We start from the raw sequence: 71,507 nt of genomic DNA on the forward strand, positions 1-71,507 counted from the left end.
CAGACGGCCTATCGGACTCGCCTAGCGCTGCTATGCTGAGCAAGTCATCACTGGTTTTCCATTTCAGACCGAGGACTTTATCTCCGGCCTCTGGATCGCACGGGATTTCGTTGCCTCGCCACTTGCGTAACTCCATGCCAGCATCCGTAAGCACACGCACGCTGAACTCTTGCATCTCCTTGGCTTCCGAGGCATTTGAGACACTAGAGACCAAATCGTCAACGTAGAAACTCGTTAGCAAGAGATCAATACGATCTCGCTCTTTGGCTGCAGACAACGCCCGTAGCTCCTTCAAGTGATGCTGAATCACCGCAGTAAGCATGTATGGCGAGCAGTTTACACCAAATGGCAGTTTCGTTAGCCTCCAGGTTAACAGTTCATCGCTGTCGCTTCGACCGGGCCACAAGAAACGCAGGTACGGACGGTCTTCGGGATTAACCGCGACCATGAAGAAAGCCTTGCGTATGTCCGCTTGCAGCGCGCTCTTATATTCACGGAACCGTAATAGCATACCTGCGAGACTCGGCAATAGCGACGGTCCAGGGTCAACCATGTCGTTCAACGACTTGCCATCTGGAGCCGTCGCCGAGGCATTGAACACCACTCTTAACTTCGTGGTTGCAGCGTGCTCGCGGAATACACCATGATGCGGTACATAGTACCCGGCATCGCTCTCACATGGCTCCAGCTCAATTGCTCCAAGCTCGCGGTACTCCCTGATCAGCACATCATCATAGAGCGCACGCTTCCCATTCCTCTTCAGCTTTTCAAGAAGCCGCGTTGCGATGACTCTAGCTTGAGCATAGTTATCCGTTGGGCGACGCTCATTTCGCCACAAGAGACCCACTTGGTACCCGCTGCCCTGGCGACATAGCGGGAAAGATGGCAGGTGCTGATGTTGTTCTGGAGGTTCATCCAACTGCCATAGTTTGTCGATGTGGGCTGTGACACATGACACGGTCACCGGCTGACTGTTTCGACTTGGTGCAGACGCTGGACCAGATAATACATTACCTATCTCTGTGTTCCACACCGTCTCACCATTAACTTCCTTCTTGCTGTGCAGTACCGCGTTGATATAGTCTGCACCAATCAGCATATGTATTCCGTCTGATGTCCCTTGTTGAGGCTTGTCACTCAGCTCTACTCCCCAACTGTGCCACTGCGCAATGGTCTGCGGACTTGCGCACTTCAGGTCCAGCTCTAGCGTTGGTTTCACGAACGCGCGTACCCGAATGCTAGCGGAGCTACCCTGGATCGTGATGGCGTATTTATCCATGCGCTGTTGGATTGGTTCCGCGCCGAACGGCTTCACCTCTACATTTTCAACCCCAACGTGTTCTGCATCGATTGCTGACACCAACGCTGCAGTCACGAATGACGCCTCAGCACCCGAGTCCAGGAACACGCGAACCTTCGCGTTTCGAGTTCTTCCCTCAACTCGTGCCACTCCGGTCATCAGCCGCACACTTGGCGAGTGTAGACAGCACGATCCAACATTCTTCTCCGTTACTATCTCAGTCGGTTTCTCCCGGCTGTAACCTGCTCTATCCCACACATCATGTATTAGCAGGTGGTGTTTCCTCTGGCATTTCGTGCATCTCGAGCCTGACCGACATTCTCTGGCCATATGGCCATACTTAAGGCAGTTCCAGCAGAGTCTCTCTCGCTGCAGAAAACCCTTTCTCCCTTCCTGTGGCAGCGACTTTAGCTGCTTCTCTGCATCTGCGACCGATATCGCCATGCACTGTGCCGACGCCGTGGGCCTTGGCACGGATCGTTCTACTGGCTTCCTGGCAGTATCACCCTGTCGTCCGTGCGCGACCTGGTAAGACGCGCCGTGCTCCTGTACCTGGCGCAGAGACATCCCGTAGCACTGCCGTTCGACCAGGTACGTCTTCATCTCAGGTCCGCATTGCTCCAAGATTACCTGCTTTGCCATTGCTTGCAGCACCGGGGCCATTTTACCTATATCGGCGCTATACTTGGTGTCCACCTCGCCATCTTCTGGCATGGCGAGTGTGGCCCACACCTCTACCTCTCGGCAAACACGGACAACGTATTGGTGGAACGACTCATCTGACCGCTGCTTGCCTGTCAGCAATGTCTTCCGCGCTTTATCCGGAGTCTTTCCGAGCGAGGCAAGCAACTCTCGTTTTGCTTCCTCGTAATTATTGCATCCAATACATATCCTCTCCGCTTTGCTACCCGCTAGCGCGATGCGCAGTCGCAGCAGCCATTCGCTTTCTTTGAACTCGTTCTTGGAACAGATGTCCTCGAACAGGTCAAGATAACGCTCCAATGGCTGCGTTCCATCATATGAGGGGATTTTCATCAGCGGTTGACGCCCACCGCTGTGACTGGGAGATTCCTCTGTACCTCCCATCGCGGCTTTACCCTCACCCTCATGCGCATTGTCGATGCGCTCGTTAATCTCCTTTAGTGTTTTGGCAAACTCGGTGCGGAGAGCCTCCTCTCGCCGTCTGGCACTGCGCTCCTCACGCTCCGCGTACTGTTGGAGCCTCTGCTCCACATGTACCTTCAACCACTCGCCTTCTAATCCTAACCGCTCTCCATTGTCGATAAAGCTGGCTTCCAAATTGTTCCATAGTTCCTCTGCCATGCTCGCTCCTATCCTGGCGTGGTCGCCAAATGTTATGAACCCTCTAAGATTCTCTAAATTGTCAGGATCGTACGACCACACGGCACGAGGACAACTCTTTTCCTTTTCACTGTATATTTCACTTCATCTGATAATTAACAATGAACACTAATAACACCAGCTATTTATAGCATGCAAAAACAGCGTACATGCAAAAACATACGCATATAAAACTGGACATAACAGCGTATACAGCAAAACACACACAGCGCATATAGCGTATGCCATGCAGCAACATCAGCGGTACGGCGGAGTCGAAATACAACATTTCAACAAATACAATGCCATAAGCGCGAAGGCCTTTCCCAATTGAGAACTGGTGGTTTACAACAGTGGCCCTGGAATCTGTCACAACGGAACGAGTGGGCGTTCTCTCACGGACTAGGCCTTGACGGATTATGCTAATATTTTCGTGAAATTATGCTTTTCGCATTGCTGAAAAAATTGCAGAATTATGCTATTTTTATGCTAAAAGTTACCATATTATGCCGCATTATGCTCACATATGCTGCTAATGCATAATGGTGCTGTGCAAAATAACAAAGGAATTTTTTTGTAGAGGGCGTTGTACTGTAGTAGCAAAAGTTCAACGGGGTCAACGCATCGTCCGACCTAGCTACGACCATCACTGATTGTAGTGGACTGGACATAATGAGTCGTAAACCTACATGACTGTACAACTTCCTAGTGCATCTACTTGTACTTGTACTTGTAGAACATGTACAACTGTATGGAATTATTTGATGCGAACAGGCGGATTATTACAATTTTATGCGATTCGTATGCAATTTGCCTCGAATTATGCGATTATTCGATTTTGGTAGGAATTATGCGAAAAATTATGCTAGCATAATCCGTCAAGGCCTATCACGGACTCCCACAGACCCAAGTCAATTTTTGAATTTTTTTAGGTTTAGCACGTGCTACGAGGTCGTACCTTTGATACAACATCCAGTGCTGGGACCTCCACAGCAAGCCATTTCCACAGCGCTGCACACCAAATCCAGGATGCCCTCAGAAACCGGCAAAGACTGACACTCACGTTTCACTACTGCCTAGTACTGAATCCTACCTGACTTCTTGACACGACTCAAACTTGCCAAAGTCACTAAATCAACGTCAACTACAATAATCAAGCCACATATCTGCAACGTCACGAGGGTGCTGGCAAAAGTCCTGCTGCACGGCGGCGGGCTTCGCCCGCCGCCGTGCAGCCCAATACGTGGTTTTTTAACGTGATTTTTTGGACTTTTTTGGACTTGGGGCAAAATTCTGCACACTTTCGCGTGTTTCCATAATACGACAAGTTGCGCACGGTCTGCTCACATTCAAATACAGTGCTGCCAACAAATGACAGCATGCAACAAAAAAATCTTTCCTTGCAAGGGCACATTTTCGGCCATAACTCTTGAACGGCTGGTCAGATAGGGACACAATTTTCAGAGAATTTGCAGCTATTCATGCTCTTTCAACTGACGTAGCACTCAATATGAATTTATTTATTTATTTTTTATTTATTTCACCTTCCCGTGGCCAGAGAATATAGGCCAATATGGAGGGAGGGGGGCGGTAGCCAGCCATGGCAGTAAACAAAAACAAAGCAAAAATAAATAAATATTACACATTACTGGAGGCAAAGAGAAACAAATGTGGATGAAGAACTAGCAGTTATTAGAACACGAGCTTCATGTTGCCCTTGAAATCCTTTAGCGTACAAGACGATTTTACTGATAGAGGCAGGGCCAGCCAGAGGGAATAGGCAGCAAAAAACGGAGATCTGGTATAAGCTGAGGTTCGGGCTTTAGGTAAAGTGCAGGGATTGCGCGTAGGACGAGTGGGAAGAAACCAGTTATATTTACGCAAGTGTGGCGGGGCTTTGTCAAGACGAATAGAATGAACAACAATACACAGTTTTCGATCCGCTTGACTAGAGACAGGGAAGGTGCTAAACATATCATACAGCTCGGCAGAAGGAAAGTATGATGGTTTGCGGAAAAGGACTTTGAGTATCCTCTTATTGTGGACTTCCAGGGTACTCATTAACGATTTACTAAGTAGGGATGACCAGGCGGTTGAGCAATAGAGAAAAATGGGGAGAATATAGCAATGATAAAAAAGTCGAATGCATTCAAGCGGTAGGTGTGAGCAGTGAGACACGAGGTAGCCAACAGCTTTACTGACTTTGCTACAGATATAGTCGACATGTCTACTAAACGATAAGTCTGAGTCAATGACCAAACCAAGATGTTTGTGTTGTTTTACCACTGTGAGGTCTGTGAAGGATCCGGGAAGAGTGAATGCATAGGTTGGCTCTGAGTTCGGCAGGAATAATATCTCAGTCTTGGCGATATTAGGTCTTAGTCTCCAGGTAGTCATCCACTGATGGACTTCGTTGATACCGCGCTGGAGACTGTCTCGCAGCCTGTCTAGACACTCATTGAACCGGAGCAGTGCAGTATCGTCAGCAAATAAGGACACACCTTCAACATGACTGGGAAGATCATTTATATATACTAGGAAAAGGAGGGGCCCTAGGATGGATCCCTGGGGCACTCCGGACAGAACAGGTGAAGCATCTGAGAGAGTTCCACCTACAAAGACAACTTGCGTTCTGTCGGATAGGTAGTCTGTAATCCACTCCAGCGCTGAGTCACACACACCGAAAACTTTGGAAAGTTTAGCAAGTAATGCACGGTGCCACACGGTGTCGAAAGCTTTCTCGAGGTCGAAAAAGCACATGGCAACTTTCCGCCCCATATGACGATGGTCGGCAATGTTTTGGATCAGCTTGGTGAGCTGTAGAGCGGTCGAGTCACCACAACGAAACCCAGATTGCGCGGGATCCAGAGCAGGAGAAATATGATTATACAATTGATTGAAGAAGAGCCGTTCGCAAAGTTTGGAAATACAGGACAGGAGGGAAATTGGGCGATAGTTACTAGCTTGAGATTTGCTGCCTTTGCACTTGTAAATAGGCACAATTTTAGCCAGTTTCCAGTCAGTAGGGAACTTGCCTGTGGTAAAGGAGAGGTTAAATAGGCGGCTAAGTGGAAAAGAAATCGCAGGAGCTAGCTTCTTTATCATATTGTTCGTGATACCGTCTAGCCCTGGCGCTTTCCCAGATTTCAGGTTTGAGATGGCTTTACGAACATCTGCTGTAGTGATATGAACGCGGGTGAATTGGCGAGTAAGACGAGTGTCATATTGGAGAGGGGGTATTACTAAACGTGGGTCATCAGGCACCGCGACAGAGGTAAACTGCTTGTTGAGGATGGTTGCTTTTTGGAAGCTGTCGGACACCAGCAGCCCATCAGGGCTTGCAATGTCAGGGATGCCAGGTTTTACTTTGTGCGATCGCTGACTGCGGACAAACTGGTGAAGCGCAGTGCTGCCTGAGGTAAGTGTTGTTTTGATTGAACGAATGTACTGGCAGTGGCACCAGCGGGAGAGATGTCTCACCTGGTTCCGCTGTGCCTTATATGCTGATAGGTTGTAGTCCGTAGGGAATTTCTTGGAGAGGCTGAATAGGTCACGCTTCAACTTGATAGCCTTGCGTAGTTCAGTGGAAACCCATGGATGATATTTGCGTGTAGACCCTGGGGTTGAGGGAGTTCGATTTGGTTTGCGGGAGCTATGAAGGGGAACATACTTGGACAGCACAGTCTGCAGGACACTGTGCAGGTTACTAAGTGCACTGTCCACGTCTGAGGATATTAATGAGTTCCAAGGTACTGAGTCTAAGTCTGCATTGACCGCCTCCCACACAGCAGGTGTGACGTGTCGGAGATCGAAAGACATAGGGTTAGGCTCCTGAGCTTGAGACGTTATTTCGCGGGGAGACTGAGGCAGGGGGATGTCGAACTGGCAGTACACAATGGCATGGTCTGAGGCGCCCAGAGGGCAGTCAGTTTCGACGCAAGACGAGAGATTGGCACGGTTACTAAATACCAAATCCAAGCAGGCTTGGACACCAGATGGTGACGTGTATGTACATGTGTTGACGAGTTGGTGAAGACCAAATGGACTGAGCGTGCGATACAATTCAGCAAGGGCAGTATTGGTGGAATCTGTCGAACACCATGACGTGTGCTTGCTGTTAAAATCACCTGTCAAGATAACGTGAGAAGATGAAAGAGGAAGAGTAATGAGTACGTCTTCGAGAGTCTGGCAGTACCTTGCTATATCTGTTGGCTTAGCAGAAGGTGGACGATAACTGCAGCACAGGAGGATCGGCTCAGCTGCAGCCGGATACGGCTGGAGTTGAACCCAAACGGCTTCGCACCCATCGCGAGCTAGATCGGGACGCATGGCAACAGACTTAAACTTATTCTGTCGAACAAGGATAGAGACACCACCATAACCTCTTGCACTTGTCCCGGACTTATTCTCTGCAGGGGGCCTGTCCCTCCAGAAGGTGTCATAACGCGTAATATTAAGTGCAATATTCGGGTCGAGCCAGGTTTCAGTTAGGCAGATTATGTCAGGCTGCCACTCTTCAGCAACAATAGTAAGCTCTGTACACTTATTTATTACAGAACGACAGTTTGTTGATAGAAGTGTGAGCTGGGGTGGTGTAGAATGCTGGTGAGTGGGAAGGGAGTGTCTGGTAGGAAAGAATGGGTGTGCGTGTGGGTTCAGTGAGGAAGGTGGGTGTGGGTCCAATTGCATGGTTTAGTTACTAGCAGACTGATCCAAGGTTGTGCTGTCAGATGCAAATCTCCATTCCCTGATGGAAACTTTGCTTGGCCAGAACTCTTCTTCGAGAACCTGGTCAGTATGCTCAGCCGGAACAACAAGGTGAGCATAAGCAGTACCAAAGTACTTGGACTCCGAAATTGAGCAACTGAGGACGTCAACTGCTTTCTTTTTGCACCACTCCCTGATAGAGTCAGCCTCACACCCAGGGTCGACATTTCCGAGGTAGAATCACTTCCGCTTGATCCTTTCTGCCCCCTGGAGGCTGCCTCGCTTACTGGACATCGGCTTTTTGTACTGTGATGTGATAGAACGCTGCAGTGCGGGAGCACGAGCCATGTGTCGGTGTGGAGGATACTGCCAACCATTACGGTCAGTGTCACCAGGAGTGCCAGAGCTGGTCATTCGCGTGCCATGTTTGGGTGCGGGAGGTGCGTACTGGGAACCTACTTGTACAATGGGCTCTGTAGAGGATGCGCCAGGAATGGTAGAAGTGTACATATTTGGACCTACTTGTACATTGGGCTCTGTAGTAGATGCACGTGAAAGGGTGGCAGCGTCCGTATTCGGTTGGTACAGAGTGGTTAGTGGCACTCCCGGGGCTCGCACTTGCTGACTTTTGAGCTCCCCCATCTCTTCCCGCAATCGTGACAATTGGGCTTCGAAGTTTTCTTGCGAAGACTTACTTGTTTCAATCACATTTCGTAGTTGCGAAATCTCATTTGAAAGTGCTCGGACTACGTCTAACAGTTCTGATACAATTGGTACCATACCGGTTTCAGATGGCGCTCCTCTGGCTGGTGCGCTGGCTCCCTGGCCCTGCTTACGGAGAGCGAACACGAGGTCCGCCCTGGATAAGTCGTCCCATCCTGGAATTCGGGCGTCCTTGGCTACCTGCTGCAACACATTGAACTCGATCAGGGCTAGGTCTAGGGTTGAGTCCGCCATAGCTGTGCTTCCTTGGTCAGTGCTCGACAAACAAAACAAAAGTAAGGAGTCGATTGGCGGAGCAACAAAATTTGCTTCCACCTACTACCACACCAAAAAAGGCCTTTTTCCTTTTACAAATTCGATTTTTCAGCGAATTTTTGGGTAGTCTGCCACCTTTAAAAACCACGCATTGTAGGCCTTGACAGATTATGCTAGCATAATTTTTCGCATAATTCCTACCAAAATCGAATAATCGCATAATTCGAGGCAAATTGCATACGAATCGCATAAAATTGGAATAATCCCCCTGTTCGCATCAAATTCCATACAGTTGTACATGTTCTGCAAGTACAAGTACAAGTAGATGCACCAGAAAGTCGTAGGTTTACGACTCCCTTGAGAACATACGCTACTACAGTACGTACAACGCCCTCTACAAAAAAATTCCCCTGTTATTTTGCACAGAGTCATTACAGTACATGTACATTGTACAAGTTAGCTGCATATGTGAGCATAATGCGGCATAATATGATAACTTTTAGCATAAAATAGCATAATTCTGCAATTTTTTCAGCAATGCGAAAAGCATAATTTCACGAAAATATTAGCATAATCTGTCAAGGCCTAACGTATTGGGCTGCACGGCGGCGGGCGAAGCCCGCCGCCGTGCAGCAGGACTTTTGCCAGCACCCTCGTGACGTTGCAGATACAATGTATGTGGCTTGATTATTGTAGTTGACGTTGATTTAGTGACTTTGGCAAGTTTGAGTCGTGTCAAGAAGTCAGGTAGGATTCAGTACTAGGCAGTAGTGGAACGCGAGTGGTAGTCTTTGCCGGTTTCTGAGGGTATCCTGGATTTGGTGTGCAGCGCTGTGGAAATGGCTTGCTGTGGAGGTCCCAGCACTGGATGTTGTATCAAAGGTACGACCTCGTAGCACGTGCTAAACCTAAAAAAATCAAAAATTCAGGGCTCACAGCAACCATGCCAAAACCTCGATTACGTGGGAGGACATCTTGGATCTGATCACCATAGAAACTAACTCGCGTGACCGCTAAGCGCAGGTGCAGAACGCAGTCGCGCAAGGAGATTTTGACTTGCTTGGGCTTAGTTGCTGTGACAAGGACTGAGTCGTGAATGGTGAAGGAGATGGCGGGAGACTGTCTCACTATCTCTATTTCATTTCGGTAGTTCTTGTTTCCTTCCAAGTGGATTATTTCGCGAGCAGTGTTGGCCTTGTCGGCCGAAGCCTTCATTCAGACTGTCCGCACACGGAGTCCTGCGAAAAGTAGCCCCGAGCAGAATCCTGCAGTCGTTGACGAAAGCGTTCAACATCTACAGCCGGGCAGCTACGCCGCTGATGCACAGGCGCGGGTGACGGGAGAGGGAAAGGACTAGCATTCCTTGACGGCATGGAGCAATGACTCACGTCATGTTCTAGTTTTAGTTTCTCCGCCGTGAAGTCCTGTTGTGTAAACGTAAATATATGGCTGGTCTGCGAAGAGCCGTGTAGCGCAGTGGTGACAATGTGGAGTTGTGAATTATTTGATTCGCCACTCCGTTTCGTTGCAAGAGAACAAGTCCAATGGCTTCGCCGTTGTGCTGGCCATGTATTTCTTCGGTCTGCCATAACCATGATAACTCCTGGAGGACACAGCGATGAAGCGCCAGGCGAGTAGCAAAAATATTTCAAAAAATTGCTTTGCTGCTGGTGTTGTTTCCGCATTCACAACAAGTGCAGCGCGCGCGGTTCTTCCTCGCGGCTGCACTGCAGATAGGGTTGCCTTTGAAATGTTCGTTTGTACCCGTCTCTGGCCCGATTTTGATGGCCAATAGCTTAAAATTTTCAGAAGGAAAATTAGAAGAACTTCTCCGAGAGACTTTTCAATTTTAGTACAATAATCCAAATCAGAATTACGCCTGCACCAACTGATACTTTGGCTCCATATGTACGCCAAACCGTATCGATTAAAACAAAAAACTCTCGGACAAATCCTTACAATGGGTATTGAGAGTATGTTCCTAGAGTTTCAGAGGCCTAGGCAAAAGCATTGGTACAAATGAACATTTTGAATGCACCCCACTTTCAAGTTTTCAGAGATATCTGCCTGATCGCATGTACATGTACACGATTCTGGCATGCTGGCTGGCTCGTGTGACAGCGGCCTGTCCAAAATGGCGCCCACGCTTTTGTGTGATGCTGTGAGCCCTGAAATTGACTTGGGTCTGTGGGAGTCCGTGAGAGAACGCCCACTTGTTCCGTTGTGACAGATTCCAGGGCCACGTTGAGGGGCCCTACCCCATCACCCATGGCTGCTTCTGGACTTGTTTTAGGTTTGGGTCCCGCGCACGGACAGAATGGGCACGAAAATGTGAAAAAATTGTAAATGCATTTGTTTGGCTCCTGGGTAGGGTCCAGCGGATAATGCCGGCATTATATTCGGCATTATACGACTATCCGAGCATCAGAGCATTATGGAGCATTAGAAAGGAACAAAATGAGCATTATGATTGTGAGGTTTGAGCGGCATAACGAGTTTCATAGTGGATAATATCGGGAAATCCCAGGTTTTTGGCAACAATCGGCTACAATCATGATCTCGAGATGTTGTCTGGTGATTGGGTTTTGCCATGAAACTCTGAGTAACAACGAAACAGCCCTATTTTACTCCTTTTGTGTACATTTTGGGTACCACGCTCCGCCCACTCCGGGCATTTGAGCACTATGCATTGTACGGGCGCATGACTTTGTGATTGTGTAGACACGTAGCACCTTTAGTTTAGGCTTAGTTTAGCACTAACGCTACATAACTACCGGTATTACTGCTCATAAAAACGTTATGATTGTAGCGATGTGGTCAGGTAAATGTACGTACACAAGCCATTTGTGAAGCATGCCCAACCGAGGCCGAGGCAGTTCAAGTGACACAAATCGGGAGAAATGTTTTACGAGGTTTCTTTTACTTTTAGAACAATGGAGGAGACATACGCAAAGTGAATATCAAACAGACGAAGAAGAGTTTTTTCGTTGTGCCAGAGGCTCTGGCGATAGCATCTCTAGCGATACTGAAGTAGACACTGATGCATTGCTAAATTTGGACCAGGATGAAGGAGCGGCTATAAACAGAAAGAACTCGTTCCAAAAAGAACTGCCTTTGCCGAGTCCAGCTCAGGAGGCTCGAAAAAAACTAGTACTGGCCAGCAATCGAGGACATCTGAGAGTTGTAATTTTTGTACTCCTCCGAGGTGTGATTTTTGGCGTGCTGGGCCAAGCACAAGGAAGCCATATATCTACAAAAAAACTGCAGAAAATGGTTGTTGTTTGATCCTTTGGTGTAATCTTTGTTTCTAGTCGAAGCTAGTTGCTGTTTGGAGCAGAAACGCTGAAATTGACTATTTTCTGCATGTACCCATACATGTACTCATGTAGTACTCAGTCATGCAGTCTCACTCGTATGTTAGCTCTTTTTCTGGAATGGATGCTGCTCTGCGCCCCTTGGTGAACATTTCCTGCGCTCGTGGAGCAGCTGAAAAGGACCACTGGTATGTCTGGTTCCTGGTTTGAAAGTGGAGAGTCGACTTTTGTGCCTTGAAAAAGGAGTAGAGAGCGATAAAGGTACGTCTGTGGCTTATTTTTGAGTGCTCCTCGTACATTTTTGATCGTGATAGAAATTCTCAGACCAAAGTCAGCGCGATGATGGCCGTACTGTTTTCTTGTGGATTTTTTAGTTGTTTCATCTAGTATCTATGTCAGTATCGTGATGGTGAAGTGGAGAGGGTGATTTTCTTCCTCTAGGCTTCGTTCGGCCGGCTTTGCTTCGTCCTCGTTGAAAAGTGATCCTGAAAAAAGGTCGATTCGCAAAATTATGTTGATTTTGAATGTACGTAATGACATGCGATTGCTGGCTATAGAATTTCTCATGGACTCAGTACCAAGTCGATTGCTCAGCTTGCCTGGAATAAACTTCCTGAAGATATTCGTTCACTCTCTACAACAGCGAAATTTAGTATTGCTGTTCGTCGGTATCATTCGCAATCTATGTTTTCTTTGAAAGGTATTCCTGACTTTTGTGTCTAGGCTAACCACATCTATGATAGTTTCAATAGTTTGTGTATATGTCAGTTATAGTAGTCCGCAATGCTGCTTTTCTAATTCTCATTATGATTAGCATGCAATGTACTACCCGAAGTACTGAATTTACTTCTTCTGTACTCTATATTCCAATGTATCTTCTACCTCTTCTCCCTTACGAACATACTTTCTCATTTTCCATACTTACTTAGGAGACTCCCTTCGATAGGCATCTATTTGCCTCTGGAGGATCCGTGAAATAAAAATCAATCAATCAGCAGCGCCTGTCTTACTTTGAAGCACGTACAGTTAGTTCTGGACGGTTGTAATGCCAGGCCTACAGTCAAATGCTATCAGAAAGGAAGAGTATTGTGGCAAGCCATACGTCTACACACCATCTCAAGGAGAAGATGAGAGCACAAGCAAAGGATAGAGAGTGGCAAAATAACTTCTGACCACGTGTTTTCAGGATTTCCGCAAATGGGAGGGCTCTCCATCTGAGATCGGATCTCAGGAGCTGGCCTCACGTCTGGTGTTTCAGATGAAGACATTATTCACAGAGTGGACGCAGTGACAGCTTGTCTGCAGGCAGGAATATTATTTGCCAAGATTAACTTCATCCCAACAATGAATGACTACCTGCAATAATGGTTTCATCTCTCAATACATGGATAATTAGGGGAAAGATTTGATACACCGACTATTCTGCCACGACCTTGCATCAAAGTTGGAATGGAGAGCAGTCAATGGAGAAGCGATCATGTCTTATAGTGCTAAGAAGTGGTGGAGGTCGTAAGAGATAAGGTGGCAGCTTCAGACGCAGATCGACGATATGCATAATTTCCTGGAAGTTTGACAATGTGCAGACTTTCTTCAATTTTTATCCCAAACCAAGAGCATTATATCCCTTGCTGAAGCATTATAATCAGCATTATAAGGCAGTTTTTGGAGCATTATGGTTAGCATTATACGAACATTTTCGGAGCATTATCCGCTGGACCCTACTCCTGGGTGGCTCGCACACCGTGGCACTATGCCGGAGATTTATGTTTTTCCGGCCTGGTAAGCCTGTCAGTGAGGCGCAAGAACTTGTAAATCATGTCCTGAGGGCCAGCATAGTGGCAGGAGTGTGTGGTCAAAATTTCACTCAAATCCATTGAGAAAAACCAAAGTTACGGTCAATTGAATGCCATATGAAATGTATGGGTAGGCTGACCCCTTAATTAAAGAAAGTAAACAGATATCGGAGGACGAGTTATTCAAAATGCGGCCCATTGGTTCCGTCCGGCCACGTCTCTATGGGCTACCAAAAATACATAAACCGAACTGTCCATGGTTGCATCACCGCAATATAATATCTCTAAATGGCTGTGTGGTTGGCTTGACATCGTGCAAACATTCTATTGCAAACATACAGTTAAAGACACCTTCGAATTCATTGACGTCCTTCGCTCCCACCCGGTTCCGGCCTCCGCGCATATGTGCTCGTTTGATGTTGTGAGTCTGTTCACGAACGTCCCGTTAGAATAATAATAATAGTTACAGTTCGCATGTCACTCATGGAAGGATCCATGGGCTTAACGCATCTGTCAACGAAATCCAGGCAGAAGAGCCGACAAAAGGCATCTCATTATTGTTAGAACGTATCGCAGTAAGAACAACTACGCAAGCGCAGCACATTTTTCCACAAGCATCAGCCATTCTTTCTTGTCTAGAGCCAGTTCAAAACAGTCAGAAATATCAATATTGGCGTGCTTTAGATCATTTTTAATATTGTCAATCCATCTGAGATGGGGTCAGCCACGTGGGCGCTTGATGTCCCGGGTATTAATTGCCATCTCCAGTGCTTGGTAGGACGCTGAGTTACGTCCTTCGCGAACAACATGGCCCAGCCAGAGCAGCCGACGTCTGCGACAGGTAGTGCTGACTGGGCCTTGTCGCGTTGAGGCGTACACCTTGGCATTCGACATGTGGTGAGGGTACACCACACCAAGCAGGTACCGCAATTTTCTGCGGTGCCATGCGTCCAGCCAATTACTGAGTTGCTGTGTCAGGGCCCACAGTCCACAGTTATACAACAGGATAGGCAAAATGAGGGCAGAGAACATACAAAGTCTGGAGCTCAGTTTATGACGCTTCCACGAAATGGAGCCGAACGCTCTATTCGCAGCACCTATTCTTGCCTGAATATCCTCTGCGGACCCTAACAAAGAGCCAAGCAGCTTGACAGATCGCCAAGAGGAGTCGGCTTTAATAATAATAATAATTCGCGGGATTCGCGTTGGCATCGCTTGAATGTTCAGAAACACACAAACTAGCCTTCGCTTCCGCAGGCCACCACTATGCCTATGCCTTGCACACCTTAGTGGCGAATGCAGACCTCACAAGTGAGTCAGGGGAGAGTAGGTGAGTCTCTCAACCAATCGGGCGTGTAACGGCCCATAACTCCCATGCATAGCGAAACTAATGGAAAAGATTCTCTCGGATTGTCTACTTCGATACTTGATGACCCAGGGTGTAATTTGTAAAGGTCAATTCGCATATGTACGCAACAAGTCTGTAACGGACCAACTTATCTTGCTAACCCAATCAATGGCTGTAAATATTGATAGTGGCACTAATTTTGACATGATATCTCTAGATTTCAGGAAAGCTTTCGACCGGGTCGACCACTCTGTACTCCTAAAGAAATTCGGTAAGATTGCTACAGCTTCATCAGTAAAATGGCTGAAGAGCTTCTTAGGGGATCGACAAATTGAAGTGAAGGTACATAGCACTAAATCGAAGAAGCGGAGCATCAACTGCGGAGTGCCTCAAGGTTCCCACCTTTCACCACTCCTATTCCTACTCTATATAAATGACCTGCCCAACGCTATGCAACATTGCACGCAATATCTATTTGCAGATGATGTCACCCTCCTACTGGCTTACAAACCTGAAGACACCCTCGCCAGTAGAGCGAACATGCAGTCTGATCTCGATGCATGTCAAACATGGGGCAAGAACAATGGAGGTGAATTCTCAGCAAGCAAGACATCCGTGCTGTGCCATAGAGCTATCAATGATACACCACCTGCAGGAATCCAATACCAAATGTACAATGAGCCATTAACGGTGGTTTCTGAACTGCAACATCTTGGCATCACCTTGACCGACAACCTGGATTTCCGCAAACATGTCGCCTCAATAACTTCGAAGTTCAGATATCGAGTGCACCTACTGTCAATTATGTCCCAGCAACTTACGCCTTCGGCAATGATCATACTGTACAAAGGGTTTGTAAGACCTGTGATCGAATATAGCTGTACGGTGTGGTCGTTTGGATCTAATAAGAAACCCATGACCACTCTTGATCAATTACAGGCAAGGTTTGCTAGAGCTCTACTGAAAAAGAAAAAAATTGCATTTGATTACACTTCTTCCAAATCTGTCTTAAATTCTAAATGCTCCCTAGAGTCACTAGCCTATCGTCGTCAAATCATCAGTCTCACTACTTTTCACAGATATGTTTTCCATCATCGTGATTACCTTGCTGATTTCCATTTCAAGATTACGAATAGTGAGCGACGACCAAATAAAATCATTCTTCCCAAATTTAAATCATTGTCTAAGTCTCTCTTCATGTTCCGAACTGCTATTCTATGGAACTGTTTACCCCCCAGTCTAACATCGGAAGCCTCGCTCTATAAGTTCAAAGCTGCCCTCAGGAAATTTACAGCTGACTATGCTTATGCAATCAACGGAATTCCGCCACCTTGCAGTTGATTTTCCCCATTTCTCTCCTCATCAATCCCTACTTCTCTTTGTACATACATCTACATCTACTGTTCTTTCAATCAAATGAACCCCTCGATAGGCACATTGCCTTTGGGTCATTTCATAATAATAATAATAATAACCCTGTAAACTGCATCCTTAGTCGGCTTTAGTTACTGTAATATATTGTGTTTTCTGAATATTTAACATTAGGTTATCTTCTTTGAATTTTTCACTTGATTTCTCCACAATCTCCTCGACTTCTCGCCTCTCCGTGTCATGGATTGTTGTGTCGTCTGCATATTGGGTGGTTGGTGCTGGTAAAGATAAGTGCGCTAGTATAGGATCAAGGTGGCGCATGGCTCCCTCAGCATACACATTGTACATGATGGGAGAGAGCGGATCCCCCTGCACTACTCCGATATTTTGTAGCAAACGCTTTGCCTAAATGAGAACTGAGTTTCACTCTCACCGTCGTGTCCAAGATCAGAGTGGCAACGACATCAGTGGCAGCTCCAGAGTCTGAAAATCGCGCCAACGCCTTCTCACGGACAATGGTATCAAATGCTCCGCTGAAGTCTAATAGTGCGGCAGAGTATTTCCAGTCACCGAGTAGTGCACGTTCGCACATGACACGCGTATAGAAAACTCCGTCAGCCGTGGAGCGTCCGGGTGTAAAGCCTGCCTGACTTTCACGTACATATGAGGTGGTAGATTGTTGTGAACGCATGGTGATGATGCGGGTCAGCACCTTGCGAACAACTGATAGCAGCATGACCGGTCTGTAACTTTTCGGTGCACCCATAGGTTTTCCTCGTTTGTATACTGGCAACAGAAGGCCACATCTAAGGTCAGGTGGGCAATAGTGGAGTTCCTTAATGGAGTTGAATAGGGTAGTCAGCCATGGAGTAATGACAGTCGAAGCCGTACGTAGCAGTGCCGCACTGATCCCATCACATCCAACAGCGCCTCCGATTTTCTGGTGCATGATGGCCTTCCTAATCTCTTCAGAGGTAAATGGTTCGTCTTCTGCCTTACTGTTAGGTTGTGCCGGGGAAAGCGTTGGCTGGTCGCTCCGGTAAAACACTGATGCGAAATACTTGCTGAATTCCTCCAAATTCCAATTTACATTTGTGACATTTTCACCACTATCATTTGCGAGTCGTACTGGGGAAGGTTTGTCAGGATTTCGAAGTGCTTTTAGCTGTTTGATGGCATTGAAGTACGATCTTGCATCCGGGCGTAATGCGTCCACTGCCTCCGCTTTGTGCTGCCAATATAAGTCACCTTCGTTTCTGAGTAATGCTCGGATACGGTGAAGGATCTTGTTTCTACTTTGTGTTAGTTCTTTCCGCTTGTTCGGATCTTTTTCCATATGTATCCGGCTGTGGATTTCTTTTTGTTGAGTTGATAGCTCAATAACAGCAGGGCTCGTACTTCTAGCAATCCTCTTCTGTGATTTCTTCCTTCCAAATGCCTTTTCCGCTGCTGCATGGGTAGATGACACAAATCTCTCCCAGGTTTGGTCTAGCGTGGAAATATCTTCAGGCGGGGTGTTTATGTCTGGCTACGTGCTTGCTATGGCATTTTTGAAACTTTCAGCAGAGTCTTGTGTGGGTTCGTTGTACTTGATGAAACAGCGGTCGTTGGTTGCTTTAGATGTTGTACACCGCCAGAATGTTAGTCGAAAATCTGCAATAACCGGATGGTGATCGGATCTTGTTGTGAATCCACCGTATGATCTGGCATTCACAACGCGCACTGTGTTTGATCTTCGCATAATCACAAAATCAATCATGTTTCGAACAGGTTGGCCATCCCTGTGTACGAGCCCATCCGAGAACCATGTCGAACGATGTTGCATACGATGTTTGAACATAATAATAATAATAATAATAATAATAATAACAGCTCGCATGTACCCCATGGGTAAGATCACCCATGGGGCTAACGCATCTGTCGGCAAAAGAGTTAGAGAAAACGAGAAACACATGACATACACACCTTCTTCATTCTGTTATTGCAGGGAAAAACTACCTCGATTCCACCATGAGCCTAGGCATGAGGAATATAATATTAAGTACAGAATGTTATTTACCAAAAGGATATTCAAGTAAGCGCAGATATTTTTTTAGCATGATAAGTTAGTACATTGATTCACAATGCCGAGCCAAGCTTCCCTGTCTTGGGAAATAGCTTCCGCTTCGGCAATGGAAACGTTTATTGTCTTTAAGTCATTCTTGATGTTGTCGATCCATCTGGTGACGGGGCGTCCCCTGGGCTTCTTGATGTCTTTGGTGTCGATTGAAAGTCTTAGAGCTTTGTAGGATGTCGAGTCACTGCCTTCTCTGATTACATGGCCGAACCATAACAAGCGCCGTTCCCTGTTTGAACATGGTGGGGAACATGGTGTTGCATAAAATCAGATTTTGCTCCTCACACAGCTCAATCAGTCTCTCACCGTTCGCGTTGCTTGATACGTGCTTGGAGAAACATCCCACTGCACCTCCTGAAGCAGGTCGGGCGCTCCCTACTTTTGCATTCAGGTCTCCCAATATCATAAAATCATCTCTTCTACTGACCTCCTGGGCAATACCTCGTAGTGCGGAGTAGAAGTCATCTGTTTCCTGAGGATGTGATGTCGAGCGTTGCAGCGTCGGAGCGTAGCAGCAGACCACCGTGAGGGAGTTGCTGTCAGGTCGAGGTCCATTTCGGAGACGAACTGATATCATCCGTTCGGAGATAAAATTTGTACGACTCCACATTATTTATTAGTTTCTTGTTGATGAGAAGGCCAACTCCAGCTCTGGACGACGAGCCACCCGAACGATACAGAACATGTCCATTGTCGTACGTGTCACACCGGCTCCGTTCAGCCAGGTCTCCGTCAGTCCGAGGATGTCAAGCCTGTATTGTTCGAAATCTTGTATTATTGTAATTTTCTTGATGTTGCTTTTCAAGGAACGAGCGTTGAACGTTCCTGCTTTGAGGGACGAGTCATTCTTACTGCGCTCCGTAAATATAGTTGCCTTCGGCTTATTCAAGCAACTCATCTAGTAGCAACTCATCTGTCTGGAAACATTGTCAAGGAACAAAAGTCTCTCGCAAGAGCGAGAGCTGCCGGGAGCTCAACCCGACAAACCGTTAGAAGAGACTATCAATATTTGCCTAGATGTGTTGTACCGAAATGATGAAGTTGACACGCCATGGATATCAGAGACGGCGTCCGGGAACTGATGTTGCTCGTGACGACTGGTGTGGAGTTTTCCTTCGGTGACATTATGTATAGGCAGGTTGATGGGGTAGCCATGGTGTAACAGGTTTAATCAAACTTGAAAAGTAAGAGCCCTGGTTGAGCGTGCCTCGACCAGTTATATGCAAAATGTGATAGTATACATGTGGCAATGGCGCCAATGAAGGTGCTAATAGACAGGCGTAAGACGCATGAGGTGCGAGGGAGTGTAAAGTTATAGAGAACAGGGGAAAACTGTTACATCATCCCCCTCCTATGGAGAGGAAGGAGCTTATAACCCAAATGCTCAAGTGGAATAGAGTACAATAAGCGCAAACACGTGCGAGACGAAAAAAAGGCTTCGCACTGAAGTAACACAATAAGACGACTGAAACTCCATGCAAATAAAGTGTAATAAGCTCAACAAATGTGTAAGGTGAAACTAGAAGTTCAACTGCAAAACTCAGCGGGCAGAAGCCAAGGTTTTGTACTTCTGAAGTGGAACAATGTCATTACCAGATTCATCCAACAAATAATGTTCAGGCTCCCAAGTGGCATCAGAGTAGCCTTGCCACTTGACTAGGTACTGAAGCTGATTCTGCCGGCGGCGGTGACTGAGAATGTTCTCCACCACATAGCGGGCATGACCATCAAGGTCCGTGATAGGCGGAGGCGTAGGCTGTCTCCTATTAGGAATAGCGTTCTTCTCGTAGGCACGGAGTGCCGACACATTAAATACCGGGTGACAGCGGCTGGTATGAGGCAACTTGAGCTTGTAGGCATTCGGGCCGACCACATGGGTTATAGGAAAGGGGCCAAACCACTTGGGGCGTAATTTATGGGATGGTCGGTCCCGAGCTTCAGGAGTCAGGAGGAAATCCCGGTAGACCATTACCAAATCTCCCACCTTCAGCTTTCCCTCGACCCTTGTCCGATCTGCATAGAAGGCCTGACGAGCTTGAGCTGCCACTAGCGCATCTTGTGAGATCTTGACCGCGTCTTGTCTTGCTTGCAACCAATCAGCTGAATCTCTGCCTCCCTGAATAGGGTTGAGGAAGTCGGGTGGCGCTCTGGGATTTAGACCGTAATTTAAGAAGAACGGTGTGTTTCCTGTAGATGATTGAGTAGCGCTGTTGATAGAAAACTCACAGAGAGGTAGGAGCATATCCCAGTTATCTTGTTTATGATTTACAAAAGCCCTCAGCACATCCTCTACTATTCTGTTTACTCGTTCAGTTAGGCCATCTGTCTGAGGGTGATTGGCAGTACTAAATGCTAGTTTCGTTCCTAAGCGATCAAACAATTCCTGAAAAAATGCTGCCGTAAATCTTGGATCACGATCACATACAATACTAGAACTCAAACCATGAAGTCGAAATACATGTTGGATATACAGATCAGCACTTCCTTTAGCGTCAATAGTAGAGGAAGTAGGTGCTAAATGTACACACTTTGTCAAGCGGTCTACAAATACATATATAGCATCATGACCTGTATCGGTCCTAGGCAAACCCATGATAAAATCCATCGAGATATCCGCCCACGGCTGACTGGGCACTGGTAAATTCTGCAAGAGACCAGTTTTTAGCTGGCCGCCTTTAACTCGTTGGCAGACGTCACATGACTTGACAAACGCCTTTACATCCAGTCCCATTCTGGGCCAATAGAAATATCTAGAGAGTCTGAAATAGGTGCGATCTCGACCGGGATGCCCCGCAGTCACACAGTCATGGTATTCTTGAAGCAGGGCGAGTCGGAGTTTGCTACTCTTTGGAATGCATAACCTGTTCTGTGGTGAAGATCTGAGATAAAGATAACCGGGTGTTTCATTTAGAAGGTAACGGTCGTGCAGATTGTCATGGCTTGAATTTTTCAGTCTCCTGATAATGGGAGCAAGATCCTTGTCGCACTTGTAACCGCTTACAATCAACTGCGCTAAGTCTGGATTAATCTCTAGGGTATGCTCTATGGCATTCAACTGAATGTTAGGAGGATAGGATGACCCGCCTATTTCAGAATCACTGAACAGATCTGGACGGCGTGAAAGCGGGTCGGCAATGTTTTTCTTTCCTGGTTTGTGAAAGACCGTAAAGTCATAGTCAGCTAAAAACTCTACCCATCTTGCCTCACGCTTGGTGAGAGTCGGTTTGGTTCGTAAATAGACAACACCCATATTATCAGTCATCAGGTCAAAGTGGCGGAATAGATAGATTCTCCAGCACTTTAATGCAAATACCACAGCCAACGTTTCCCTCTCGGCCGCAGTATAGTTGCGTTCTGCAGCTGACAGTTTCCGACTACAATAGGCTACGGGATGCAAATCCATATCTTCTCCCTGCTGCAGGAGCACACCCGCCACGGCAAAGTCACTTGCGTCAGTTTCTACCATGAAGCTTTTCTCAACATCGGCCAGTTGCAACACTGGCGCCTCGAGTAATGCTGATTTTAGAGACTCGAATGCCTTCTGTCTAGCAGCGCTCCATTCAAAGCGTGAATTTTTTCCGGTGATTTCTTCTAATGGACGAGAGATGGTCGAGTGTCGGTCTATGAACCTTCGGAAATAGTTTGCAAAGCCAAGAAACTTCCTCACATCAGTTACTGACGACGGAGTTGGCCATGTTTCCACAGCACTTATCTTCTTGGGATCAGGGGAAATTGATGTGCCGTTGATTTTATGCCCCAAGAAGAGAACTTCTCTCACGCCGAATTCGCATTTAGACTGTTTGCAATACAGCTCACTATTTCTAAGTGTTTCTAGAACTGTTTGAAGATGATGCTGATGATCTTCCCAGGTCTTGCTGAAAACTAGAATGTCATCCAAGAATACTACAACGAATTTTCGGAGATGCGGTTGCAGAATAGAGTTCATGAGTGACTGAAAGGTGGCCGGGGCATTAGTCAGCCCGAATCCCATGACTCTAAATTGGAAGTGGCCGAACGGCGTGTTAATGGCCGTCTTAGAAACATCCGAGTCTTGAATTCTGATTTGATTGTAGCCTGACCGCAAGTCCAACTTGGAGAAATATGCACTGCCCTGGATCGTGTCGAATAAGTCATCAATATTAGGAAGACAAGCTTTGTTTTTGATCGTAATTCTATTCAATTCTCGCCAATCGCACACCATTCTCAGAGTACCATCCGACTTTTTCACAAAAAACACAGGTGCACCGTATGGCGACTTACTTGGCTCAATGAATCCCTTCTCAAGTAATTCTGATAGCTGTGACTGGAGCTCGTCCATCTCTGGTTTCGGCAGGCGGTAGGCGGGTCGAGACGGTGGTCTGGCTCCATCTTCTATCTGGATTTCATGGTCGACTGGTCTCTTCGGTGGAAGCTCATTCGGCAGCTCGTCTGGAAATAAATCCTGGTACCTCTTGAGCAGGTTCTGGATGTCTTGTTGCTCTGATTCCTGGAGTTGTGGCCCGGAACGATTCTCCTCGTTTGCAGCAGTGACCCATGCAAGAAACCCCTCGGCTCCACTCCTCAGGGCATGACGAGCTTGTCGGCCACTGATAAACATGCTTTCCACAGATGGCCGGTCGGCTGTCGGCGGGTTAGCTGAAGGCAATTTGGCAACAAAGGGCTCACCGTCCAACTGAACTTCGTTCGTACGGAAGTTGATGCTGGGGTTGTTCCTTGTAAGCCACGGCTTGCCAAGAATAGCGTCGTAGCGAGTCAGGGGATACACAGTAAAGTGCTGTTCCTCACTGAAGCCCCCGACTGTCACCCTTAGCGTGCGTGTGCAAATCTGCGGGACCTCGCTGGTCGAGCCGTCCGCCAATGTTACGCTCAGCACTGCTGAGCTTGCATCCGTGTCAAGATGATGCTTTCGAACAAAACTGTCTGCAATGAAGTCATGCGTCGAACCGGAATCTATCAGCATCACTGCACGGCGACCGCCGATTCTTCCCTGTATGCGCAGTAGGTCGTGTTCAGGTTCATTGCCGACGCTGACGTTGCTGACATGACACCTTTCTGCAACGGGACAATTTCCTACAGCTATGGGTGTCTCCGGCTCCGTAGGTTCCTGGAGAGCAACGTCTTCAACCTCCAGAGCTCCGAACCGGTTAGCGACTGGTATCGGCGTGGGCGCTTGGGTCGTCGCCAGTAAGCGCACCCCCTTTCTTACTGGCGACCAGCGTTTGGGTAGCGCTGTCCACCCTCAGTACAGTCTTTAGCGAGGTGGCCTGGCTTCCTGCAAGCAAAGCAGTGTCCCATTGCTCGCAGTTGGACACGCTCTTGGTCCGTCAGCTTGCGGAGGCCCTGACCACGGAAGCTGGGCACGGAACGCGACTCTCTACTGGCTGGTGGCCCCGACGCCGGTGGCCCTGACGACTGCTCCACGGTGTTTGCTGCCATGACAGCTTGCTCCAGGGTACGTGGATGCTCACGCATGACCTGTCGCTGGATGTGCGGCACTAGACCCCTGACGAACAGCAGCGCTCTGGTGTGGTGGTCGATTTCCGGCACTTGCAGGCTGAGGCGAGTGAAAGCAGCAATGTATGCGTCCAGCGACCCGCGCTGCGCTGCGGAAATTAGTCCCATACGCGATGTTTCCTCGTTGTGCCGTGGTCCGTACACATCGCCAAGTGCCGCTTTCAGAGCAGGCCAGTCGGAAAACACTTGGTTAGCTTCCAATGCCGCTATCAACCAAAGACGAGCGTTTCCAGTCAAAAATCCTGCCGCGTAGTCGACCCTCTGTGCCGCATTTGGGAGTGCCAACGACCGTAGGGCCATGTCCATTGCAAACGTCCATTCTTTGAATGTAGCGGAATCTCCTCCAAACACAGGCGGCTCTTTCGTAAGGCGGTGTGTTGGCTCCCACGGTTCCGAGTTCGGATGTATCGTTCGGTTTCCTTGGCTAACACGCTGAGCGGTCTTGATATCGTTTATCAGCCGAACGACGAGTACGAGGAGCGTAAGCAGAGCGACCAGAACACCTGCCAAAAGCAGAGTAGTAACCATCCTCTGCTACCAGTGTAACAGGTTTAATCAAACTTGAAAAGTAAGAGCCCTGGTTGAGCGTGCCTCGACCAGTTATATGCAAAATGTGATAGTATACATGTGGCAATGGCGCCAATGAAGGTGCTAATAGACAGGCGTAAGACGCATGAGGTGCGAGGGAGTGTAAAGTTATAGAGAACAGGGGAAAACTGTTACACATGGGCTCTCCATTAGGTCAAGTATTAGCGAATGTGTTCGTTGGTTACTGTGAGTCACTGATTGCAGAACAGTTGTGGCCAGCATTGTACGTTCGTTTTGTTGATGATTCCTTCACCTGGTTTGATTTTCTTGAAGATAGCCAAATCTTTCTTGGTATTCTAAATGACCTACATCCTTCCATACGTTTTACGTGTGAACACGAACAAGCGAACAAACTTCCCTTTCTAGGCGTCCTTGTGGAAAAGTCTAGTCAGGGTGCCGTAACATCTGTGTACAGAAAGCCTACATTCACCGGCCAGTACATAATGTTTGACTCGTATTGTTCGTACCAATACAAAGTGAATTTGGTGCGTAACTTGGTGGATCGAGCAAAGCGTATTTGCTCCTCTTCCAAACTAGCTGAGGAACTTGACTTCCTAAAGTCCGTTTTTCTGAAAAACGGGTACCCCGACGATCTATTGAAGGAACTCATGAGCGAAAGGCTGCATAAAAAGGAAAATTTAATACGTTTTGGCCCGGACAAATGTCCCACGTATCTTTCTCTCCCTTGGAAAGGTAACCTCTCATTATCCATGAGTCGCGTGGTACGGAAAATTGTACAGCAAACTTACTACGCGGTACATTTTGTACCCGTTTTCACAACTGTACGTGCGTTCACGGTGAGGAAGGATGTCCTACCAACCCAACCCAACTCGGCAGTGCTGGGGCTGAGTCTGTGGTGTCGGTGGCACGTGCATATATGGATGAGGCAAGCACTGAACGTGAACAACGAGAAAGAAGGCTGAAGGGAACGGAATTCAACAAAGAAAGTAACACAATCAACATTCAAAGGCCTAGACGATCAACGGCTAATTATTCAATGGATTATTACAGTACTGGAGGTCAAGCACCGGCGAGGACACTGGGAACACAAGATTTAACAACAACAGGAACAACAACAACAACAACAATGGTAACAATTTACCATCAAGATCAAAGGAGGAGTCAACGAACAGAGGTTAAACAACATGAAGCGAGCCTGGGACCGATCGGTGTTGATCAGGAGAATGACACGGAGGACGACACTGAGGACGAGTTGGGAGATGAGACGGAGGACGAGGTTGCGGTTGTTGGAGACGAGGAATCAGATGGTGATTGTGATCGTAAGAAGTCTGCCGTTTTTCTTCACTTGTTGTCTCACCCTAAGTGTCTGCAGGTGTATGATGATTTTAGTTTTTCTGTTCTTTGTCGTGCACGGTATGCTAGTCAGTTGAAAGTACTTGAGACTATTTGTATTCATTTGCTTAAGCCTGATCTTTGTAAGCAGAAGAAACATGTAGTTGCGTTAAAATTGTTTTCGTAGGTGCACAGCATGATTGTTTGTCTCACTACACAGTTTTAGCGTTATAATTAGTTTCTCACCCGCAGTTGCACTTAGCTCTCACTTCACTTCTATTGTCTCACCTTCTCTCATTCTTCTTTGGCACTGTATTTTGTTCTCGTAACACATCATTGAATGTATATTTAATCATTGTTCAGCATGGTTACTCTTCAGTCACGACTTTCCACTGATGAATGTGACAAGAAAATTAATTCTGGTAATCTTTCATGACTTCGTTGTAGTGTGGCGATGACTGCAGAATTTGTTCTCTTTATTGCTATTATAAAATTGTTGTCTCCACGTCGATTATTAGAAAGAAAGAAGGAAGGACAAAGTGAAAACAAATAACAGCAGTACATTATACTTAGAACATTAACGGCCAAGCTTGGCCACACCAAACACGACACGTTACTTGAACAATTTCAACCCAATTATACTATCTTTCTGTAAACACAAATTAAATTTGATTAGGCTTTTAAAATGCAGTTTACAGGGTTATGGGCCGTTACACGCCCGATTGGTTGAGAGACTAGGTGAACAGGCATAGTGGTGGCTAGGGTCCAGCGGATAATGCTCCGAAAATGTTCGTATAATGCTAACCATAATGCTCCAAAAACTGCCTTGTAATGCTGATTATAATGCTTCAGCAAGGGATATAATGCTCTTGGTTTGGGACTAAAATGGAAGAAAGTCTGCACATTGTCAAACTTCCAGGAAATTATGCATATCGTCGATCTGCATCTGAAGTTGCCACCTTATCTCTGAAGAGCTCCACTACTTCTTAGCACTATAAGACATGATCGCTTCTCCATTGATTGCTCTCCATTCCAACTTTGATGCAGGGTTGTGGCAGAATAGTCGGTGTATCAAATCCCTCCCCTAATTATCCATGTAGTGAGAGATGAAACCATTATTGCAGGTAGTCATTCATTCTTGGGATGAAGTTAATCTTGGCAAATAATATTCCTGCCTGCAGACAAGCTTTCACTGCGTCCACTCTGTGAATATTGTCTTCATCTGAAACACCAGACGTGAGGCCAGCTCCTGAGATCCGATCTCAGATGGAGAGCCCTCCCATTTGCGGAAATCCTGAAAACACGTGGTCAGAAGTAATTTTGCCACTCTACATCCTTTGCTTGTGCTCTCATCTTCTCCTTGAGATGGTGTGTAGACGTATGGCTTGCCACAATACTCTTCCTTTCTGATAGCACTTGACTGTCTGGCATTACTACCGTCCACAACTAGCTGTACGTGCTTCATCAGGAAAGTAAGACAGGCGCTGCTGAGCAATCGACTTGGTACTGAGTCCATGAGAAATTCTAGTTCTTTTCGAGCCTCCTGAGCTGGACTCGGCAAAGGCAGTTCTTTTGGAACGAGCTCTTTCTGTTTATAGCCGCTCCTTCATCCTGGTCCAAATTTAACCATGCATCAGTGTCTACTTCAGTATCGCTAGAGATGCTATCGCCAGAGCCTCTGGCAAAACTAGAAAACTCTTCTTCGTCTGTTTGATATTCACTTCGCGTATGTCTCCTCCATAGCTCTCCATTATTCTAAAAGTAAAAGAAACCTCGTAAATAATTTCTCCGGATTAGTGTCACTTGAACTGCCTCGGCCTCGGTTGGGCATGCTTCACAAATGGCTAGTATACATTTACCTGACCACATCACTACAATCATAACTTTTTGATGTAGCAATAGTTATGTAGCGTTAGTGCTAAAGGTGTTACGTGTCCACACAATCACAAAGTCATGCGCCGGTAGAGTGCATAGTGCTGAAATGCCCGGAATGGGCGGAGTGTAGTACGCAAGAAGTACACAAAAGGAGTAAAATAGGGCTTTTTCGTTGTTACTCAGAGTTTCATGGCAAAAACCAATCATCAGACAACATCTCATGATCATGATTGTAGCCGATTGTTGCCAAAAACCTGGGATTTCCCGATATTATCCACTATGAAATTCGTTATGCCGCTCAAACCTCACATAATGCTCGTTTTGTTCCTTTCTAATGCTCCATAATGCTCTGATGCTCGGATAGTCGTATAATTATTATTATTATTTTGCTTGTTCGCGTTGGCATCAACCTGCATAAAGCAGGTATATAGCCTTCGCTCAAGCTGCCATAAAAAAGAAAGCTCATCCTAAGCGAGAGGGCTAGAGGGAAATATAACGATAACGAGATACAGAATACAAAGAAATCCAATGAGTTCAACGTACAATTCAAAACAAGAAAGAAAGGAAAGAAAAACAGAGCCGAATCTACCGATTGATCCATCAATCGACAAAGGGGACTAATCCGTTAGTGTTGCAAAGTAGAAGCTGATTATAGTTGCAGATCTCCAGGCCAGGGCCAGCATATTGCCGATTCTGGATAGGTCTCCGCAGCATTTGATGTGGTAATTATCATAATGTTTGATAAAATTGTTAGAGTATCTAGTATCTAGAGTACCGAGTATCTAGTATCTAGAGTATCTAGTGTAATTGTATCCGTTATTATTGTTAAGGGTATCTAGCGCAGATTGAGTTAAGGGTATCTAGTGTAATTGTATCCGTTATTATTGTTAAGGGTATCTAGTGTAATTGTATAACTTCAGCCATTACACACAGCACACATTAGTTCCCTCCACTTTCGACGATCCTGGGCGAGCTGCCTCAGTGCAACTAGATCCTCGTGTGATGTGAGGGAGTTTGTGGATCTGGAATTTTTCAGATCGTTGTTGATGGATCGCGGGAGTGTTGTTCTCGGGCGGCCTCGGAACCCTGAGCTTCCTGGCTGAAAGTATGCTGACATAGCCTGCTGGACCGGGGATGAGGTGTCTAGTCGAAGCATGTGGCCAAACATTCTCCACCTAGCAGACTGGATGATTCTGCTGAGTGGCTTGGAGCCAGTGCGCTTGTACAGTGCTTCATTGCGTATTATACGGGGATATTTGACCCCTATGACTGCTCGTAACTGCTGGCGGTGGAACGAGTCAAGTTTCTTTTCTTGAGTCTCTGTCAGGCTCCATGTGCCGCAGTTATAAAGAAGTATTGGGAGAATAAAGCTGCCGTATAACCTAATCCGAAGGGGTTCACGGGCATGGTTACCTCTTAGCCATATCACCCACAGCTGATGTAAGGCGCATGTTGCTAGACGTTTTCTCCGACTGATATCTTCCTCCACTCCAAGCATCGATCCTAGTTTGACCGTGTTCCGCCATCGCTCGTCTACTCTGTCCTTTTCTCTTTTAATTGTAGTATACTAGTATTCGGTTTTGGCTTCATTCATTTTTAAATTGTATTCCGCTAACGAGGATGATAGTATGGGTTGATTGTCATGCAAATATTGTAGGCTGGTGCTGATGAAGTCTACGTCATCCGCATACGCTGTTTCATTGGGCAATTGAAGCTGAGTATCCAATGCTGGTCGCGGTGAGAGTCGCTCTCGAATCAACCTCAATGCAGCCTCGAGGTAGACAGTATAATGCCGAATATAATGCCGGCATTATCCGCTGGACCCTAGTGGTGGCCTGCGGATGCGAAGGCTAGTTTGTGTGTTTTTGAACATTCAAGCGATGCCGACGCGGATCCCGCGAATATTAGAATATATTGTTATTAGGGCTGGACTATCAAGTATCATTATAATAATACTATAGAATATGATACTCGGATGTTGAGCCATAAATAAATGTAGAAGAGAAAAGGACATATGGATACGAGTTAACTGTAACATGATGTACTATATACAGTCAGAAAGTGCAATAACTAGGCACAAAACTGACAGAGTACTGAGACATTCGACGTCCTTACACCTAGCTTCAACACATCTCCGTAGCGCTAACCGACAGCCTTCCAACTTGGAAGGTCACAGTCAAGGTTATGGAAAGACCAAAGAGGGGAAGGCAAGCGCAACGAAAACGAGCAAAAGCTACAGTCCCAACGGAACAAAGAATGTCGATTGTTACAGGACGATGACGAGACCAGTACGATATTTGACAAAGCGGTCTAACTAGGTGTTGGCGGATAACGCCTGCATTATATCGAGCATTATACACCACCTGGAGCATTACGAGCATTATAAAGCATAACGAGGCCAAAAATGGCATTATACGACGTTCTACATGACTGCATAGTAGATCTACACACATCCTCATGTACAGATTCCCATCGGCTATAGCGTTGGTCTTTGATTGGCGACATTTATTACTATACGCGATGTATTACTACAAGCGATAGACCACCGCACACATCATGCATGGTACCAAACAGATCGTGGTACGCAGTGCCAGGCCCAGGCAATAGGGCTTGAAAGTGCTACGTCACAGCATAGCAACAATTTCAAAAATTCAAAAATTGGATCCACTTGGATCCAGTTTTTGTATGGATCCAAGCACATTTCAAGCCGTCTTACTCACAGCAAGGTGATGTAACCAGTGAAACTGACTAATTTGGCTACTGGGGGCGGGGTTACAACTGGTGGCGAAGTAAAAGTCACCCCTGCATACGACATGAGTGGGTTGCTATGCACCCACATACTGAGGCAATAGCAAAGTCACACCTTAGTGGATCCAAAATAGAAATCTGATGTCAACTTAGTACTCCCTGGCCGTTTTTGACGTCATCACTTTCAAGCCCTATACTGCATGCAGTATTGCCAGCTAGCTGTGGTCCAGCACAGTGTGGAAACTCTCGCAGAAACTTCCGGTCCCGGAAGTCTATCTTCGGCCAGCAACTACGTTTTGAAGATCCAGGTAACCATGGTAACAACGCTGAACCAACGAAACAAAATGTAAGCCAGCATGGAACAGTACGGTGGAGGTGCGCACACGCACACATTCCAGACCTTACTCGGTTACCGTCCACAATGTTACAAAAAACATTTTTCATCGAAGCAAGAGACATGCAGTCCATGTCTTTGTCGAAGAGTAACGCTGGACTTTCACCGGACATTGACCATTGTGTAAGACCAGCTAACTAGCAGCCAACGCTGATGGCTGACTCGTCGCGATGCCGTTCTTGGGATTGGGAGGAAGCTGGGCTTTCTCCAGATGAGCTTTTGGCGGAGTCCTCTGATGATGGTGACGTCGTCGAGTTGGAAACTGCAGATCCTGCCGCGATAGCGAGGAAGCGGTCTTTTCAGAAAACAGCTATTACCAAGTCTGAAAATGTTTCCAAAAGGACGCGAGTAGCTCATGGACAGAGCACTGAAGTGGCCATCAGTGCCGAAACACGGGTGCGGAGCCGCTCAAAAGCGACTGTGGCAAGTTAGTGTGCCTGACATGCCATACAACATTATCAGGGAAGAAGAGTATAATCATGTCCCATATTGCTACCGCGAGACACAAACAAGGAAAGTCCCGTTTGGAGAGGGAAACTCAGAGGCAGAAGCTGGTCAAGGAGTCCTTCTTGGCGTATCAGAAATGACTTGGGAAGACTCTAGCCGGCACCGGTTTTACTGAGGCCGTTAGTTCAGTCGAGTCTCTGCGGCGGATCCAGATTGTGCGTTCTATGTTGCATAGCATGGTTGCAATATTAAAGCGTTTTTCTTAGCCCGATACCGCAAGGTTCAGGAGTTTATATTCCATCCGGCGGAGCATTATCAGCATTATTTGGAGCATTATATGGCCTTTTGTGGAGCATTACTGAGAGTATTAAATCCCATATTACCGAGCATTATCCGCCAACACCTAGGTCTAACTACAATTCGAAGCAGCAAAGCAGCACACCACCCAACTTGGGTGGGTCATAAATATCAAAGATAAGTAAAGAAAGGGAAGCTTTGCGAAAACGAATTGTACAAGCCAGCCGAAAGCCAAACTCCTACAGTACTCCTCATGCATGACATTGTGATGGACTAGTTGACTACAAAACAATTAAGTTGTTTCACACGACGTACGTTTCGCCGTATGGTTCGTGACGAATGTTTTCGCAAAGCTTCCCTTTCTTTACTTATCTTTGATATTTATGACCCACCCAAGTTGGGTGGTGTGCTGCTTTGCTGCTTCGAATTGTAGTTAGACCGCTTTGTCAAATATCGTACTGGTCTCGTCATCGTCCAGTAACAATCGACATTCTTTGTTCCGTTGTAGCTTTTGCTCGTTTTCGTTGCGCTTGCCTTCCCCTCTTTGGTCTTTCCATAACCTTGAACCTTCCAAGTTGGAAGGCTGTCGGTTAGCGCTACGGAGATGTGTTGAAGCTAGGTGTAAGGACGTCGAATGTCTCAGTACTCTGTCAGTTTTGTGCCTAGTTATTGCACTTTCCGACTGTATATAGTATCATGTTACAGTGATGGAGAGTTACTCTTAACTCGTATCCATATGTCCTTTTCTCTTCTACATAGAACATGATATTTTTAGTTTTTTAGTTCTTTTTTTAGTTCTTTTTGAGCCTGAGACAGTCGGCGCAGTTCAGGGCTGTCCTTCACACTACGCTTTGTCCGGGCCTCTAGACCTAGTGATTTCTCTGCAGCATTCTTTATCGCCGATGCTGTTTGCTGCCACAGCAATGCCGGTCCCCGTCCTCCGTATTAGGCCTTGACAGATTATGCTAGCATAATTTTTCGCATAATTCCAACCAAAATCGAATAATCGCATAATTCGAGGCAAATTGCATAAGAATCGCATAAAATTGGAATAATCCGCCTGTTCGCATCAAATTCCATACAGTTGTACATGTTCTACAAGTACAAGTACATGTAGATGCACTAGGAAGTCGTAGGTTTACGACTCCCTTGAGAATATGTCCAGTTCACTACAATCAGTGACGGTAGCTAGGTCGGACGGTACGTTGACCCTATTGAACTTTTGCTACTACAGTACAACGCCCTCTACAAAAAAATTCCCCTGTTAGTGTTATTTTGCACAGAACCATTATACATATATGTACATTGGCAGCATATGTGAGCATAATGCGGCATAATTATGATAAATTTTAGCATAAAAATAGCATAATTCTGCAATTTTTTCAGCAATGCGAAAAGCATAATTTCACGAAAATATTAGCATAATCTGTCAAGGCCTACTCCGTATCCACAGCAGAACCACCATCTGCCAACTCTGCGACGATTGTATCAACGTATTTCTCCCGGATCCGTGGGCTTGTCGGCAGATCACTTGTGTTGTATCGAAGTGGCTTCAGGGAGGTTTGCTCGTCTGACCTATGATGCACGAATATTCCATACATCCGATTGAGGAGGAACCTCGCCACCACCAGGCGATGGTCTGTTGATGTTTCGCCCCAGCTGTTATGGCTATGTTCGCGTACTTCGCCAATCAGCGACAGCAATGCTGGAGGGGTAGACCGCGACGACCCTGCCGCAGGCATTGGTGGGAGATCTGCGCCAAGCCAATGCTGGATTGCTGGGGAACCTAGACGCTCTGCAGAGCCTGCGAGCCATTGCCCATAACCGACCCGCATCAGGGCCGCATGGCGAGATCTATGCATGAAGATCTGTGCATCGTGACATTCCGACAGATCCTGAAACAGTCAAACTCAGGAAATAGCACTATTATTATCACTCAGGCTGCAATATTCAATGACATATAGACATATCCATAAATGACATATATTCAATACCCATGAGCTACGTTGCATAATATGATAATTATATCATTATACATGTATCATCGTTCTAGCCCAGTTTTTTCCCCTGCCATAGTCCTGTTTATCATGTTCAGCATAAGCGAATAGAAGTTGTGATATGAATCATGCTTGCATGATTGACTTCAACGCGTACATGCAAGTAATAAAATAATAATAAATAGAACATGACTCCAAACCACGACGAAGCAGCTGACACTACTGACATCTATCCTGTGCCAGGAAAGCTGACTTCGAAAGGCCAGAGTACTCGAGTGCTGGATATGATCCGCGAACGTAAACGTCAACCTTGTGCTTGATCTCTCTGCTATCTGGTCGGCTCAGCATGCAGTGATCAGGTCTGGGTAGATCTACGCACGAATGCCTACGTAAAAAAATAATAAACTCGAGCCCATCATGTCTATGCATGTCAGCAGCCACCATACCACTACTGGCACTAGACTCAGCTCAGATCAGTGTCGTAGTCAGTTGGGCCATTCGTGGGGATAACCCCTACGCCTAACACAGTAACAGGTTACGGAAAAAGGGCTGGCTCTGCCACATATGCATGCGCCGCGTATTCTACTGCGTCCCTCCGACTTGTTTCTACAGACTACACGTTTTGGGTTTGGTATGGTGAATGAACGCAGGGTTGGAGCTGGATGGTCCCACAACCGTTTCCGTTCCTCTAAAAATATAACAGCTACTCAGTAGAAGTAGGTTGTCAAATGCAAAGCCAAAGGGTTCACAGGTACTCGACTGTGGTTCTCAGAACGAATTTCGGTAGCATCCCCAGATGTCTGTTACGATGGGAACCGTGATCGACCCAGACAAGCTCCCCAGAGTGCTGAAGAGTGAAGTGAAGGCTGATTACGTACAGCGCCCGTACCGGCTCAGTGCATGCAGTGTGAACTGCCTTCTTTTGATCGCCATACCGGTCCCTAAACGTTTGTGCTGCTTGTATTAGTAGTTGTAGCTACTGTGTGTATTACATTATACATGTCGTAGGTGCAGTGATTGCTTCACTTTTGTTGCTCCACCTGCCGGAGTGGTAATTATTTGCCGCCAAGTGGCGTGTGTGGTAGCATGAACAGCAATGAATAACTAAGTTACTTGGTAGGGCCCAACTTCTACCTTCCAGGTCCGGATTGAACCAATTTACAACCGATCCCTCCATCACCGCTAGTTTACCACAACAAGAGCATATTAAACCGGCAGTCTTGAACGAGAGCTTTGTGCTTGTGGTGATGGTTTGTGACCATTTCCCCCTTTGAATTCGTGCGAGCGACAGGGCGCGTTACGCGTTACGCCGATCAATCCAACCTACAAAGTTAGTAGAAACGCTGACCGTTGTGGTCCCAACGTTACGTGTTATTCATCTAATCATTTGACTGAACGAACTTGGTCTGGCTGAAATCAGCGGTGGATGCTATCGCGGTGCTTGCAGTCGAAACGACCTCCATCCAAGCCTATTACTAGTATTAGTATTTTTAGTCTAGATACCTTGACTAGTTGTTTGTTGGCCAGCCATCAGTGCAAGGCCATACCTAACCGCTAGCACAGTACAGGCACAGATTCAAAAGTCGCTCAGCTTCGTTCTGGCCAGGGCAAGGAAAAAGAAATCCACTGCCGCTGCAAGAACTGAAGAACCTGAAGAGCCATCATTCTGTACTTGTACCCGGCCGCGGTAGAGAATCGTCATGGAGCCTCTGAGGATGCCCTCAGAGTTGTCTGGTCTTCCGAAAATCGTTGCCAGTATCGTCGTCGGGGACGAGCGGAGAGAGCATGGAATGTTCAGCGTGTACACAGGCCGCTCGCACCGCGATGACAAGGATGTTCTGATCAAGTTCCTGCATAGATCCGTGCACGATCATTTGACGTTATCGGTAGTTCCGGATGGCGTTGAGGCGAAGCAGAAGTTCTACGGCGAGTGCATCAAACTCGGTCATGACATGTTTAAGCACCCTAACATCATCCGGCAGTTAGGTGTTTGTGAGCCGCAGCCACCCACAACAACGAGTCCCGGCCTGGTGTTCGAGCACATGTTCTGCACATTGGAGGAGCGCCTGTCACTGCCAACACCGTTGGAGCGGCTCGGCGAGGTGCGCATTGCCAAGGACGTCATGGCTGGCTTGGAGCACTTGCACAAGAAGAAGCTAGTGCATCGCAACGTCTGGACGAAAACTATCATGCTGAAGTCCGCTTCGCCGACAGACTGCACAGCAAAGCTTAGCAATCTAATGTTGGTCGTCAAGGAATCATCAGAGGATATCAACGAAGATGTACCTGTTGGCAAGCAAATGTCCAAGGCAGCTGATTACTTGTTTACGTTCGGCCTCCCAAGCCAGACTACAATGAAGTTGCTGGACTTCCGAGAAGACATATGCATCCCTCCGGAGTTGAGAGCGAAAGTACTTAGTGACGATGACCGGCGCTGTGATCGACCGAGCCACGACATCTTCTCCTACGGTGTCACCATGCTAAGGATGTGTGCGCCAAGCGTGGCACTTGACGACCGAATGGCCTGCCCGCTGGAAATATTGCAGTCCATGGAGGCGGAAACCAACGACCCGCTCATCAAGTTAATCAGGGAATGCACCGAGGGAACACCTTCTAAACGACCCACGGCAGCGACGGCAAGCCTACGGCTGTCTGCAATGTTATCCGAAGCGGAAACGAATGCCGCACAGCAAGCAGACAAAGCACGGCGTCCTCATGAGCAACCTCAAGCACGAGGAGCGGCTTTTGCATCACTGGAGAAGGATATCGCTGCAAACCACGGGAAGCATTTCGCCGCTGGCAATGTACTTGATGCTAGCAAGAAGGAGAAATATGGGTCCCGGCCGCCTCATAAGCAGCAGGAAAAGCAAACTGGACAGCAGCAGCCAGTGCACGCACACACAATGCCATTGTTTGAGAAGGACGTGGTTCCGAATCGACGAATGGAGTTTTCACGAGATGAGCCACAGCACTTTCCAAAGCGGACGCAGAAGCAGTCACAACAGCAACAACAACAACAAGAACAACACCGACACAGGGCACATGATTTAGATGTCTCGAAATGGGAGCAGGGCCCGAGCAGTAGTTGCCGCGACAAGGATGCGGCAGGTGACTCGCTGGATGAGATGAGAGGGGATAACCATCGCCTCAAGCGACAGCTTGAGAAGGTCCGTGAGGAGCTGGAGTTTGTACGCCGCAAGCAACGGCAGCAGGATGAGATGAAAGAGGAAAACCATCGCCTCAAGCAACAGCTTGAGCAGGTCCACGAGGAACTGGAGTTTGTGCGCCGCAAGCAGCTGCAACAGAAAACATCAAATGAGGAGACTATGTCAGAACTGGACAGTGCTCGTGCCGCAAGCCGTCGAAAAGAGACGGCTGCCCGCGACACACTTGGACAAATGACCGATGAGATTGGAGCACTGCGCGAACAACTGGCACGGGCACATCAGTCAGCAGTGGAAGAAAAACAGCGTCTGCAGCGAGAGCATCAGTCCGAACTGCTGGGCATCAACCAGGTCAAAGAAGACATGTTCCAACGAATTAAGCTTTTGAAATCCAGGACGGAAGAGCTGGAGGAACATTGCCGCAAACAGCGTGATCAGGCCGACAAAGCCGAGCAGACGCACAAGGACGTAGGCAGCGATCTGATGGCGAAGTACTCCACAGAAATCAAGCACGTCCAGTCTCTACAAGGGAAGCTGCAGGCCAGGGACAACGAAATCCTGCGATACCGCGAGGCGAACGCGAGGTCAGTGCGCGAGCGACGGCTGCTGTACGACACACTTGAGCGGGCGTCGCGGCCCACTGGCGTGCAGTTTGACCATCCGGCACGACGATCGTCTGCCTGCTGCCTGGTCTTGGGTGTGCCACCTACCGGCAATGGTCTGCAGTGTGCACAAGTGAGTAGACTGTTTCGTTCACAGCAGTTTCAAGACGACACAGGGGCGATGGAAGGCATTTTAGGGTGGCACGATCAGCATTATAAAGTGTACTTGCGCAGGGGGGGGGGGGGGGGGGGTGTCTGCTGAAAATTAGAAAATTAGAGCCCGATTCAGTGCATTTTAATAATTATTCACAGGGTACTGGGGGGGGGGGCAAATAGTGGTACGGTTAATACCGTAGTGAGTGTAATGTGTCCGACGCCCCTGGTACAGCCCCCCCCCCCCCTCCTCTGCACTGCGGTACATGTATATCCTAGGCTGCTTCTGAATTGCTTGATGGCTGATGATCTGACTTGCTTCCAGGCATGTTTTGGTCCAAGAAGCAGCACACGTTGATGGGCAGGGCTGGTGTGTGATCTAAGCTTTCGTCCGTATGAACAAAACTACGTTCAGGGATGCACAGGCTGTATGGTGGTTAGTCCTGTCTGTCTTACACCAAGAGGGCATTCAAATACGGTGCCTTAATTGTGTCGGAAAACAAAAAAGTTGACCAGTAGTGTCCTATTTCAATAGGACACGTCTTTTTCAATGGTCATTTTCAACCCCGCCATTCTCAGTGGAATCGCCATGGAATCAATGGGATATAATTCCATGGCTTACATGCATATGTATCTCTGTTTTAAAATGTGCTTCGGTTACCGTAACTACTAGCATTATGTGTAGGTTTTGGCATAGCGCCTACAGGAACTGCTGCCAAAGGTAGTTGTAGTAGTAGTAGTAGTAGTAGTATAGTAAAGTATTTATTCATACCGGTATTTCTCTAGAGCAGTCCCCACAGACCTATGGTCTCCTTACGGGGTACCCTAGCCAATCTAGGATTGCGATACGAAATTGACTTGGTGAAGCAGCAAGGCGGACCGATGCCGGAACTGAGTTCCAGCGGTCAGCGGCTAAATAAGAAAGAGAGGAATAACCAAATCGAGAGGAGGCTCGTGGCAGTCCAAGTCCAAGTTGTGGAACTCGGATAATGTTATTTACTTGTCTCGTCATCGTTCTGTAACAGTCGACATTCCTTGTTGCCGTGGGACTTACATATAGGCTGTGCACTTTGCCGTTGCGTTCATCCCCCCCAGGGGCGGATCCAGACCCCAAAGCTGAGGGGTGCGAGGACGAAACTTACATAATTTTCTTTTGCAGTAGTAAACCAAAGACATAGTATGTTACTGTATAATATCATAATTACACATAGCACCAAGATGCTAGGGGTGGAGGTCGGGGACGCGGCGGACGGATCTCTTGCCATTTTTTAGAAGAAGTAGTTGCAGAATTGCCAAAGCTCATGCGTACGGCCGCGGGCGCAGGCCTCAGCGCTACGCGCCTTGGCCTGCGCCCTTGGCCTTGCAAGCTTGATTCATGGTCAGGTTTCACTTGCGAACTGTATAAGCGCGACACCACCTAGGGGTGGAGGTCGGGGACGTGGTGGACGGATCTCTTGCCATTTTTTCCAATTATTTACTCCTCAGGTTAAGTCGTCCTTTGATGCTCGTACTCGTAGACTGTATATAAGCGCGATCTCTTGCCATTTTTTTAGAAGAAGTAGTTGCAGAATTGCCAAAGCTCATGCGTACGGCCGCGGGCGCAAGCCTCGGCGCTACGCGCCTTGGCCTGCGCCCTTGGCCTTGATTCATGGTCAGGTTTCACTTGCGAACTGTATATAAGCGCGACGAAGCAAGAAGAAGAAGAATGTTTTGAATTGTTGGATCTCTTGCCATTTTTTCCAATTATTTACTCCTCAGGTTAAGTCGTCCTTTGATGCTCGTACTCGTAGACTGTATATAAGCGCGATCTCTTGCCATTTTTTTAGAAGAAGTAGTTGCAGAATTGCCAAAGCTCATGCGTACGGCCGCGGGCGCAAGCCTCGGCGCTACGCGCCTTGGCCTGCGCCCTTGGCCTTGATTCATGGTCAGGTTTCACTTGCGAACTGTATATAAGCGCGACGAAGGAAGAAGAAGAAGAATGTTTTGAATTGTTGGATCTCTTGCCATTTTTTCCAATTATTTACTCCTACGAAACAGCACTGTTAATTAGCCTGGCCATAATAATACGATTACATCTGACATGCTTGCCTGCCTACTTGTGCGCACGCATGCATTCTTGCCGGAGATGTCTACCGGTGGCGACAATAATTTTTTCATGGACTGATCTTCTTTTTTAGTGTTTGCACACTCTTGGCTGCTGCTGCTCTGGCGCTTTTGTATTTACATGCTGCTGCGCTCTGTACGGCTGCACTAGCCGTGTTAACTGTCGTACCCAGATGCACACATTCAATCCCTGGCTATGCTTTGGAATTGTTTTCGTTGCCTATGTCCTCATCTCTCTTCGTTTTGTTTTCGCTGCCTGGGCTCTCATTTATCTTTGCGTGCTTGCTTGCTTGCTTGTATTGCTGAGGGAACATATGCTGGTTTGTATTCGTGGGTCCCCATGGTGCATGGGCCACGCGTACTCATCCGGCGGATATGTGTGAATAATAATAATAATTTACTCCTCAGGTTAAGTCGTCCTTTGATGCTCGTACTCGTAGACTGTATATAAGCGCGATCTCTTGCCATTTTTTTAGAAGAAGTAGTTGCAGAATTGCCAAAGCTCATGCGTACGGCCGCGGGCGCAAGCCTCGGCGCTACGCGCCTTGGCCTGCGCCCTTGGCCTTGATTCATGGTCAGGTTTCACTTGCGAACTGTATATAAGCGCGACGAAGGAAGAAGAAGAAGAATGTTTTGAATTGTTTTCAGGTTGTAGCTGTTTAGTTTTGTCACTCCTTTACTGACACGCGTACAAACCTGTTGTCAACATCGCCATTAGCTTGTAGAATACTGGATTGCTTACTACATGTAGCCACCTTTGCTACCTTACATCATAGTACTTGTATGTTTATTACATCAATGAACAGAACTGAGCATGAGGTCATGTCTACAGGCATGCCCAATCTACATCATGATTGTAGACCTGGTTTCAACCATGTACTTACTCTACTCTCCTCCAAAGCCAATACAAGGACGGCAAGGTCCTGAGATGAACTGAGATGGCAACGGAAAACTGACGCAGACCCCTGCACTGTAGAGCTAGGCGGACAGCGTGCGGGCCTTTATCGGCTCATCAAGGCCACCGCGGGAACGTCGCTCATTGGCTACAACCATGGAAACGGCACTGTAAAAACCTGAAGTCTTCTTCATGACAGCTGGGACTGTACTGCCACAAGCGAGCAGCAATCAGCGAGCCTGGGCCTGGCCTGGCCTGAACTTTTTTTTTTTTTTTTTTTTTTTTTTTGGAAAAATCCTGACGGGTTCATTTGCACCCTTCGCACCCCCCTGGATCCGCCCCTGCCCCCCCCCCCCCACCACCACCACCCCGCCCTCTTTGGTCCTACCTAGAGAAAATTAACCCCCGCTGTGGGAACGCCTGTTTGACTTTAACAGTACATGTACAGTGAACTTTGCGTATAACGACACTCGGCGGGGCATCAGATAAGTGTCCTTACTCGCGAAGTGTCGTTTTACCCGAAGTCTCATTATATGTATTACAGTTAGATAGGACTTTGCTCTGGGCATGAAATTCTGTCGTTATTCGCGAATTGTTGTTATATCCGCAGTCGTTGTTAGTGAAGTTGACTGTATGTGTTCTTACAAACAAACAATAGGAGGACAGAGAAAGTGTTTTTACCCCAAGTTTCACGCACTAAGCGATCGTCAGAAAACAGTATTGAGAAACCTGGATCAGTGTTGGTTTATATACTCACAAAGCAAAGTGTAAATAGCTGCATGGCGCAAATCTAAAAGTTGTGAATGGCAGCAGTGCAAAGCGTGAATGACTGCATCATGAGGCAAATCCAAAAGTAAAAGTGTGAATGACAGCAGTGGTGAAAGGTGACAACCACTGGAGCCGGTTGTCTCTTACTTAATTAGGTGATGGCTGTAGATGGTTTGTATGTGTTCTTATGTTATTGGACCTCAACTGGATTTTTGACATTTTGACTTGGCCGGCACGTGTGCCATGCCTGATTGCAATTGGCAGGCGCTAGATGGCTGGAAATTTAGTACGAACGCACACAACCACACATGCGTGCGGCATGGGCCTGATGGCACGGCTGGCTCTGAGTATTATTGCGGGGCATTATCTAAAACATGGCATAAACCGTTAAGTCTTGTATAAAAGCCGCACTTGAATAGAAGCCGCAATTTTGGACCCATCAAATCACACATGAGCCTGGTTTTAGTGTTGACATACGTGTAAATACCTGTCTTGTAGAGAAGCCTGTCTCATATAGAAGCCTGCAAAATTTCACCAAGAAAGTCATAGAAGCCGCGGCTTTTATACAAGACTTTACGGTACCTCAACCATCCCTGGTCTAATTAGTGTCGCTCTCTTTGTTTGTAGTGTGCATGATCGTGATAGTTGTACGTATTTTTTCCGTTATGCTACTGTTGGGCACCCTTGACAGGCGCAGTGCCTCTGAGGAATCCTTGTTTAGAAATACAGTTTATGTATTCAGGTTTCCTAACCCTTTTTATGTGTGCAAACACATTAAATTTTGTGTGTATTTGGGTGGGTGTGTGTGTGTGTGTGTGTTTGCGTGTGTGGTTGCGTGTGTGCGCGCGTGTGTGTGCGTGTTTGTGTATGTGCGCGCGTGTGTGTGTGTTCATGTGTGTTTGCATGTTCTCACTTTTCCTGGCCAGTGGTCATCCAAACTCGGCGGCAGAGACGCACAGTTCCGGGAGGTCTTCTACCATGCCAGCAGAAGACCGTGCGTACACAACGGGCGCGTGTTCACCGCTCTCTGGAAGAAGGATGGCCAGTTGATAAAAGTGGGCTTCCGAAGCTCGCCGCTCAACGATCTTCACACATGGACCAGTGTGACGAAGCATCAGACTCTTCCGGAAGGAGCGAACAAAGATACCCATCAGTTTGATTTCATTTCTCATGCTCAGCAGGTGTATTGCGTGGCTTCGTCACAGATCCAGAAGCTCATCTGCCTATTGCGCCTGCAGGAGGCCGCGGATCCAAGAGATAGCGGCGAGTGGATCGAGGTGGATAGGAAGAATGAGTTCCGTGCGAACTATGGCATCGGCGTCGTAGGCGACGAGCTGATAATCGTGGGTGGCACGGCACACAACGGGAGTGGTGTACAGGTGGCGAAGCTCGATATCTTGGCATTCAACCTCGCACATCCAGGTCCAGGCGGCAACACATCGCAATGGCCACAATTAGGCATGAGCTGTATCTGTCCCGACGTGGTGTTCGATGGCAAACGCGTCTGTCTGTTTAATGGCCAGCGTGACGGAGTAAAACTGCAGACGACTGTGCTCAGCATTGACTACCAGCAGCCCATTGCCGGGCGTGAATGGCGCAAGAACGACAGCCTGTCGGAAGGCATCATGGCCGGCTGCGGTGTCACAGTTAGCAACGGCTACATTGTGACGGCTGGAGGCATTAAGTACAGGCTTGTAACCTGGTCTCGCTTTGCTGTTTGCAGCACGTTTGTCCAAGTCTATTCTGAGAAGCTGAAGAAGTGGCTCCTTCTCACCCCGATGGCGATAGAGAAGACCGGAGTTCCGTTGCTCGCGGATGATGGCGTACTTGTCAGTCTTGGCGGATACAATGACCCGACCGCTGACAGGCCACGTGGAATGTTTGTCAAACGCATCGAGGTGCTGTCCTTCCCTGATCTACCCGGTGGCGGCGGCTAGCCATGGCATGCTGCAGCGTGTGTGTGTGTGTGTGTGTGTGTGTGTGTGTGTGTGTGTGCGTGTGTGCGTGTGTGTGCACAGTGTGTGTGTGCCCACTGGGAGTCGCCGGAACACGGCAGACCGGGCAGCTGGTAACATCTGGCACATCTGTGGCGTGGTGACCGTGTACCACCGGCAACCTCAAAGTCGCCATTTTGCCTATGCATGTACTACATGTACCTATGACGGCCGTTTGCTGCCGTGGTTACCGGACCGCACTGACTATACGCGCAGGCGTGTAGCCCGCACGGGGCGCGAGGGTCACATGTCGACCTACACGTACGTAGGTTCAGCATGCACATAATGACCATGATGACCTGAACCAGCCATCCCTACGCGTATGATATTACAGCTAGCTAGCGAACTACGGCCGTGCACCCCCCCCCCCCCCCTAGCAGCTACATCCCTGTATGCGCCTGTGGTTATCCAGCCTGCTCGCCGTTCTAGCGTGATCATCGGGCCTGGTGCTGCACAATGAGCGAACTGTTGGCCGGTCAATTCAGTCGCTGCTTCCAAGAGCCTGCGCTGGAGTGCTTAGGCCGTAGGTATTTTCAAGTGTATCGGAGTTAAAAAGCAGTACGAGGAAGGTGGCCTAATGTCCTAATGCTTCGCAGTCAAGTCCAAATTTTGAAAATTGTATCTGGATATTACTGTGATTCGTATACATTTTTTAAATAAATGCAAGTAAATCAGAATTTGTGGGCCATGTTGCATTGGATCAGCATTGCTTTATGCTGCACAATGCTGCTACCGTCTTGATTTGCTGCGTCCAGAACTTCGACTTGCAGATACGAAGTACTCATTATTATTATTCATGATTATTGGGCATCGCTGGCTACAAGCGAGGGTCCCTGGTTCGAGTCCTGGTGGTGACAGTCAATTTTTTCTTCAGACTTTTCCCGTTTGTCTCTTTCCCTCAAAACCAGTTAATATTTTATGACTTGGGGCTCCCCGCGTGCTAGTTTGTACGTGAAGTGTGTGGGTACAGTGAGGGCTGCGTCCCACCCGCCTGTGTGGATTCACAGGAAGTGTGAGTTACGAAGTCTGAAGAAAACGTTGAACGGTCTCTGCTTGGATGACGACTACACCATAGCTCAGTGGTTAGAGCATCGCTGGCTACAAGCGAGGGTCCCTGGTTCGAGTCCTGGTGGTGACAGTCAATTTTTTCTTCAGACTTTTCCCGTTTGTCTCTTTCCCTCAAAACCAGTTAATATTTTATGACTTGGGGCTCCCCGCGTGCTAGTTTGTACGTGAAGTGTGTGGGTACAGTGAGGGCTGCGTCCCACCCGCCTGTGTGGATTCACAGGAAGTGTGAGTTACGAAGTCTGAAGAAAACGTTGAACGGTCTCTGCTTGGATGACGACTACACCATAGCTCAGTGGTTAGAGCATCGCTGGCTACAAGCGAGGGTCCCTGGTTCGAGTCCTGGTGGTGACAGTCAATTTTTTCTTCAGACTTTTCCCGTTTGTCTCTTTCCCTCAAAACCAGTTAATATTTTATGACTTGGGGCTCCCCGCGTGCTAGTTTGTACGTGAAGTGTGTGGGTACAGTGAGGGCTGCGTCCCACCCGCCTGTGTGGATTCACAGGAAGTGTGAGTTACGAAGTCTGAAGAAAACGTTGAACGGTCTCTGCTTGGATGGCGACTACACCATAGCTCAGTGGTTAGAGCATCGCTGGCTACAAGCGAGGGTCCCTGGTTCGAGTCCTGGTGGTGACAGTCAATTTTTTCTTCAGACTTTTCCCGTTTGTCTCTTTCCCTCAAAACCAGTTAATATTTTATGACTTGGGGCTCCCCGCGTGCTAGTTTGTACGTGAAGTGTGTGGGTACAGTGAGGGCTGCGTCCCACCCGCCTGTGTGGATTCACAGGAAGTGTGAGTTACGAAGTCTGAAGAAAACGTTGAACGGTCTCTGCTTGGATGACGACTACACCATAGCTCAGTGGTTAGAGCATCGCTGGCTACAAGCGAGGGTCCCTGGTTCGAGTCCTGGTGGTGACAGTCAATTTTTTCTTCAGACTTTTCCCGTTTGTCTCTTTCCCTCAAAACCAGTTAATATTTTATGACTTGGGGCTCCCCGCGTGCTAGTTTGTACGTGAAGTGTGTGGGTACAGTGAGGGCTGCGTCCCACCCGCCTGTGTGGATTCACAGGAAGTGTGAGTTAAGAAGTCTGAAGAAAACGTTGAACGGTCTCTGCTTGGATGACGACTACACCATAGCTCAGTGGTTAGAGCATCGCTGGCTACAAGCGAGGGTCCCTGGTTCGAGTCCTGGTGGTGACAGTCAATTTTTTCTTCAGACTTTTCCCGTTTGTCTCTTTCCCTCAAAACCAGTTAATATTTTATGACTTGGGGCTCCCCGCGTGCTAGTTTGTACGTGAAGTGTGTGGGTACAGTGAGGGCTGCGTCCCACCCGCCTGTGTGGATTCACAGGAAGTGTGAGTTACGAAGTCTGAAGAAAACGTTGAACGGTCTCTGCTTGGATGGCGACTACACCATAGCTCAGTGGTTAGAGCATCGCTGGCTACAAGCGAGGGTCCCTGGTTCGAGTCCTGGTGGTGACAGTCAATTTTTTCTTCAGACTTTTCCCGTTTGTCTCTTTCCCTCAAAACCAGTTAATATTTTATGACTTGGGGCTCCCCGCGTGCTAGTTTGTACGTGAAGTGTGTGGGTACAGTGAGGGCTGCGTCCCACCCGCCTGTGTGGATTCACAGGAAGTGTGAGTTACGAAGTCTGAAGAAAACGTTGAACGGTCTCTGCTTGGATGACGACTACACCATAGCTCAGTGGTTAGAGCATCGCTGGCTACAAGCGAGGGTCCCTGGTTCGAGTCCTGGTGGTGACAGTCAATTTTTTCTTCAGACTTTTCCCGTTTGTCTCTTTCCCTCAAAACCAGTTAATATTTTATGACTTGGGGCTCCCCGCGTGCTAGTTTGTACGTGAAGTGTGTGGGTACAGTGAGGGCTGCGTCCCACCCGCCTGTGTGGATTCACAGGAAGTGTGAGTTAAGAAGTCTGAAGAAAACGTTGAACGGTCTCTGCTTGGATGACGACTACACCATAGCTCAGTGGTTAGAGCATCGCTGGCTACAAGCGAGGGTCCCTGGTTCGAGTCCTGGTGGTGACAGTCAATTTTTTCTTCAGACTTTTCCCGTTTGTCTCTTTCCCTCAAAACCAGTTAATATTTTATGACTTGGGGCTCCCCGCGTGCTAGTTTGTACGTGAAGTGTGTGGGTACAGTGAGGGCTGCGTCCCACCCGCCTGTGTGGATTCACAGGAAGTGTGAGTTACGAAGTCTGAAGAAAACGTTGAACGGTCTCTGCTTGGATGACGACTACACCATAGCTCAGTGGTTAGAGCATCGCTGGCTACAAGCGAGGGTCCCTGGTTCGAGTCCTGGTGGTGACAGTCAATTTTTTCTTCAGACTTTTCCCGTTTGTCTCTTTCCCTCAAAACCAGTTAATATTTTATGACTTGGGGCTCCCCGCGTGCTAGTTTGTACGTGAAGTGTGTGGGTACAGTGAGGGCTGCGTCCCACCCGCCTGTGTGGATTCACAGGAAGTGTGAGTTACGAAGTCTGAAGAAAACGTTGAACGGTCTCTGCTTGGATGACGACTACACCATAGCTCAGTGGTTAGAGCATCGCTGGCTACAAACGAGGGTCCCTGGTTCGAGTCCTGGTGGTGACAGTCAATTTTTTCTTCAGACTTTTCCCGTTTGTCTCTTTCCCTCAAAACCAGTTAATATTTTATGACTTGGGGCTCCCCGCGTGCTAGTTTGTACGTGAAGTGTGTGGGTACAGTGAGGGCTGCGTCCCACCCGCCTGTGTGGATTCACAGGAAGTGTGAGTTACGAAGTCTGAAGAAAACGTTGAACGGTCTCTGCTTGGATGACGACTACACCATAGCTCAGTGGTTAGAGCATCGCTGGCTACAAGCGAGGGTCCCTGGTTCGAGTCCTGGTGGTGACAGTCAATTTTTTCTTCAGACTTTTCCCGTTTGTCTCTTTCCCTCAAAACCAGTTAATATTTTATGACTTGGGGCTCCCCGCGTGCTAGTTTGTACGTGAAGTGTGTGGGTACAGTGAGGGCTGCGTCCCACCCGCCTGTGTGGATTCACAGGAAGTGTGAGTTACGAAGTCTGAAGAAAACGTTGAACGGTCTCTGCTTGGATGACGACTACACCATAGCTCAGTGGTTAGAGCATCGCTGGCTACAAGCGAGGGTCCCTGGTTCGAGTCCTGGTGGTGACAGTCAATTTTTTCTTCAGACTTTTCCCGTTTGTCTCTTTCCCTCAAAACCAGTTAATATTTTATGACTTGGGGCTCCCCGCGTGCTAGTTTGTACGTGAAGTGTGTGGGTACAGTGAGGGCTGCGTCCCACCCGCCTGTGTGGATTCACAGGAAGTGTGAGTTACGAAGTCTGAAGAAAACGTTGAACGGTCTCTGCTTGGATGACGACTACACCATAGCTCAGTGGTTAGAGCATCGCTGGCTACAAGCGAGGGTCCCTGGTTCGAGTCCTGGTGGTGACAGTCAATTTTTTCTTCAGACTTTTCCCGTTTGTCTCTTTCCCTCAAAACCAGTTAATATTTTATGACTTGGGGCTCCCCGCGTGCTAGTTTGTACGTGAAGTGTGTGGGTACAGTGAGGGCTGCGTCCCACCCGCCTGTGTGGATTCACAGGAAGTGTGAGTTACGAAGTCTGAAGAAAACGTTGAACGGTCTCTGCTTGGATGACGACTACACCATAGCTCAGTGGTTAGAGCATCGCTGGCTACAAGCGAGGGTCCCTGGTTCGAGTCCTGGTGGTGACAGTCAATTTTTTCTTCAGACTTTTCCCGTTTGTCTCTTTCCCTCAAAACCAGTTAATATTTTATGACTTGGGGCTCCCCGCGTGCTAGTTTGTACGTGAAGTGTGTGGGTACAGTGAGGGCTGCGTCCCACCCGCCTGTGTGGATTCACAGGAAGTGTGAGTTACGAAGTCTGAAGAAAACGTTGAACGGTCTCTGCTTGGATGACGACTACACCATAGCTCAGTGGTTAGAGCATCGCTGGCTACAAACGAGGGTCCCTGGTTCGAGTCCTGGTGGTGACAGTCAATTTTTTCTTCAGACTTTTCCCGTTTGTCTCTTTCCCTCAAAACCAGTTAATATTTTATGACTTGGGGCTCCCCGCGTGCTAGTTTGTACGTGAAGTGTGTGGGTACAGTGAGGGCTGCGTCCCACCCGCCTGTGTGGATTCACAGGAAGTGTGAGTTACGAAGTCTGAAGAAAACGTTGAACGGTCTCTGCTTGGATGACGACTACACCATAGCTCAGTGGTTAGAGCATCGCTGGCTACAAGCGAGGGTCCCTGGTTCGAGTCCTGGTGGTGACAGTCAATTTTTTCTTCAGACTTTTCCCGTTTGTCTCTTTCCCTCAAAACCAGTTAATATTTTATGACTTGGGGCTCCCCGCGTGCTAGTTTGTACGTGAAGTGTGTGGGTACAGTGAGGGCTGCGTCCCACCCGCCTGTGTGGATTCACAGGAAGTGTGAGTTACGAAGTCTGAAGAAAACGTTGAACGGTCTCTGCTTGGATGACGACTACACCATAGCTCAGTGGTTAGAGCATCGCTGGCTACAAGCGAGGGTCCCTGGTTCGAGTCCTGGTGGTGACAGTCAATTTTTTCTTCAGACTTTTCCCGTTTGTCTCTTTCCCTCAAAACCAGTTAATATTTTATGACTTGGGGCTCCCCGCGTGCTAGTTTGTACGTGAAGTGTGTGGGTACAGTGAGGGCTGCGTCCCACCCGCCTGTGTGGATTCACAGGAAGTGTGAGTTACGAAGTCTGAAGAAAACGTTGAACGGTCTCTGCTTGGATGACGACTACACCATAGCTCAGTGGTTAGAGCATCGCTGGCTACAAGCGAGGGTCCCTGGTTCGAGTCCTGGTGGTGACAGTCAATTTTTTCTTCAGACTTTTCCCGTTTGTCTCTTTCCCTCAAAACCAGTTAATATTTTATGACTTGGGGCTCCCCGCGTGCTAGTTTGTACGTGAAGTGTGTGGGTACAGTGAGGGCTGCGTCCCACCCGCCTGTGTGGATTCACAGGAAGTGTGAGTTACGAAGTCTGAAGAAAACGTTGAACGGTCTCTGCTTGGATGACGACTACACCATAGCTCAGTGGTTAGAGCATCGCTGGCTACAAGCGAGGGTCCCTGGTTCGAGTCCTGGTGGTGACAGTCAATTTTTTCTTCAGACTTTTCCCGTTTGTCTCTTTCCCTCAAAACCAGTTAATATTTTATGACTTGGGGCTCCCCGCGTGCTAGTTTGTACGTGAAGTGTGTGGGTACAGTGAGGGCTGCGTCCCACCCGCCTGTGTGGATTCACAGGAAGTGTGAGTTACGAAGTCTGAAGAAAACGTTGAACGGTCTCTGCTTGGATGACGACTACACCATAGCTCAGTGGTTAGAGCATCGCTGGCTACAAGCGAGGGTCCCTGGTTCGAGTCCTGGTGGTGACAGTCAATTTTTTCTTCAGACTTTTCCCGTTTGTCTCTTTCCCTCAAAACCAGTTAATATTATTATTATTATTATTATTATTATTATTATTAAGTAGTGGTTGCGACCTCGGCGATGATTTGTAAGAAAAGGGTTTGCTCCCCACACCGGAGCTCGCGCTATTCCGCCGACTTTACTTGACACTTGACTGACTCACGACTGCCATCCAGAGCACACGAGAAGTCCATCGAACCTTCATCTCGGCAAACCTGCAAGAAAGCACCACTCCCTGCTCAATACACAGTGTTTCGGGGAATTCACCCCTCATCAGTTGAGCTTGAGTAGGCTGAGGAAGATTGTGCCTGAAGAGCACCACTTATATAGTGCTCTCCAGGCACGACCATCACCAGGGATACAAACTTACAGAGACGCTCCGTTTTCAGCGCGACAAACACCTCGTGAGCACCAGACAACAGCGTGAGTCAGAGTCGCTCCTGGACGGTGAGACAGACGTCGAGGACCCTCGGTCATTCGCAACGCTGTCACCTCCAAACCAACTAGTCGCAAGCCCGCGCTGGGCACAACAGTACGAAGTAGTGGTTGCGACCTCGGCGATGATTTGTAAGAAAAGGGTTTGCTCCCCACACCGGAGCTCGCGGTATTCCGCCGACTAATCATCGCCGAGGTCGCAACCACTACTTCGTACTGTTGTGCCCAGCGCGGGCTTGCGACTAGTTGGTTTGGAGGTGACAGCGTTGCGAATGACCGAGGGTCCTCGACGTCTGTCTCACCGTCCAAGAGCGACTCTGACTCACGCTGTTGTCTGGTGCTCACGAGGTGTTTGTCGCGCTGAAAACGGAGCGTCTCTGTAAGTTTGTATCCCTGGTGATGGTCGTGCCTGGAGAGCACTATATAAGTGGTGCTCTTCAGGCACAATCTTCCTCAGCCTACTCAAGCTCAACTGATGAGGGGTGAATTCCCCGAAACACTGTGTATTGAGCAGGGAGTGGTGCTTTCTTGCAGGTTTGCCGAGATGAAGGTTCGATGGACTTCTCGTGTGCTCTGGATGGCAGTCGTGAGTCAGTCAAGTGTCAAGTAAAGTCGGCGGAATAGCGCGAGCTCCGGTGTGGGGAGCAAACCCTTTTCTTACAAATCATCGCCGAGGTCGCAACCACTACTTCGTACTGTTGTGCCCAGCGCGGGCTTGCGACTAGTTGGTTTGGAGGTGACAGCGTTGCGAATGACCGAGGGTCCTCGACGTCTGTCTCACCGTCCAGGAGCGACTCTGACTCACGCTGTTGTCTGGTGCTCACGAGGTGTTTGTCGCGCTGAAAACGGAGCGTCTCTGTAAGTTTGTATCCCTGGTGATGGTCGTGCCTGGAGAGCACTATATAAGTGGTGCTCTTCAGGCACAATCTTCCTCAGCCTACTCAAGCTCAACTGATGAGGGGTGAATTCCCCGAAACACTGTGTATTGAGCAGGGAGTGGTGCTTTCTTGCAGGTTTGCCGAGATGAAGGTTCGATGGACTTCTCGTGTGCTCTGGATGGCAGTCGTGAGTCAGTCAAGTGTCAAGTAAAGTCGGCGGAATAGCGCGAGCTCCGGTGTGGGGAGCAAACCCTTTTCTTACAAATCATCGCCGAGGTCGCAACCACTACTTCGTACTGTTGTGCCCAGCGCGGGCTTGCGACTAGTTGGTTTGGAGGTGACAGCGTTGCGAATGACCGAGGGTCCTCGACGTCTGTCTCACCGTCCAGGAGCGACTCTGACTCACGCTGTTGTCTGGTGCTCACGAGGTGTTTGTCGCGCTGAAAACGGAGCGTCTCTGTAAGTTTGTATCCCTGGTGATGGTCGTGCCTGGAGAGCACTATATAAGTGGTGCTCTTCAGGCACAATCTTCCTCAGCCTACTCAAGCTCAACTGATGAGGGGTGAATTCCCCGAAACACTGTGTATTGAGCAGGGAGTGGTGCTTTCTTGCAGGTTTGCCGAGATGAAGGTTCGATGGACTTCTCGTGTGCTCTGGATGGCAGTCGTGAGTCAGTCAAGTGTCAAGTAAAGTCGGCGGAATAGCGCGAGCTCCGGTGTGGGGAGCAAACCCTTTTCTTCTTCTTCTTCTTCTTATTATTATTATTATACGTCCCTGGTTTAAATCTGGCTTTGGAACATATATTTTCATTCATTGCCATCAGGTTCGGCCTCATTTTCTCTGTGCTGCGCTGATTAGTCCACAAAGGACGAGGCAGTTCTTCCCGCAGATTGAGTATAAGTTAGTATACTACTGAAGTATCATGAGAATGTATCACACTCAAGTATTCCATACTTGAGGCACAGTGACGATGAGTTGAATTCACTATAACTTAATTCTCCAATTCACCCAATGGCAAAAGGCAAAGAGACAAGAATGCAATGCTACTAAGAAGAAGAACACATTTCAAGCTCTTTTAATTGTAAAAAACAAACAAGATCAATATGTAAACAATATCACGGTTTTCACAACAATGGTCACATGATAATTCTATGATTTGTTGGGATGATTCGATAGCCTTTAAAGGGGAAGTCCGGTGAAAAATTTAAATTTCAGGGTCGGTAGAGTTTCGGCCGCTGAGTCGAATGGTGTTGGTCCCACGTGTCTCCGACAAAGCGTTCTCGAGATATTTCCGTTTGAAAAACTGAGTTTCGGGGGCTGCGCCATGACGTCATGCGGCCGCGCCACACCCTCTGCAACGTCATAGCGTGCAGCTAGGTCAAAAGGAGTGCGTGAAAGCAATAGTGTCAGTGCTATTTCAAATGATTTGGCGACTGATATTAGGTGGTGCAAGCGACCCCGAAGACATGTAACTCCTTGTGAGAGTGAGGATGCAGCCATGGCTGACCTTCATGAGTTCGGTCTGGGGCTGAGAACCTCGGTAGTCAGCTGAAGGAATGGCCGCGCGGGCCGGTCAAGAGTGAGCGCTACTGAGTTTCCGACTGATGAAGAAGCAGCAGCTATTGCAGACGAGGCTGATGTAATTATCAGATCGCTGGAGAGCAGGGTCGCCAAAATGGAGAAGAGTGATGCGAGTGCTCTAAATGTTGTTCCATACCGATTAGATTCGCTTAGACTCCAGTAGCCTGCCACATGGTGATGTTTTGGTGCGAACTTGGAATATTTCGGACTACTCAATTGGAGAACAGTGCAGGCTCTTTGAACCACGGGCACGACTCTTCGCTCGCAACGCTATGGAATCTGAAAGTTCTAGGTCCGAGAGCTGTTCGCTGTTTTGTCACTTGTCACGGTTGTGCACTCATCGCTGTAGCATAAAATAATGAGGCGCCGCGGGTGCGGAAAACTAAAATTTTCTTTCTCAAAGCACAACCACCGGCACCGGCAAGGAGAAACGCACGTTCTCTGACTACATGACTGTACAATACGACTGATACGAGTGTAGTACATGACAAGTCCGTGTGTTGACTAGTTTTCTGAGTCTTGTGTCAGTTGTGACATGAGTTTGTTGACTGCACTAGAGCTAGATAACACACTGCACGCACTGCATGCACGCAGCGCAGAGCGCATAGACCATGTAGACGGGCTAACGGAAAAGTCCAACTCGGAAACGGCTAAAATACGGTATAACCTCGAGGTTTACCGAGCTGAAAATCACAGGGTGCGTAGTGTTTGTAACACTGAATCGAATGGTCTTGGTCCGAAGAAGCTGCGATAAACGGTTCCCCAATCGAACGCGCTCCGAATATGGCCATTTTTGTACACAACTAGATGGTGTGGCTACCTGGCTGCACGCTGTGACGTCATCACCTGGATCTGGGTGATGCGCGCTCAAATTCGCACATGTTCGATTGGGCGTATCTGACGAACCATAAGCCGCAGCCTCCTCGGACAAAGACCATTCGACTCAGCGCCCCGAACTCTACGGACTGTGAAATTTAAAGGGGAAGTATACCCTAAAATCAAATTTTCACCAGTTGTAGTCTTCGGGGTGCTGAGTCGAATGGTCTTGGTCCGAGGAAGCTGAGACGCTCCCTTCCTACTTGAATCCCAATCGAACTCACGCACTTCCACCGAAACTGGGTGACTGCGCCCTACTAGATGGGGATTTGTATGCAAAATCTCACTAAAAGCGCCATTTCGTTCTTATAAAAGCACGGATGACCGCGATTGGCCCATATGTTGTAGTCTTTTGGACGCTGAGTCGACTGGTTTTGGTCCGAAAAGGCTGCGATGTAGCGTTCCTCCTTTATTCCCAATCGAACATGGTTGAAGAAGCGGTCACGTGCTCCTGCGTACACCAGTCACCTGGTCACCGTGCCTGCAGGGTACAACTTACTAGCCTGTTTGACCTTTTTTGGGTGCACTCCTGTCACTCGAGTTGAACTCGAGTTGAACCTTGGTGTGAAAGTTGTCGCCTGCTGGCGCGGTGACCAGGTGATTTGGGCACCCAGGAGCACGTGACCGCGTGTTCAACCATGTTCGATTGGGAATAAAGGAGGAACGCTGCATCGCAGCCTTTTCGGACCAAAACCAGTCGACTCAGCGTCCAAAAGACTACAACATATGGGCCAATCGCGGTCATCCGTGCTTTTATAAGAACGAAATGGCGCTTTTAGTGAGATTTTGCATACAAATCCCCATCTAGTAGGGCGCAGTCACCCAGTTTCGGTGGAAGTGCGCGAGTTCGATTGGGATTCAAGTAGGAAGGGAGCGTCGCAGCTTCCTCGGACCAAGACCATTCGACTCAGCACCCCGAAGACTACAACTGGTGAACATTTGATTTTAGGGTATACTTCCCCTTTAAATTTTTCACCGGACTTCCCCTTTAATAGGTCGACTGTCACCAGGTCACAGACTCAGTGTGTGTGTGTGTGTGTGTGTGTGTGTGTGTGTGTGTGTGTGTGTGTGTGTGTGTGTCCCATATGGTGCAGTGGTATGTGCAGCGATTTCCAATCGATAGGTTGCGGGTTCGATTCCCGACGATTATGGTCACACACGTCTTTCTTCTCTTTCTCAGACTCTTCCTGACTTTTCTTTCATTCTCCTGGGTGGTTACCAACAGCCAGTGTATGCCGGAGTATGTGGTGTGGTGTGTGTGTAGAAAAAAATGGAAAAATGAAAAATAGGGATTCACTGGCCAGAAAAAGTCACTTCAAACAGCTGTGTGGTGGATACCAGGCTAAAAATAGTGGCGGTCAATTCATCAGCCTTGCAAGCTGTTAAATGGTGTAATCCCAGCACAAGTTGCTATGTCTAACATAGCTGTTCGCTATCATCGCTTCCGCGATGGGCATGTCTGAGTCTGAGTGTGTGTGTGTGTGTGTGTCCCATAATATGGTGCAGTGGTATGTGCAGCGATTTCCAATCGATAGATTGCGGGTTCGATTCCCGACGATTATGGTCACATACGTCTTTCTTCTCTTTCTCAGACTCTTCCTGACTTTTGCTTTCATTCTCCTGGGTGGTTACCAACAGCCAGTGCATGCCGGAGTATGTGGTGTGATGTGTGTGCGGGGAAAAAAAATTGAAAAGACCAAAAATAGGGATTCACTGGCCAGAAAATGTCACTCCAAATAGCTGTATGGTGTAGACCAGGCTGAATAGTGACGGTCAATTCTTCAGCCTTGCAAGCTGTTGAATCGTGTAATCCCAGCACAAGTTGCTATGGCTTCTGCCGTAGCAATGCTATCATCGCCTCCGGCGATGGGCGTCAAAGGTCAAGGTGTGTGTGTGTGTGTGTGCCAACCTGTCGGAAGGCTACCTTCTTGCCAAAGCATTTGGAAGTTGGATTAGTTTTGGCTCCACAATCCAGTGTGTCGTTACTATAATTATAGCTTTCATGGCTGAGGTTGTTGGTATGTTTGTTGGCTCTGGGTTCCCAGTACTCAGTAGCCGAGGCTGGTTGGTAAAGTAACTCCAATTTCACTTCAAGGTACCAGTGCATCTAGTGTCTGCTTCTATCAAAGCAGCGTGCTGTCTATTGGTTACCCCTGGGCCCAGCAAGTGTAGGGTGTGCATAGGTAAGTTACTGTCTTGGCCGTTTTATGCCGATGTACTCCGTGTGGTGTAGACCAGGTGTGCATTGGTGGTCGATTCACATGGCTTCGCCAGTTGTGTGGATTAGACAGTTATCTGGCGCAAGTCTTGATCTGTCTCATTCAGATCTTGTTCGCTATCGTTGCTAGTATAAGAGAAAATCTGTGGGTGCACATCCAGTGCATTTGCAGATTTGCGGGCTTCTCTTGCGACGGGCGTATACATGGTACATGGTGTGTGTGTGTGTATGTTCCCAGCTAGTTCGGTTGGTGGGTACACTTATGCCTGATTGTGTTGGGTCTATTGCCAACAGGCTCGGCTGCTTGAAGGTGTATTGTTGTATCTGCCACCTTTGTTGGTTTCATTATGTATACTTTCTATTTGAAGTATACATACCTGTTAACCATGGACTGCTTCTGGCTAGATTACCGTAACTCTTGTGTAATCAATGGTGCTAGTGACGCTTAGATCAGATCCACTCTGATTTAGCCACCCACACTAGTAGCAAGTATTACCTTCACTGGGGGCAGGGGTAACTGCAGTTGGATCCCAGGACGGATATCCTGATGCCGTCAATCCTTTTTCTGCACCTTGTCCTCACCCACTTACTGAGGTGTGGTGAGCCCATAAGTGGGATCATTCCCAAGTCCACCCAGAGTTTTGGGGATTTCAGGGGGTGTCGGCCGTTGGGCGGTTCAATAGCCAGTTGAGTCATCTTTCCAAGATTCCTATTGAGTCTCTCTTCCCTCTCCCGGGGAGACCCAAGTGACCAGTTTTGGCAATGAGCAACAAGTACAACAAGTGTGTATGTGTGTGTTTGGTTTGACGGTTGGTATGCAGGGTTTCCTTCAGCATTCAAAGTGCGTGCTTCAAGTACATGAAGTAGATCAGATCGAACCATTCTCATTTTGTTACTACTAACTTACTAGTGAAGTGCTCACTGAGAGTGAGATGATATGATGGGTCTTTTTCATCAGATTCATAGTACTGCAAGAAGCCTAGCCCACGGCCATCAGTTCCTGTTCGTACAGGTTATGAACTCCACGTACTAGTATTCGCTATTATCCCGGATATGCAATACCGGTGCATCATGTTTGGCGAGTTCTCTACTTTCAAGGGTGCTGATGCATGTTTCAGGACATGGTTTGCTGTTCTGGACTGGACTTCAATTTCCAACAGAAACCTTGCCAATGATAATAGTGACTGTTATTGATAGAAGCACAACGTATTGGACGCCGATTTGTTAGGCAGACACAGTCACACCTTTTCTCCAGCCATCAGTGACTGCTCTATTCTGGTAGATGAGAGTAAGAGAAGGAAAGAAGCCGCTAAGCTCGTGGTAGCAGAAAATGAAACTACCCTACCCCCAGGTGGCAAAGGCAGCAGCAAAGCCGGAGGCAGGAACCATGGTGCGAAGAACAGCACGTGGCCAAGAAAAAAGTTCAAAAAACGCCCAGTACACTGGTATGGAATAAGATTCCCACACTGAGAAGAGGAGCAAGGTGTGACTTGAACAAATACAGCGGGGCAATGACTATTATGTTCTGCTTGTTTCTGTAGCCGTGTAGGCTGCTGCTTGGTGTGGTTAATATTAGGCCAAAACAAATAATGACCTTGTTTCGAGTCGGCCGACCGGGCCACTTTCTCCCAAATTCTGATACTTGTTTTGGTCCCAAATGTACACGAAAGGTGCCAATGCAAATGCGATGTGTGCAAGTGCACTCAACGAGTCATACATGTAACTCCGTCAATTCTCAACCGAGTGCAACAATCAACCTACCGATTATGGTAGCAGAGATTCTCAGCTGTCGGCTCGAAACACTCGGGGATCGATACGAGCTAGCATAATTATATTAAACGGAGCTGCAAGCACTCGAACGTTTTGCTTGATTTCTCAGGATCTAGGACGACAGCAATACTGCTGTAAAAGAAGACTCAGTCAACTGTGACATTGATCCTTACCTTGACATTGATCCTTACCATGATACATATTATGTACATGTGTAGGTGCTCTTCCTCATCAATAACACAACGATTGATGAGCCTAAAAAAGTATCCAAAAAAAGTTTCATTCCGGCCGACCGAGTCTCCTTTTCGAGGGGCTGCCGACCCGAAACAAGCCTATTTTTTGTGAAAAAGGAGGACATGTTACGAGGTACGACTAACCGCGTTACCCGTCCACCAACGTAACCAGATCTGATACAGTCAGCGAGTGCGACAAAATGGCACAAAACTGGCAAAGGAGTACTGACTCTACTGGTCCCTCTCTGAAACTGAAAAGGATGTGGTGCGTAAAGGCACGGATTTTACCTTCGGACCGTAGAAGAATTATTTGCACCGTAGGTCTACTCATGAGTCATGGTACTGGAACCCGGAGTAGCTCTGTGATACTGCCCAATATCATGCATTCATGCCTCATGAGTCATGGTCATGGACTGCGCATGCAGAGAGATTGCAGACTTCCAGAGCCAGAGGCCGCGGTACCTGTAGTTCGCTTCCGAAGCGAAGGATGTCCACTTGAACCGTGCGTGCATGATCATGGTGATGTCGTCCGGTCCACATGGCTTGCACAACACTCAACTGAGACGAAAGATTGACCTATGACATACTATCATCCGGGGCTATGACCATGATGACGCGCAGACCATGCAAGAAGTAAAAAGTTAGTTTACTTATTACTTACACTAAGTGGAAGAGGAAAATTAAAATAGCCTTCAATAGATCTGTAAGCACATTACCCCGGCGTCAGTTTCTCCTTGGGTCAAACTGTTCTCCAGTGTTCATGCCAGTGCACCAAGCAATTCAGACGCAGAGCTGTTCCGCACATGTTTACGAGTGGAAGCTGTGGTCGACATCGCTCCAATCTCTTATGCTATTCCGTAAAAACGAAACAATCGCGAAAACGCATTCAGTCGACACTGCACTGAGCTGAGCCAATGCGCCGCAGCAAGTTTTGAAGTTGGCGAAGCGCTGCTGCATTTGTCCATGCAAGTAGCGTGGTCCTAGTGGTGTCTCTCGTTTCTGGTGGCACATCGTCCGCTCCTTGCCTTCTTGGTGTAGGTTAGTGTTCCCGTCAATGCGCTTGTTTTGGACGTTGAAACTCGCAAAGCCACTCTAGCCTAGGGAAGAAGCCATCACCGTAGCAATCTGTGTCGCACTGACATCTCAACGAAGTCTCGCCGGACTCGACCAGCGTAGAGGCATTTCAGACTGAGCGAGAGTGAGCGAGCGGGAGAGAAAGTGAGAGTGAGCGAGGAAGGAGCATGCAGAACAGATACCTGAAGCTCTGGTATAATAATATTATTATCGTAACAGCTGTCTCTCGTGGATGAAGAAGACTGTGTGTGTCTGGCTGTGGCTGCTGTTTGCGTCGTGTCAGCGAAGAGCGCAGTTCACAGTGTACCGATCGTCAGTTGGTTGGCCTATGTTTGATACTAGTAGGCTAAGCGTTGGAGCAGGATAACCCAAGTCAAGGCACACCGCGTCTGTAACGTTACAATCACCGACCTTGGTGAGACTTAGAGGGATACAGTGCGACCACAGTGCGAACACCGGGGCTAAAAATGCGAGGAATGCCTGTGGCGAGCCTGCTCCTCAGTTCTCTAGCGCTACTGTTCGCCTTATCAAGCCAGCTCCGTGATAGCTGGGCTACCGTCAGTGTGTGGAGCGCCCATGGCACGCCAACTGGGAAGCCGCTTTTGACAATTGGCCTGTGGCAGCGATGCCCTACGCGTGCGTTGGTCGAACTCCTTCCGCAGTTATCCGCCGCGGCTTGTGAACCAACGGGTACGTCACTGAATCCACTGCACAACAATCTTGGAAGGAGATGGGCGGGGGGGGGGGGGGGGGGAGGGGAGCACTGCAGCTCACAGCTCAGTGAAGTTAGTTGTCTTGCATAATTATCGTTCGTACGCATAGGATGTTGGTGTGGAGCCCTACTGTACTAGAGTATGGAGTCAGTTTTGCATGGCCAACACCAGGTGCTGGAATGCTAAGAATAGATGAGAGGGACGTAGCTGGTCCCACTTTTAAAGGGGGGTGGGGGGAGGTGCATGGCCGCATATGTGTAGGATGGCTGGTGCATGTCATTCATGGTCATTATGTGCATGCTGAACCTAGATCGAAATATTTGGGGGGTGGGGTTGGGGGAGGGGATGCACGTGCCCTCAGTGCCCCATGCGGGCTACCCGCCCGGATGTATTTTGCCCACCCCAGTGATCATTCGGTAACCTGTTCTATTACATCTGTCCCCGGGGAAAATTGCGGAAAAAATCGCAAAAAATGCGGCAAAAACGCGGCATAATATGGCATAATTTGCGGTGAATTCGCGGTAAATATGCGGTGAATATTATTGATATCGTCTCGCGGCGGCAAGTTTGCAGTTGACATGAGGCAATTTTCAGTGAGTATGTAGTGAAATCAATCAGTTACAAGTCTCTGGTGTGAGCGCTCGTCATATTTGAGTACAAAGCCGCCACCGGATGAGACGTTGCTGACCGAACAGTGCACAGTGTGTGTACGTGTAGTGCAGCAGAAAAGTTCAAAAAACGCGGGAAAATCGCGGAAAACGCGGTCTTAAAAAATCGCAAAACGCGGAAAAAAACGCGGCCGCGGAATCTCAATTTTCCCCGGGGACAGATTACGTGCCAGGTGCACGGCCTGATCCATTCCACTTAGTTACTGCCACGTCGTTCTGTGAGGACTTTCTGTGAGGACTGCCTAAATACATAATTATATTTTTTGCTTTATGTACTGATTTCGCGCTGCGATCCTTGAGCGTGGTGGCGTTCCTACGGATGCGTAAAACGCAGTACTCTATAACTGAGCAGGAGTCTCACATGAAGCGTGTTGTTTTTTTCTTTTTTCACAAGATACCCAACTGACCGGCAGGTGCATGCGGCTAGCATGGTGTGAGACAGTGTTGGTGTTTACTTGACTTTGCTGCTATGCCTGTTTGTCTTGCGGCACTGCAGGCAAGATCACCGTGGCCAAGGTCGGCTTCCTCGGAAGCATGGCGTTTGGCACGCTCGCCTGGCTGGTGCTGGTGCTGACGGTGCTGACTCTGTCCAAGAAGGTGGCCGTCAGCCTTCCTTACCAAGCTGCAGCTGGTATCACCAGCCTGTTGCAATGTGAGTGACAGTCTGCAGCTACGGAACATTATTCTAGTATCCAAAGCAACGGTGAACTACACCCGAAATGGTAGCATAGTGATACGGTTCTAGATATAGTAATGTCGCACATAAAAGCGAAGTGCCTAAATCTGGGCATGACCGCACCTTCATGTGTACATGTACATGTATGTACATGTACATGTACATGTACATACATGTACATGCCGGGCTAAGGTGAACCCAATCCCGCGACACGCTAGCTTGTAATTGTGATATTATGGTGGCATCCGCGTGTCGCAGGATTGGGTCAGTTTGGTGAAGAGATCCTTTCTTCCTGAGACATTGGCCTGAAGTAAAGTTTTTGAGTAAAGATAGCAATTATTATTGATGGAAGCGCAACCAATCGACAACCAACAGACACCGATTCGTTTTGACAGAAACATTTTCTCCAGAATTCAACAGTTGCTACTTTCTGGTAGATTGTAGATATGGTAGATGGTAGTAGCAAGGTGGGAGGCAGCAAAAAGGTGCGAAGAACCTTTTTGCTGCCTCCCCGCCCTGCTACTGTTTTTCTCACACCTGTAGTAGCTTTATTTTCTGCTACCATGAGCTACTTCGTTTATTCTCTACCATCTACCAGAAGCAGTCACTGATGAATTCTGGAGAAAATGTTTCTGTCAAAACGAATCGGCGACCGTTGGTTGTCGATTGGTTGTGGTTCTATCAATAATTGGTATCTTGTCTCCGACTAGAATAATTATACTAGTTAACATACCGTCAGAAAAGCACCTAGCAGAGCCAAATACACCAGTGAATATACTGTGGTCGATCTTGCTCTTTCTCACACAAGTACTGCCCAGTAGGACCCAGCTCACCTGTACCAATCCTCTTCCATGCAGTCCTCCCGACCAGTGTAAACTTGGCCGGAGAAGAATTGCAGCATGCACTTGGAGTGCTTCGTGCATGTAACGCGTTTCTTGTTGTTTGGTTCCCTAGCCGACGATCCTACGATTCTCTTTCCTAAATTCGAGCACTCGATCACGGTCTCTTCGTTGCAAACACCACTTAAAAAATTAAAATATACCGGTACCAAATTTCCGGGCCTGGCCCCTTGCAAACAATGATTATGATTTCCTGCACTTTTTTTTCTTTTTTTTTACTAAGTCCACTATGCTCCCGAATGAATGCGGAAAGTGGTGGCGGGGCCCTGCTGCTCGGCCGACCGTGGCGGTCTCGGCGTCTTTCCGGCTTGACTTGCGTGTGACCCAGACTGTGTAACTAATAATAATTACTTGTGTTTCTCTCCAGGTGTCTGCATGGCTGCTGCTACGGGCTACTATACCTATGTTCTAGAAGCACGCGATGCTCTCGCGCTCCTGCCTGGCGTGAGGGACGGTGGCCTGGTGAAAGCCAGCATCTCAGTCACGTATGGCTACGCGTATCACGTTGCCTGGATGTCGGCAGCCTGCGCCCTGGCTGCCGTTGTCACCATGGGCATATATGCGTGTGCTCCGGCCAAACAAAGTGCAATATCTACTGACCAATACCAGTTGTTAGAAACTGTTATCCAGCAAGACAATCCCATTGTGTGATTTCTATCACAAGGTCTATTTAATTCCTTTCGAAAGATCACTTTTCACTATGTTTGGCTCAGTGCAGTATTGATCTGAGCTTTCCTCCATTCAGCGCACCTTCACCGCTGCACATACTCTCCACTACACATTGTGCGGCACCTGATGACGTATCACACATTGATTACCCGCGACCACATCTGGCCAGACAGCTGTACATAACATGGTGTCCAGAAGTGGAAATATCCCGGATAATAGAGTTTTTTAAGGTGTCACTTATTCAGGCATGTCAGTCAGAGCCGCGGCGTGCATACACCTTATTTCAATTTTTCAGCTGGAAATGCACACACGCGCTCACATAATTATCATAGTATTATAGTACCAATGTGTATGGAGTATGTCCACCCACATGAACAGTGTACTTCGAAGTACAAATGAGACGTATGGGACATTGACAGAAACCCACAATGTGTCCTTTCAGTTTAATGGCGTCCTGCATGTGCATCTCATGAACCGCCAGATTGATTCTACTATGAAATAATTATATCCATTTCTTTCACATGCATGAAAACACTCAATTTCGCATTTTTGCGAGTTTTGCTGTTTGTTTTTTATTGCCAATCCAGCTTAGAATCACTGCAGCCTGTACCAATTTAATTGCTTGGTGTATTGCGATTTTCAAACTAAAGTGGACAAGAATCCCAGCTACATTACAGCCAGTGAAAGGATTGACAAGCCTTGATTCTTACGTTCTTTACGACCGCTCTCCAGGAAACTAAACCGTAACAGAAGTTAGGGTTTACTTCGACCAGGTCTTCCTCAAGCCATGCAGGAGAGGTCAACGTGCAGACTTGCTGATCCGAAACCTACTTCTGACCGAACCGCGCGAATTAGGATCAGGTTTTAGCACAATCCGGCTGGGTTTTTCAATGCCTGCACCTTACTTCTGAATGAGTTCAGAAGTACAGTACATGTACGGCTCAATAGCATGGCACTGTGACTCACGCACGTGTCAACTGTCATTATGCTGCAGCAGTACACAGCTCAGTGTTTGTAGGTCTGCGGCTGCAGTAGTACGCGGCACCACACTGACTCAGCTGATTGGATTTTATTCTATCCCCTCGCTGTTATGCCATGCACCTATTCAATATCGCACAAGTGGAGAACCCCTCGATAGGCTACCCGCCTCTGGGTCATCCCTCAGATAAAGATAATAATAATAATAATAATAATAATAATAATTGAGCAACACTGTACTGTGGCATATACCTGGACAATAACAGTAGTATGCGTACATTGTTATTACATAACATTGCCTCATTTTATGTGTTCTATTATTTAATTCTGGCTTTCCGCCAATCCTGATAAATATTCAGATATAAAAAACTCGAGCTGATGAAGCTACCTTTTCCAGGCCCTGGTCTTGAGAAAACACATAATCGTAATGCTAGGAAGTGCATTACTGAAAAAACATTTAGCTCATACCTAAACGACGTAAATATTCTATTAAAACACGGCATTCTCTGAATCGGAAGAAAAAAGGAGTTCAAAAATTTACCAAATTTTCCCAAATCTACTTTCAATCAAGGTTCTCAAGTTCCTCTAAAAAAAAGAAATGTACATTATCGTGTCCGTTCCCAAAGGCTAGCACCCGGTAAACTCACGTCCCTCTCAAGGGGCATAAAACGATATATAGAATTCAAAGATGCTGAAGGAGTTCACACACAACTAAGCCAATGAGATACAGCCTAGACTAGAACACACTGTCTCCTTTGAAGCAGTACTCAATTGTCTTGTTGTTCAGTGCCAGTCAGAGAACACCGCAGCCCTTTGAAAAAGGTGGCGTTAGCAATGGTCTCATTTCGTCGCCTATTTAACTGGCAGTTCAGTTTCTAGTTTAGCCGATGCGGCTCATAGCTGCACTATTGCCGGGGAGCCATTGCCTGTTACAGGTACCTGTACGCTGTCTTTAATGCAGCTTTGCATACACGTTTGCGCACACATGCATGCTCAGACACACACACACACACATATACCTGTCCTGTCCTGAACATTGCCGTAAAACGGTCACATGTCCCCTCATACGAGGGGCCGACAGATATGAGGTAGGTCGTTGAATACGGTACGCACATATACACACACACACACAAACACACACACACACACAAACATACACACACACAAACAAAAACACACACACATACACAGAACGCGTTCCAGTACCCCACGCACACACACCCACGCCAGGATGTTGCATTTCTCCAGTTTCTACGTCCAACAAGTGGCAGGTATATCTTGCCCAACGTGGCCATCTGCACTATACTCACAGCTGTTACTGACGTGATAGAGCTGTACACCGTCGGAACTAGTTGAGCTGAGGCCAGGCAAGGACTTCAATGTGCTTGACGAAGACGCCATCAGGATTCTCACGAGTCACGTGACTGCGGCCACCGAGGCAAACGATTCGCTCATCGTCCGCCAGCAAGGCACAGGCCGTCCTGGACACCGTGAGCGGGGGGAGGTCGATCCAGCGTCGTCCTCTGCCACTGTAGACTTTGACTGCGTGCTGGCAGTCGGCCAGGCCGCGCACATACCACGGCATGTACTCCATGCCGCCGGCCAACACCACGTAACCGTTCTTCACACTTACACCGCATCCGGCCAGAATGCCGCTGGAGAAGCTGGCGTTCGCGGTCCAGTGTCGCTCGCTCGCCGGCCTCCTATGGTCCAGCGTCAGGACGGTGGTATGAAGCCGCCCGCCGTCACGCGCGCCGTTAAACACGGCAACATGCTTGCCATCCACTACTACATCAGGATGCTTGCAGCTCATAGTCCTGCGCAACGCTGGCCACCGCGAGACGGGACCACCGGCGGGTGCCAGGTTTAGGGCCAGGATGTTGAGCTTGGCTTCCTGCACTCCGGCGCCGTTGTCCGCTGTGCCGCCGATGATTAAAAGCTCATCGCCGACTACGCCCACGCCATAACCTGCGCGGTACTCGTTCCTCTTCTCCACCTCCACCCAGCGGCCGCGCTCCCTGGACGACGCGGCCTCCTGCAGCCTCAGCAGCCGGATGTGCCCGGCTTCCTCAGACGAAGCCAGGCAGTACAGCTGCCTGGCGTGGGAGACAAAGTCGAACTGGTGCGACTGCGGGCTGGCTCCCAGCGGCAAAGTCTGGCTGTACACCTCGTGCGTCCAGTCGCGAAGGTTGTCGAGCGGCGAGCTCAAGAAGCAGACCGTGTGCTGCTCGCTGCCGCTTCTCTTCCACACGGCGGTGACTACGCGGCCGTCGTGTATGCACGGCTTTCTGCTGACGTGGACGATGTCGTCCTCCAGCTGCGCGTCCCTGCCGCCAACTTGTCTCGCCCACTGCACATATGAGCACAGGCATGGCAGATCCGAAGAACAACGATCAGAGCAATAAGAAATTTCAGCCAGCCAGTCAAAACACTGCAAGATAATCGCAAACCGCAGCTTTGCGTTTTGATCCACAGAATTCGCCTAGGTAAAATTCCCATTCATCTCTCCGTATTCAATTGGTTTTCTCTGTCCCGGTCCACTCGTAATAGTCTCTCACTTCCCCGTGCTAATTCAGCCGCATTTACCAACTCTCCTCTGTTTTTGTCCTACAGCCTTTGGCTGCAACTTCCCCAGCATGTTAAGACATCAAAATGTCTTTCCAGCTTTAAAAATGCACTCCGATCGCATAATGTAGTACGATAGGATCTCATTGCTGGATTCTTGTCTATCCTTCTTTCTTCTCTTTTTCTATACTCCTTTCTTTTCTTTTCTTGCCGTGGTTGGCTATCACCCCTCTCTCGCACTTTGCGTGCCAATTGGTCATGAACCACGAGTTGAGTGAAATAAAAAATAAAAAATAAATAAACAATAATATAGAAAAAGTTTCCTTTCAGGGGTGGTATATGCTCGTCTTTATCCGAAAAGGCTGCGATGCAGCGTTCGGCCCTTATTCCCAATCAAACCCGGTTGAGTAAGCGGTCACGTGATCGTGCATACACCAGTTGCCTGGTCACCGCACCTGCAGGCTACAACTTTCACACCAGGGTTCAACCCAAAGGTTCATAGGTTCAACTTGAGTGACAGGAACGCTGTAAAGGTTGTAGCCTGCGGGTACGGTGAACAGGTGACTGGTGTACGTATGAGCACGTGACCGCTTACTCAACCGAGTATGATTGGGAATAAGGGTCGAATGCTGCATTGCAGCCTTTTCGGACCAAAACCAGTCGACTCCGCGTCCAAAAGACTACAACATATGGACCAATCGCGGTCATCCGTGCTTTTATAAGACCGAAATGGCGCTTTTAGTGACATTTTGCATACAAATCCCCATCTAGTAGGGCGCAGTCACCCTGTTTTGGTTGAAGTGCGTGAGTTCGATTGGGATTAAAGGAGGAAGACCATTCGACTCAGCACCCCGAAGACTACAACTGATGAAAATTTGATTTTAGGGTATACAGTGGTCCCTCTATAATCCGGCACCATTTGTGCCACGAAAATCTGCTGGATTAGGGAGGATGCTGGATTAACAAATCTGATTTACTGCTGCAATGTGCATGAAGAGGACATTTGGCTACTGAAAATTGTGCTGGTTTATCGAGGGTGCTGGATTATAAAGTGCCGGATTAGAGAGGGACGACTGTACTTCCCCTTTAACACTTTATGACTCTTCTTTCTCATGTTTCATCATTTTTCTGAATTCACCCTTATCTTGCATCAGCAACATTCATTACATGCCACAAAGTGCAGAAACTAGACAGGATATAATTTTCTATTAAGAGTGTGTTGTTAGCCTACCTGTGGATTTTCATCGACTACTCCAGTCTGTGGGATGCCTAGGGGCAAGCAGCATGATGCCGATTTCTGCTCCTGCTCGCTGAACTGCATTCTGCAGGCAACCTTCTCCAGGGTTTTGAACAGAACTTGCCGGTCTCGAGATGCAGCCGCCGAGAGTGTCTGGATTGCTTTGGCCATCTCCACACTTCTCTTCTCCTGCTCTTCAATGCGGTCAAGCTGGCGTTGGATGCGCTCATCCTTTTCACGCACTTTCCGCTGTTCTTCGGTGAATTTGTCCCAGATTTGCTTGCTTTCTTCAGCGCGAGTGAATTCCCTGTCTCGCTCTTGCTTCGCCGCCTCCAGATCCAGTAAGACGGAGGCGAGCTCTCGTTTCAGGTCTTCTCGCGCCATGCTGATTTGCTGAAGGGCGACGCGCTGTGTGTCGCACGTTTCGCAGTCGGTAACGCCACCGTGTGCTTTCCGCTGCTGTGCTCGTTCCGCCTGGATGCGTGGCTCCTCCAGTTGCAGCTGCTGAAGCCGTTGCTGGAGTCGGCCGTTCTCCTTCGCCTTGGCAGTAAGCTTGTTGCAGGCATCCGCCGCTTTCTGACGGCTTATCTCTATGTCTTTCTTTAAGGCTGAGATCTGATTGGTGTCAGCATGATGCGGCCCTGCGGTTGCATTTGCAGCGGACTGAGCAACTGCCCGCACTATCCGGGATAGTTTTGCACTTGCCTGCTCTGCAGTTGGACGAGCCGGCGGCCAATCCGTGACACACTCTTTGATCAAGCGCAGCAGCGGATGCGGATCATTCGTCGCGTCCTCCATGTTGCGCACAACCTGAAGTGCGGAGCGCGGCTGGACATGGAAGACCTCGCGTCTGCACATTCCCAGCATTGTGACGCCATACGAGAATATATCGTGGCTGGGCCGGATCACCAGATCTGCGGGCAGGCGTCCAGTGAAGTCACTCCCTTGCGCCGATGCAGTGCTTCTGGACTCAGGCGGTGTGGTATTGCTGGCCAGAATCACTTGAGATACAACCTCTGGCGGTTGAAACGCCAAGTCTCTGAACCCACAGACTGCCGGCTTGGCGACGCCGAGCGCTGCGACAGAGTCGGTCGCTTGCGTGAGGGCTTTAGTCAACGGCACGTCCTCGTTAACATCCTTCGATGTTTCCTTCACAACCAACATCAAATCACTCAGCTTTGCCGTGCAGTCTGCGGGCGATGCTGATGTCAACATGATGGTCTTTGGGCAGACGTTGCAGTACACCCACTTCTTGCTGTGCAAATACTCCAAGCCGGCCATGACGCCCTTGGCAATGCGAACCTCACCGAGCCGCTCCAACGGTGTTGGCATTGACAGGCGCTCCTGCAATGTGCAGAACATGTGCTCGAACACAAGGCCGGGACTCGTTGTTGAGGGTGGCTGAGGCTCGCAAACACCTAACTGCAGGGTGATATTAGGGTGCTTGGCCATACCGAGTTTGATGCACTCGGCGTGGAACTTTTCCTTTGCTTCAGCGCCAATGGGCATCAGAGACTGAGCGACAGAGCTGTGAATGCACTTGATCAGCACTTCAGCTCCGCACCATTCACCTTCATACACGCAAAACATTCCTTGCTGCATCGGTTCGCTGCGAGTGATCTTTGCATCGATTTTGCTGCCCGGTGGAATCCTCATCTCTAACCGACTTCCCGCCATCTGTCTTGTGTGGTGCTGACCTTGACGTAGCGAAAATTCAGCTAGGTCCCCCTCCTTTGTTCGCCGCGAGTCTCGAAAATATCAGACGTGGTTACTGACAGCGCTCGCGTGTCGCTGTGTTCGCCGTGGAGGGGCTAGTAGGCGCTAGGCACGTTCTACTACTCACCCGGTAATCGTGTAAATAAAAGACGTTCAATGACTGAGCTACTCACTACCAAATTTTTTAGTCTTACACTTTCTGATGCTCGGATCTGAATTCTGATGCCCTGGCTAGTACAGTAGAGACTGGTCTGTAGCGCTTCAGCAGGCTTCGGGTACGTGCAGCACCAGCTTTTGGCGACACTCTCGAAACAACGCTCACCTGAAAAGACTGAAAGCTACAAAGACCTGGCACAACTAATATCACTTACTAGGACATAGCCTGAAAGGCTGAATAGGTGGAAATTTTGTCGTTCTCTACTATTCTGCACGCTGACCATACAAACGCACGTGAATGGCAGATGGTCATCATACAGTACATAATGATTATGTACGTGGTGATTGTTGTTGCGCTTTGATTTTGATGTACTCATGTAGGATGGATCGAGGAAGGGGTCAAAAGGACACGTGCGCGGAGACGAGTCAAGGCGGTCATGCGTGGCATTACTGACAAGGGATTTCCCCGTCTTGATGCACAAGTTCCCCGCGAACAACGCATAACGGTGGGTTACGGAATGCTTTGCATGACTCACAGTTTAGCCGTTCTGTACAGTCGAGTCATGTACATCACTCATCATCAAGCCAAGGAGTACTCGAGTAGTCAAAATACCGTACAACGAACCCACACAACAAGTACAAGACTCTGGTGAAAGTTTCATTGCCAGACATACATGTAAGCACCCCGCCTGAAGATATTTCCACTCTAAACCAAACCTGTACCTGGGAGAGATTCGTGTTATCTATAGTCCGTGGGCCAAACCTGAAAAAAGGCCTCCTAGAAAAATCTCGTTCCGACTTTTGGGCACCAATTTTATTGGCCACGTCTACTCTAGATACCTTACTGACCAGGATTCCGGTTGCTGTCACTCTGACAACTTTCTGAAAGGTATCCAACGAGCGCCTTTTCCATGTTGAGAATTAATTCTCTCTCGGCGACCATTGTTTTGTATGCATCATGCGTGTACAGTCAACTTCGCTTATAACGACACTCGGCGGGGCATCAGAAAGGTGTCCTTATTCGCGAAGTGTCGTTGTACCCGAAGTCTCATTATATGTATTACAGTGGGATGGGACTTTGCTCTGGGCATGGAAATTCTGTCGTTATTCACGAATTGTCGTTATATCCGCAGTCGTTATAAGCGAAGTAATTTAGTTGACTGTACATGTAGACCTGTACAATGTCATGTACATGTACATGTATGTAGGTAGGGGTAAGTGCATGCACTCCTGCATACTACTGATCGATGTGCCGTGCATGCAGTGCACGCATCGAGTGTAGCTTGCCCTGTTTGCATCCATGCATCTCACTTCTCAGCTCAGCTGTTCGATCCAGGTTTGAGAACTGATCGCGTGACACCGACACTGACTGACAGATCAGTGAGCTCATGACTCATGAGGTCACACAGTTTGTTGCAATGATTACGTAACGTCGTTGAGCCATCTCCACGAGTCCACGTCCTTCCATTTCTGGATTGTTTCTTGCTTTCCGTTTCTCCATTATTCCAAAGGATGCTGTGTACATGCTGTGTACATGTAGCTCTGACATTGGTGTGCACTGGTCTACTGTCTGTACCTGTTGAGGTAATATTTAATTTGAAGTGAATCTTTGGAAGTCTGTGGGCAAGTAGCAATAAATCGTCGTGATGAGGAGTTGGAGCCCTTCACCCAGATACTGATGTGGAAAATTGCGTGAAATAATTTGGAACAAATGAAGCTGTTGCTGTAGATAATTTTAAAGCTGAGCGCAGGGAGCCTTGTGGAAGTGATGTTTCGCCTGGAAATGGAGGCTTTCGCGTCGCCCCCGCACACGCTCTTCTCTAGCTGCTCCCGTCGTAACGTTAGCTCCCACGGCACGAAGAGCTGCACATTTGGGGAAAGGTGAAACTGCAGCAATCATACCGGAAGAACGCAGTCCGATCAACAAGCAAATATGAATACATGCTTCTGCCAAGTTCTTACAAACACCAAATATGAGAAAAGACGAAATGACCAAGTTGCCATTGGCCGATCTCTCGCCTCATCATACGCAGTATAACTATTATCGCGATCTGTACGAGAGCTTCAACGCTGGAACGGTGTACTGCAACAAATGCCTCAGTATAGGCTTGACTACTTTGAGGATGAAATCATCTTCGTTAGGCCGATACGACTATTGAATCTGAGTGTGTCTATGCAGCGATGCATTGCAACTCGTTTGTAAGCACTTTCGTTGCCTTTTCATCAACTCGCCAGCCATCACGACGAGGGGAGGAGGGTTAAGCACTTACAATCGGCGATGCAACTCAGGCTACAGAGACAGATGACAATGTCACACTAGTCCAAAGTTGCACCGCCAGACCTGCTCGCTTGGGGAAGATTAGTTTTCATGTGCTGCAGTACAGCCCTGAAGCACATTACTCTTGCTTTGCACCATAAAAGTCCAAAACGTTATACCAGTATCAGTATGGTGAACCACCTTGGCTACGGTGCTGCATGCATACAGGTTTAGAGCTCAAAACTGCGTTGGCTGGATGCCAAGCCAATAATCAGCAAGCAACTGCAGCGTCTCTTCCCA

At 48.1% G+C, this 71,507-nt stretch overlaps 3 protein-coding genes across 3 annotated transcripts; 2 read left to right on the plus strand and 1 right to left on the minus strand.

Annotated features, from left to right (window-relative positions):
* The first annotated feature begins 34,230 nt into the window (after window positions 1-34,230).
* Window positions 34,231-44,019, plus strand: LOC135812935 (uncharacterized). Its single transcript, XM_065326155.1, has 2 exons — window positions 34,231-37,320; window positions 42,033-44,019. The coding sequence occupies exons 1-2, from the start codon at window positions 35,122-35,124 to the stop codon at window positions 43,041-43,043; spliced, it is 3,210 nt and encodes a 1,069-aa protein (XP_065182227.1). The 5' UTR covers window positions 34,231-35,121; the 3' UTR covers window positions 43,044-44,019.
* A 14,257-nt stretch (window positions 44,020-58,276) lies between these two features.
* LOC135812950 (uncharacterized) lies at window positions 58,277-62,978 on the plus strand. The gene is made up of 3 exons (XM_065326171.1): window positions 58,277-59,363; window positions 60,551-60,706; window positions 61,997-62,978. The coding sequence occupies exons 1-3, from the start codon at window positions 59,141-59,143 to the stop codon at window positions 62,278-62,280; spliced, it is 663 nt and encodes a 220-aa protein (XP_065182243.1). The 5' UTR covers window positions 58,277-59,140; the 3' UTR covers window positions 62,281-62,978.
* A 454-nt stretch (window positions 62,979-63,432) lies between these two features.
* Window positions 63,433-69,183, minus strand: LOC135812942 (uncharacterized). The gene is made up of 2 exons (XM_065326163.1): window positions 67,073-69,183; window positions 63,433-65,626 (listed from the first exon to the last, which is right to left on the minus strand). The coding sequence occupies exons 1-2, from the start codon at window positions 68,753-68,755 to the stop codon at window positions 64,625-64,627; spliced, it is 2,685 nt and encodes an 894-aa protein (XP_065182235.1). The 5' UTR covers window positions 68,756-69,183; the 3' UTR covers window positions 63,433-64,624.
* Between the last annotated feature and the right edge of the window lie 2,324 nt (window positions 69,184-71,507).

Source organism: Sycon ciliatum, chromosome 1 (genome assembly GCF_964019385.1).
Source record: "Sycon ciliatum chromosome 1, ocSycCili1.1, whole genome shotgun sequence".
In the NCBI taxonomy this organism is placed as follows: domain Eukaryota; kingdom Metazoa; phylum Porifera; class Calcarea; order Leucosolenida; family Sycettidae; genus Sycon; species Sycon ciliatum.

What these genes read in the sequence shown, in the direction of transcription:
- LOC135812935 (XM_065326155.1), top strand. Translation starts at nt 35,122, where the DNA reads ATGGAGCCTCTGAGGATGCCCTCAGAGTTGTCTGGTCTTCCGAAAATC. An exon ending in ATGGTCTGCAGTGTGCACAA is followed by an intron (nt 37,321 to 42,032) that starts GTGAGTAGACTG and finishes TTTCCTGGCCAG; the next exon opens with TGGTCATCCAAACTCGGCGG.
- LOC135812950 (XM_065326171.1), top strand. Translation starts at nt 59,141, where the DNA reads ATGCGAGGAATGCCTGTGGCGAGCCTGCTCCTCAGTTCTCTAGCGCTA. An exon ending in CGCGGCTTGTGAACCAACGG is followed by an intron (nt 59,364 to 60,550) that starts GTACGTCACTGA and finishes GCGGCACTGCAG; the next exon opens with GCAAGATCACCGTGGCCAAG. An exon ending in TATCACCAGCCTGTTGCAAT is followed by an intron (nt 60,707 to 61,996) that starts GTGAGTGACAGT and finishes GTTTCTCTCCAG; the next exon opens with GTGTCTGCATGGCTGCTGCT.
- LOC135812942 (XM_065326163.1), bottom strand. Translation starts at nt 68,755, where the DNA reads ATGGCGGGAAGTCGGTTAGAGATGAGGATTCCACCGGGCAGCAAAATC. An exon ending in TAGTCGATGAAAATCCACAG is followed by an intron (nt 65,627 to 67,072) that starts GTAGGCTAACAA and finishes TCATATGTGCAG; the next exon opens with TGGGCGAGACAAGTTGGCGG.